Here is a 70,926-nt window from a genome sequence, read left to right as displayed (position 1 = left end):
TATTTGAGAGGCCAAGATGCAGGATCCAGACAATATGGAAGTTCCTAAGAGTCCATCTTAACCACGTGCTGGGAGGATGTATGTGCCTATTATCCAACTATGTAGAGAGCACAGAGACTGGGCACAGTGGCTACACCTGGCATCTCTGGCAATACAGACAAGTACAGGTGAGAAGGGTTGCAACCCAGGCCTGTCTAGGCATAAAGCAAGACCCTACCTTGAAAATAACCTGTGCACAGCCTGGCACTGGTGTTTCCTAGCTACTTAGTGGCCTGAGAAGGAAAGTTCCTGAAACACTTATCTCCAATTAGCCCCCAAAAAGCTAGAAGTAGAGCTGTAGCTCAAGTGGTAGAGTACCAGCATTGAGGGATAAAAGCTCAGGGCCAGCTCCTGGGCCTTGATTTCAAGCCCTAGTACTGAGAGAAAAAAAGAGAAAGAGGAATTGGGGGAGGAGTATAGACAAAGAAAGGAAAGAAAGGCTGGGCATAGCTCATGCCTAGAATCCTAGCTACTCGGGTGGTAGAGATCTGAAGATTGCAGTTCAAATCCGGCCTAGGCAGGAAAGTCCATAAGATTTTTATCTCCAATTCACAACCAGAAAACCAGACGTGGTGGTGTGGCTCAAGTGGGAGAATGCCAGCCTTGAGCAGAAAATGCTCAAGGGCAGCACCCAGGCCCTGAGTTCAAGTCCCATGACTGAAAAAAAACAAAGGAAAGAAGGAAGGAAATAATGAGTCTAAGAAAGGGGCTGGAGGTATGAGGTATGGTGTAAGTGGTGGAACACCTGCCTGGCAAGTTCAAAGCCCTGAGTTCAATACCTACTACAGGGGAAGGGAGGCTCTGCTGGCCAGGAGCAGGCTCAGAACACTCTGCTGTAGGCACAGAGAATGAGCCTTGGCATAGATGTGCTAGGCCTCCACCAGGTCTGGTTGGGAAAGGAGGCAGCAGGTATAGTTGTTACCTTTATGACCTGCAAGATTCCTAAATTCTCAGTGACGCTTCTAGTCACTGCAGTCAAGTTGCCCTCACTGGCACTGACACAGATACCAGCATCCCCACCCCAGCGCTAGGGACAGGCAGGGTCACATTTGCCCCTTCTTCTCCCTGACCCCACTCCCTGCCCCAAAGCCTGTGTGCCCTGCAGCCCAGGAGCCCAGCGTTGGCAAGCCGAGTCCCACTGTGGCCGGCGCCTCCAAGGATGAAAGGCTCCTCCAGCAACCAGTGCTAAATATACCCCTCGCCTGCTTTCTTGTGCCTAACTGGAACCAGCTGGGCAAGACCCACCCTTCCGCCTTCAGGACAGGCCACCGTCCGTCACTTGAAGGACATGCAGGCCATCAGCAGGCGACTGCCTTGATGCCACGCCTGACAGCACCAGACCCACAGCACCAAGCCTGGAAATAGACCAGGAACAAACCCAAGTCTCAGCATGCTTTCCTTCAAAATCGGGCCAAAGACAAGGCTGCACCCTGAACGGAGCTTACGTGAGATCAAGCCTGACTCACATCAATGTAGGGCTTTGGAGCCTTGCTTTTCCTATCTGTACAATGGGGATAAAGCAGTCCTGAGCACAGAGTATTGGAAATGGTGGGTTAACACAAGTAAAGCCCTGGACACAGGGAAGAGCTCTGTGACAGACACACTGAACATTTTGCAAACCTGTCCTAAAGGTGCTGGCTGCTGACCTTAGACACCCATACACAGAGACCCAAGCCCAGGTTGGCTGTTCACATTGACAGGAGTGAGGGCCCATGGCAGGGGGATGGGCCAGCGTGGAATAGATCAGTGAGGCTCTCATGAGCCAAGACACGCCCTCACTCTTGGCCCTGCCCTGCCCTGGCCTGGCCACGTCCTGGGCTCCCCTCCTCCGCCAGGACTCCGCCTCGGCCTGTGGTCTGAGCTGTGGCTGCAGCACCCACGCCACGGCCCAGTTTAGCGGCTCCAGCCTGCGGCCCAGGACAGCCCACTCTCCGGCCCAGTCCAGAGGCCTGAAATAGGAAGGAAGAGGGGCCTAAAAATAGCCCTAATTACAGAGGGGCCCAAGGGGGTGGGGGCAGTGGCTCCTTGCTGGCTCCTGAGCACTGCCACAGCCTGCTCGGGATCCTGCTCTGGCCCTCAGGAAGGGACCCCACCCTGGTCCCCTTGGCCCTGGATCATAACAGCCCCCCAGTGAGGCAGGGCATGGGGAAATTGGGAAGATGGGTCAGTAAAGGAGCTTAGCCCAAGTTAGGGCCATCAAAGTGTCCTTCCCTGACACCAGGGCTCATAACTACACTTTTGCTTCTTTCTATACATGAGAGTCATTAAGTAATTCATAACCCAAGAGTCCACCTCCCCCTAGTCCCATTCAGAGTGTTGACTCTTCCAAGAAGCCTGCATTGAATGTCTTCCCCTAGCTTAGACATCACCCCAGCAGAACTCTCAGAAAGTTCCACCGTGTGAATTCGGTTGTGACAAGGCTGTTTTCTCACTGTTTTCAGGGGGTTTCCGGAGGGCAAGGCTACCTCTTTTATTATTATCATTAATAGCATTACTATTTATTAAGTAGTTGTCCAAGGGGGTTCCTTAAGGATAAGACTGCTTCAGGCATGTAGAAAAGGCCCTGGGTTGCGGCTATTCCCAAAGGTAATGATGGAGACAGTGGCCAGCTCTAGGGACCCTTGAACTACCCACTCCCCGCTGCCTTGAAACTCTGTTTTTGAACCTGCAAAGTTTGGACTCTAGTTCTCTTTCACATTTTCAGACCCACTTCCACAAGTGACTAAGCTTCTCTGAGAGATGATGAGGGACCTCACAGGGCTGAGGCCTAAGCCCTCTGACACCCTGGGGAGGAGTCACTTGAAAGAAGACAGTAGAGCCCTTGGCCATGGAGCTGCGAACTCCTGCCCTCCCCCCGCACTGCTCAGCTGGCACACCTGAAGCCCACGGGAGGCATGGGATAAGTGTGAGGGGTTAAGCCTGGGGAGGAGAAATGGGGGAGTAGCTCTAGCAAGGTGGAAACACATGATGTGCTTGTGCCACCTGGTGGTTATGAGTGGCAGTGACAGCTACCTGGATTGAGAGGAGAGAGGCAAGTGGGAGAGAGGAAAGGAGGAAGACACGAAGGGGACTAGAAGAAGAGATGGAAAGAAAGAAAGAGCCAGAGATTCTAGCAGAAGGGGAGATGCTAAAGGAAACTGGACCATTTCTGATATAGCTGTGGACCCAGTCAGTCCAGAGCAACATATGCCTCAAATATTTTCCCCATGACACCTCAGGAACTCCTGAGGCCACACGGGACCAAGCTCGCATCAGCTGTGAGTGAGCCATGAGGCTGCACGATAAGGAGACTAGCTCCAGAAGCTAAAATCAGGTAACTCTTAGGGTCTACCAATCATGAACCTTGAACTGCTGGCACCTAGGCAGGGTCAAATCCTCTAAGCTTTGGCCACCCTTATTCCTGGAAAGATGGGCCACGGGTACTTTCACAATGTGTGTGAGACACGTGGCTCACAGGAAGAGCACACACCTGACCAGCCCTGAGGATACTCGTGATCCACACCTATGTTGTGCAGATGGCTGGGGTCAGGGCCAAGTGTTTAGAGGGCCCCCACCTCATCCTGTTCTCTGTTTCCTCGCAGGGGTGGGAGGTGGAGGGTGAACTTGTTTACCACTTGTGCTTGGGGCAGTGGTGATGAGCTCAGACTGGCCCAATGCCTTCCACGGGCAGGGCCAGGCCTGAGTCACGAGGGTCAGATGACTGCAGTGGCTAAATGGGTCTCGTCCTGCAGCCCCTGGGAGCTGCTAGACACCTCACCCTGCCAAAGCAGTCAGGCACCCCTAGGCCAAAGAGCTGGTGGAGAAGGTTCAAAGTTCAGGCTACTGCTGGCCCCTCTCCTGAACAAAAGACAACTGGAAAGCTCATGATCCCTGTATCTAACCAGTCATGTTAATTCCCCTAAGCATCTGTCCCAGGATTATTCCCACCCTCTGGCAGCCCAGTCCAACCAGCCCCTTCCCAGAGTGTCAGACACACATGCAATGTCCCTAACATATCGCAGAAGTAAGGAAAGACTGGGCTCTGGTGGTTCACATACCATAATTCTAGCTATTCAGGAGGCTGAGATCTGAGGATTGCCATTCAAAGGCAACTGGGGCAGAAAAATCTGTGAGACTCTTCTCTCCAGTTTCTCACCAAGAAGTGGAAGTGTGGTTCAAAGTGGTAGAGTGGGGTAGAGTGGAAAAAACAAAAGAAACTAAGGGATAATATCCAGACCCTGAGTTCAGCCCCAGTAGTGGTATGCATGCAATCAAGCAAGTGGGCGCACACACACTCACGTGAGTGAAATGCTGGGATTATGTGACATCTTCCTGGTTCTCAGTCTCTTCCCAATAAAAAGGATGACGGAGGTCCCAAGATCTCCAGAGGGACATCCCAACTGACTTCAGACCTCAACTAGAAGGGCATTTCTGGGGTTACTTTGATGAAAAAGACAAGAGAAGCTCTGGTCAGAGACCTAGTCCCTGACTCCTCTCAAATTAGACTATTAGCCATATATATATATATATATATATATATATATATATGTATATATATATATATATATGTAGGTCATGGGGCTTGAACTCGGCATGGGTGCTGTCCCTGAGCTCTTCAGCTCAAGGCTACCACCCTACCCTTGAGCCAAGCCCCACTTCTGTTTTCTAGAGGTTAATTGGAGATGAGGCTCAGGTCCTTTTGTTCCTGGGGTGACTTTGAACCTTGATCCTCAGATCTCAGCCTCCTGAGGAGCTAGGATTACAGGTGTGAGCCACTACGCCTGGGTCTGGATGCATCTTTATCTAAGTCTTTTCTAGCACTGAAAATGCATGCATACTGCACTTACGAGGCCACTGCCAAAGCTACAGTCCATGAGGACCCCCCCCACACACACACCATTCCAAAGACCCTCTCAAGGTCACTCTGGCTCCAGCTGACACTTGTGGCCATCCACCACTGTCAGTTTGGAAGAGTTTGAGCTTCATCCCCTCCCATGCTGGTCAGCCAACTCCCGAAGGCAGCACTATGGGCCTCTTGCTTCCAGTTGCCTGCCCTATAGCCCATAGGGTTGGCTGGACTCACTGGACAGCCTCGCATAGGTCAGCCCCTGCTCTGGCTCTGGCTGTCCCCGTCCATACAGAGGTCTGGAAAAGATGGCCCCCAGGACCTTCTGAAGCCTGAAGCTCAGGGCTCTACAAACATCTTGTGAGTTGCAAAACTGAGCAGCGAAAGGAGACTTGGGGTGAGAGGAAGCACCAGGCCCCCTTCCACTCTGCTCCCGTGCCCCCCAGCCCCAAGCTGGCACCAACTTCTTGCCCTTGCTCCCTTGGCAATGCCTGCTTCCTCCTGGCCTTTCCCTGGCCTCGCTGATCCTCACCTTCCACCCCCGGCGGCATCTTATTTCAAGCCCTGGCAGTGCCAGGCCCCCCATCCGTTCCTCTGATCTTCACACCCTGGCAGCCCCTCTGCCCAGCTTGGCACTGCATCTTTCAGCCCGCTGCCTGCCAAGCCCAGGCATCACCCACTCTCCATGCCCAGGCACAGGGTTTGGCTCTGGCCTCCTTAAGTGTTCAAGCCCCAACACTGTCCTCGCCCACCCATCCCTGGGTGCTGGAGACACACTGACTCCGACAGAAGCCAGCATGGTCAGCCCGCTGGTGGGGGTGGCACGCCTCCACCATGTGCCAGCTGGTAGGGCCACTATCAACCCCTCAGGTCTGCAAATGAGCCCCTCTAAGAGTGGACTCCCGCCAGGAGCCAGGGGTTTATAACTGTAATCCTAGCTTCTCAGGCAGGAGGCTGAGATCTGAGAATGGCAGTTCAAAAACCCAGCCCTCACAGGAAAGTCTGTGACACTCTAATGTCCAATTAACTACCAAAAAGCCAGAGAGTATTGTGGCTCAAGTGGTAAGAGTGCCAGCCTTCAGGGGCACTAAGGGGCAGAATCCAGGCCCTTGAGTTCAAGCCCCAATACTGGCACACACACACACACACACACACACACGCACACACTGGCCACTCCATGTGCTCAGTGGTGGGGGAAGAGGATAGTAACTCCCTGGAGGTTCAGAGGCCACAGTGGCTCCAGCCACATAGGGAAGGCTCAAGCAGAATGTGGAATGGTGATGTGGCTTCTCCACGCCCTTTTTAGAGGAAAGCTAAAAGCAGACTTCCATCGGAGGAGCTAGGGACAGTCATCTCTGCCTCTGAGTAACAGGCTACCAGCCCCCGAGGATCCTTCTGCCTCCTTCCCTAAACTTCTCTCCCAGAGTCTGTCTTTCTGCTGTGCAGAGTACTGCATGCTAGGCAACTGCTCTGCCTCTGAGCCACATCCCCAGCCCTCGTGATTTTGCACTTTTTGTCTTCTAGTCTTCTTTTTTAAACTGTATCAAACCTATGAATCCTATAAAAAAAATGTCTAGATAAATTATGTTTAATGCATAGATAACAGCAGAGCAAAATCAGAATATGCAACTTAGGAAACAAATCATGAGTCAGGTACCAGTTGGCTCGCACCTGTAATCCTAGCTACTCAGGAGGGTGAGATCTGAGGATTGCGGCTCAAAGTCAATGGGGTCAGAAAAGTCAGTGAGACTCTATCTCCAATTAACCATCAGAAAACTGGAAGTGATGCTGTGGCTCAAAGTGGATGGAGCACTGGCCTTGAGCCAAAGAGCTGAGGGTCAGTGTCCAAGCCCTGAGTTCAAGCCCCATGACCAACCAATAAGAAAGGAAAAGAAACAAATCATGGACCAAAAATAGTGGTGTCTTCCTGTAATCCCAGCCACTTGAGAGGCAAAGGCAGGAGGGTTGAGAGTTCAAGGCCAGCTGGGGCAGAATTAGAGGAAGTCTATTACAAGGACAAAATACAGTCAGGCACCAGTGGCTCATGCCTGTACTCCTAACAACTAAAGAGGCTAAAATCCAGAGGATGGAGGTTTAAAACCATACCAGGAAGAAATCCATGACACTCTCATTTCCAAAATAACCAACAAAAAAAGCAGGACTGGCTCAAGTGGTAGAGCACCAGCCATGAGCAAACAAAAGGAAGGAAGGTAGAAAGGAAGGAAGGAGGAAGGAAGGAAGGAAGGAAGGAAGGAAGGAAGGAAGGAAGGAAGGAAGGAAGGAAGGAAGGAAATAAGAGAGAAGAGAACAAGACAGAGAGGGAGGGAGAGAGAGGGAGGGAGGGAGAGAGAGAAAGAGAGAGAGAGAAAGAGAGAGAGGGAAAGGGAAAGAAAGGTCACAAAGGAAGGAAGGGAAGGAGGGAATGAAAGAAATAGATCATTACAGAGAAAACTTTAAAATTTTATCCTTTCTGAATACCATCTTCTCCTTTTCTCTGTTCTTATTTTCTTCCCCAGACCTAAACTTCCTCTTGAATTCCTCTTATAAGATGGCTATGTGGGGGCCGGGAGTTTGGCCTAGTGGTAGAGTGCTTGCCTAGCATGCACGAAGACCCGGGTTCAACTCCTCGGTACCACATACATAGAAAAAAGCTGGAAATGGTGCTGAGGCTCAAGTGGTAGAGCTCTAGCCTTGAGAAAGTCCAAGGACAGTGCTCAGGCCCTGAGCTCAAGCCCAGGACTGGAAAAAAAAAAAAAGATGGCTATGTGTTATGATTTTAAATTCCATGTAGATGGAATTGTACCTGAGGCATACTACTGCTTTTTGTTTTTCCGCTCCATGTTTTGAGTTGAGTTTCAACCACATGAAAGTATGCATTGGGCTGCATCCATATTTACTGCCGTGTTTATTCCATGGGCTCTGGGTTTTACTCATTTATTCACAATTTCCTTGATTTTCTTGGCCTCCCTAACTTCACCAGCACCATATACTGACTTCTTCTAATGTTCCAGCTCCCAGCACCAGCTGGCATTTCCCTCGCTGACACTCACAGGCATTTCAAACCATCATCTTGTCCCAAGTGACAGCCACTCCTCTTCATCTTCCTCCCTTCTTCCTCTCTCCAGTCTCTTTCCCTTCCTCTTTGGCATCCCAACACTTCCAAACTCCAGACCTGAGGCCCCCTCTGCTCTCATCAGAGCCCAACCTTCTCCCCAATCCACTGCTGACCCTGCTCAGGACCCCCAACAGCCCCTTAAAAGATTGACTTCAGGGCCAGGAGTTTGGCCTAGTGGTAGAGTGCTTGTCTAGCAAGCACTAAAACCCAGGTTCAATGCCTCGGTACCACATACATAGAAAAAGCTAGAAGTGGTGCTGAGGCTCAAGTGGTAGAGCTCTAGCCATGAGAAAGTCCAAAGACAGGGCTCAGGCCCTGAATTCAAGCCCAGGACTGGCAAAAAATAAAAATAAATAGAGATTGACTTCAGCTGGATGTGGTAGCTTACACCTGTAATCCTAACTACTCAGGAGGCTGAGATCTGAGGATCTCAGTTCAAAGCCATCCCAGGCACTAAAGTCCCATTAGGCTCTTATCTCCAATTAACTTCTAGAAAACCGGAAGTGGCACTGTGACTCCAGGGGTAGGATGGTAGCCTTGAGCTGAAGAGCTCAGGGACAGTGCCCAGGCCCAGAGATAGGGCAATAGCCTTGAGTTGAAAAGCTCAGGGGCAGCGCCTAGGCCCAGAGTTCAAGCCCTATGACCAATCAAAAAAAAAAAAAAAAAAAGATTGACTTCACTCCTTTATTTCCAGTATATTTTCCCTTCTCTGCATGCAGCATGCTCTGTACAAAATTCCATTCTGCCAGAGACCCATGTGTCAGGTGAACCCGAAACCCCTAATAGTCAAAGGTCTCTATGAAAACTTTTCTCTTACCCTCCCTCCCTCCCTCTGCCTACCCTTCCCTTCCTTCCTGTCTCTGTCTCTAGCTCTATAATTTTTTTTTTTTTGCCAGTCCTGGGCTTGAGCTCAGGGCCTGAGCACTGTCCTTGGATTTTCTCAAAGCTAGAGCTCTACCACTTGAGCCTCAGCACCACTTCAGGCTTATTTCTACTTATGTGGTACCGAGGAATTGAACCCGGGTCTTCATGCATGCTAGGCAAGCACTTTAACCACTAGGCCAAACTCCTGGCCCCTAGCTCTATAATTTTTTGTAGCTAGAATCTGGCTATATTGCCCAGGCTGCCCTTGAACTTGTGCATTCAAGCAATCCTCCTGCCCTGGACCTCTGGAGTATGTGGGGGCAGCTGTATGCTACTGTACCCAGCCTCCTTTTCCTGATCTTCATGTATGTGCACTGATCAGTTACTGACATAAAGCTGGTCGCCATGGTCACAGCAATGCCACCTGATCTCCAAACACCTCCCTCCCTTTGCCTTGTGGAAGCTTGTTGCCTTGACTCACCTTGTTGTTTTTTTTGTTTTTGTTTTCTTACTTATTATTCTTTTTGTTGGACATGGGGCTTGAACTCTAGGTCAAGGCACTGTCCCTGAGCTCTTCAGCTCAAGGCTATGGCCCTACCCCTAGAGCCACAGCCCCACTTCCAGTTTTTTAGTGGTTAACTGGAGATAAGAGTCTCTCATTCTTTAGTGCACAGCCTGGCTTTGAACTTCAGATTTCAGCCTCCTGAGTAGCTAGGATTACAGGTGTGAGCCACCATGCCCGGCTCTCACCTTGTTTTTAATCTGTGTCCCTACATCTGGCATAGGCATTTTAATTATGGACTCCAGGGTGCCTTTCTTAGGACAGAATGAGCTCTGAGATGGGAATCCCATCATCCCTTTTGGGATTCTGTTCTAATATTACTTCCTGCATCTCCATGTTGGTTTTTACCAGAACCTGTGTCAGCCGGTAAGGTGATTCGGTGTTAACTGGGAAAAAGTGTGAGCTGCAGACAAGGCTTGGATAGTTTTTTTGTTGTTGTTGTTTTCATATATTTTTATTGTAATTAATAGAAGGGTTACATTATATTCACCAGATAGAAGGTGCATTACTTCAAATACATTGATACCCTTTCTCATGTCATGGTCCCCATTTCCCTCCCCCCCCACACACTTGGATAGTTTTTTTTTTCTTCTTTTTGAGGGGGAGGTGGGTCATGGGGCTTGCACTTGGCCTGGGTGGTGTCCCTGAGCTCTTCAACTCAAGGCTACCGCCCTTCCCTTGGGCCAAGCCACACTTTGCATTTTCTAGAGGTTAATTGGAGATAAGAGTCTCAGATCCTTTTTGTGCCTGGCCTGGCTTTGAACCTTGATCCTCAGATCTCAGCCTCCTGAGTAGCTAAGATTACAGGTGTGAGCCACCACACCCAACTTAACCTTCTGTTTCATCCAGTGCAGTATGCAACCTGCACAACTATACACAACAGCCCTGTCTATAATGGTTTACTTAACCAGGAAAGCAGATCAATCCTCCTTCCTCCTGCCATCCTCACCTACTGCCCCTACACACATATCCTCCAGCTAGCACCTCCCAGTGCCAATCTCTACCTTGCCTAGAACCTTAACTTCTCCCATTTGTTAAACTTCTCCACTTTACTGATGACTCCTAGCAAGAGGGTTTTTCTCAGGCTCCCTTAGAGCTGAAGGAGAAACAAGAAGTGAAGACAGATAAGGGAACAGAAGAGTTTGGATGGAAAGCCATTAGGGAAAAGTCCTTAGAAGTCCCTGAGAACTTCTCTCAGTACATTTGTTGCTAAGCAGAGGCTGAGAACACCCTAAAACTTCGCTGTTTCAATCTACAGGATCAGAACAACAGAATGAAGGGCCAAGCCTCACCAACAGTGGCAGAGTCTGGAATCTAACTCCAGACCCCTACTTTCCTTGGTATCTCATAGGCCTGGAAGATTCAGAAGATTGTTCCGTGGTCTTTGGCATTAATCTCTGCTCCTTGCTCAAGGGTTACACATCAGGCTAGAAGAGGCCTGCAGTTAGCCTTCTCTCTCACTGGAACACAGAGATGCTGGAAGCTCCAGGGAAAAGCCCAGAGGGCAGAGCAACCTCCCATCTCCCACACAGCTGCCCTCCTAGGCTGCTTGGGCTCAGGTGTTTGGGTTGCTCAGGGAAAACACAGGTGTTCTCCATAGAGGTAAGGCAAAGCAGGATGGAAGTTCAATCCTCCAAGGGCAGCCACAGGCAGCACTCAAGCTTAGCCAGCCAAGTTCCCGCTTTATGCACTGTCTCCGTGTGGCTGGCCCTGGAGTCCTCCTGGACCCTAGCAACAAACTGTTCTGCAGACAGTGGGTAGACACTTGGTAGACAAAAGACAGCACATTATAATTATATTTTCAATTAGCTGGTCATTTTTCTCCCACACTCACTATCCAAGATCTAGGAAGAAAGGGCCGATTTTAATCATGAGTTTCTCTTCACTCACTAATGGGGTCAGATTATTGCCCTCAGGCCCTGGGAGAGGCGAGTGCTTGGGGAACACTTCCTCAGCACTAAATACAAGGGGAGAACTAGAATCCAGTCCGCCTAAGGGACATCGCTAACCTCCTTCAGCCTTAGCCCAGAGCTTCTGAACCCACTTTTAAGGTTCAGTGCCCTGAACCTTATGTAGGGAAGAGATGGGGTACAGGGAGCCTTTAGTCTGATGTCAGAGAGCTAGTTCCTTGAATCTTAGGAAGCTTACTTAACTGCTGGCACAACACCAGGGAATGTCCCAAACGGCTTTCCTTAATCTGGGCTTTCCCTGGGAACACGGATAAATAGTATCACTTAATTGCACTATTAGCAACAATAAAACTGCTGCCATAACTAAAATGCCTAACACATACCATATACTACATGAAATTATTTTATACAGTATTTCATTGAACAACATGTTGATAATAGCACAGTATATTATTATCTCCATCTTCTGGTCACAGTAAGGGAAATTCAGAAGTAATTCATATAAGGTAAGTAGTAAGGCCAGAATTTGAACCCAGAGTGTTCTTTGCCTGTGGGAATATATTAGGGTTTGAACTCAAAGAGCTGTACACTGTTAGGCAAGTACTCTAGTGCTGGAGTCATATGCTAACACTTTGCAATTTAGATTCATCTACCTCTACCTTCCAAAGACCTGGAATTACAAGTATGCACTATTATACCTGGCCCTGGATTCCAGAGTATTGTTGACTTAAGCCCTCTGTGTGGACAGTGACCCACTCTGTGCAGTCTTTTCTTATGGAGCCTAACTGCAGAAGAAATGTGGGTGGGCAAAAGCAAGTAAGGAGACGGGGTGAGATGACTCGCTCATCCTTGCAACCCTAACCTCCTCTTGACAAGCTGTGGTGGGGGAGGGCTCAGCCTCTTGGAATCATTCTCCCAATTTTGATCAACTAGCTGTGAGAACCTCTTCCTCAAACTGTCCCTTTGCATCTTTCTAGATCCTCCCAAGGGCTTAAGTGAGGGGCTAGAGACATTAAAGGCAACAGATGCTTGAGCCAACTCATCTGCCACAAATACAGGCACATCTATCTGCCCATATAAGCCCAGGGCACCCCACTCTATCTACGCTGTGATGTAAACAGCACTTTCCAAACCCAAGCATTCTACGATAAATGTCCAAATGCACATTAATTCTAGATGAGGTAAGTTGCTCTTCCTCCTGGCTGTGCTGGCTGTGTTAAAAATCCTGATAGAGGGGCCCGGGAGTTTGGCCTAGCGGTTAAAGTGCTTGCCTAGCATGCACAAAGACCCGGGTTCGATTCCTCGGTATCCCACATACACAACCAAGCCGGAAGTGGCAGAGACGAGACACAACCAAACCGGAAAAGTGGCAGAGACAAGACTGCGACGGCGACAGAGAGCGAAAGAAGCGAGCTGAGCTGAAGTGAACAGAGCCCAACCGAGTGGTGGCCGGAGCGAGCGAGCAGGACCGGAGCGTGCGGGAGCGAGCCGAGCCAGAGCCAGCGAGGCCGGAGCGAGCGGGGCCAGAGCGAGAAGGGGCCGGAGCGAGCAGAGCCAGGAGCAAGCGAGAGGAGCGAGCGGGCCAGAGCAAGCCAGGAGCAGGGCCGGGCCGGAGCGAGCGGGGCCAGAGCAAGCCAGGGCAGGAGCGAGCGGGGCCAGGAGCGTGCGGGAGCCACCCGGGCCGGAGCGAGCGGGGCCAGGAGCAGGGCCGGGCCGGAGCGAGCCGGGCCAAGAGCAAGCTGGAGCGAGCCGGGCGGAAGCAAGCGGGGCCGGAGCGAGCGGGGCCGGAGCGAGCGGGGCCTGAGCTAGAAAGGGGGCCTAGCCGGGCCGGAGCGAGCAGGGCCGGAGCGAGCGGGGCCAGAAAGAGAAAGGGGCCAAAAAAAAAAAAAAAAAATCCTGATAGATGGACAATCACTAGGATTTTATAGGTGGCTTACACCTATAATCTTTTTCTTTTTCTTCTTCTTTTTTTTTTTTTTTGCCAGTCCTGGGCTTGAACTCAGGGCCTGAGCACTGTCCTTGGATTTTCTCAAGGATAGAGCTCTACCACTTGAGCCTCAGCACCACTTCCGGCTTTTTCTAAGTATGTGGTACCGAGGAATCGAACCCAGGTCTTTATGCATACTAGGCAAGCACTCTACCACTAGGCCAAACTCCCAGCCCTACGCCTATAATCATAATCGTATCTACTTAGGCTGACAGCTGATGGTAGCTGTTCCAAGCCAGCCCAGGCCGAAAAGTCCATGGTCCCTGAGACTCATATCTCCAATTCAACAAACAAATAAAGCCAGAAATGGAGCTGTGGTTCAAGTGGTACAATGCTAGTGAACAAAAAGCTCAGGGGTAGCTGCCAGGCTCTGAACTCAAGCCCCAAAGCAGGTCCCCCAAAGGAGCAGAGGGAGGAGGAGGAGGAGCTGCTGCTGCTGCTGCTAAGGGACAGATTCCAAGCCCCAATACCTGCACAATCATTCATTAATTAATTAGAATCCTGATGATTGGCTCTTCTATCTCTAGTCTCTGGATATGCGCATTTTGCAAGACACTCAGTAAATCTGTGTTCCGTGACTGAGAGCTGGACTGTAACCTCAAAGAGCGCCCATAACCTCAAAGATTTGCGGGCAGCACCCAAGCCATCACAGTGGGGAGGGGGCGGGGGGGCGGCCCAGGCTCCCGCAGGCCTCCACCCTCCACCTTCCTCAGTGCTGCTCCTGGCAGCACAGCGGCCCGCATGCAAGGGCCACGCCATCAGAGGCCAGAAGCTCCCACGTGGGGGCGCTGGAAGGGCGAGGGAGAGACGCGAGCACCCACCCCACCCCCGAGCCCATCTCGGTATCAGGTGGATGGAGGGGGCCCCCAGATCATCCGCTGACCACTGCCCTCCCAAGGGTCCCCCACAAAGTAGCCACCAGTCGCTTCTGCTTCCCCTGCCGTGCCCCGTTCCGGCTCATCAGGCAAGGTGAGCAAGCGCGTGAGCCACAGGAGACCCCGGTTCGAGTCCCGACGACGACACTTAGAGACTGGGTGGCCTTACCTAGGGCTCGAGGCTCTGGGCAGGCCTGCGGCCCCTCCTCCCGGGGAGAGACGCCGGCTTGCGGCCCGCATCCCGCCCTCGGCTCAGGTTTCCCTCCCCGCATTCGTATTTTATTTTTTATTTTAAAATGCCTTCCTCCCGTGCCTCTTCCTGCTGGGCTCCGCGGTGCTGGCCAAACCGCAGCCTTAAGCAATCCTGCGCCCACCCGGCGCCCGGGGAGCGTCGCCGCGGCCGCGACCCGCCCCGCCCCGCGGCCACGCCGCCCCCCCCCCCCCCGGCCACACCCCCGCTGCGGCCGCCCTGGGTCCGGCGCTGCCCACCCGCCGGCCCCGGGTCACCCACCCGAGGGGCGGAGCTGAACCTGGGCCTGCTCTGGCCCCGCCCACTCAGGGGTCAGCACCCCACCTTGACCCTCCTTGGCCCCGCCCACCTCGGGGTCCTATCCGGACCTGGCCCCGCCCACCCGGGAGTCGTAGCCAACCCGGCGGCGCGGACGCCGCCGGCAGAGGAGCTCGGGCCGGGGCCATGGCCCGGTGGCCGAGGGCACCCGGGTGGGGCGGCGGACCCGACTGCCAGGAGTGCCAACCCCAGCCTGACCGCAGGCCGAGGGCGACGCTGCAAATAGCCGCGGTTTCCAGCCCGGGCCGTGCCTGCCTCCCTCCTGGGCTTCCGGACCTTTGGGGTTTTCTCTCCCTTTTTCCCTCCGTGCGATGCCTTCCCTTGGTGCCCGCTGGCGCCCACCACATCCTGTCCCACGCAGGGAGATTCCTGTGCCAGCGAGGAACCCGGGCCGGGATGGCAGAGCTAGGCCCAAGATCCTGCAGGACTAATAATCCCAACTGAGTCAGGCCTGGGCTTGGGCTCCAGGCCTGGCCCTGTGCTGAGCCCTTCAACAGCAGTCATGAAAACTGGGAAACCAGTTCAGATACTCCCAGTGACTAAGATCATCCTTAGCTGAAGTTAGAGGCATCTCCCCTGTTCAGAATTGCACACCGTGACCACCCGCAGTGCAGCCAGTGAGGCCCCAGTGGAAGATGAGGCTGGAGAAGCTAAGTCAGCCATTAGTTCACAAAGTAATTTACAGCAAGCCCAACCTGCCCCTGTTTGCACATGTAAAGTGATGAAATGCAAAGCTGCTCCCTGTTATGGAAGAACTCACTTTTATTTTTTCTGTTTTTGCCAATCCTGTGACTTGAACTCAGGGCCTGGGCACTCATTGTCTTGGAGCTTTCTCAAGGCTAGAGCTCTACCACTTGAGCTACAGCACTACTTCTGGCTTTTTCCGTGTATGTGATGCCGAGAAATCGAACCAAGGCTTCAAACATGCTAGGCAAGCACTCTATCACTAGGCCACACTCCCAGCACTATGGAAGAACTTTCTAGAAACTGGAAAACCAGATGTTAGAATCTCCTGAGGGAGAGATGGTGGACTGCCTTCCTGCACAGCTGAGAGGCCACCATCTCAGGCTCTTCCTTTAGGCCAAACCAGGGAGTCTGTATTTTTAGCAAAGGCTGTGATTCCTAGGCCATTTGGACTGGGACCCACCACATAGATTCCTGGAAGAGACTGAAATGTCAATTAACTCCTTCTGGAGGCAGGAGTAGATAAAGAAGCATTCTAGCAATGAGGTGAACATAATGTGACCAAACTCTAAGGATGAGTAGGAATTTGCCATAGGAAAAGAAAGAGCAAGAGGCAAAAACCATGAGGGCAGGACATGAGGACATGTCTCAGAAGCAGGTGGTACAGTGGATTAGGGTGGAGGGAGAGGGGTACACTGGGAAGGCAGGAACTCCCTGCCCTTGCTCTTCCACCCAATGTTGGCACATGCCAAACAAGACTTGGTTATCTGCCAACCAGAGATCTCCTTACATGCACTGTGTGATGCTCTAGGACAGGGACAATGTCTTAGTCATCTTTGGTGAGCCAAGTATCAATAATAATAATTATTATTATCATAGTTAACGGGCATTAAAAATTCACCACTACCCACTGTGCTAAGTGCCCCACATGCATTAGTTCCACTTTATCTTCAAACTCTGGAAACAGCATTGTTATCAATTCTGACTCCCCCAGGAGGGCTCTAAGGGGTTGAGGGGCTAAGTAATCTGCCAGAGGTCGCCCAGATATTCTGTGATGGGCTAGAAGTGGAATTCAGATCTGAGACCACAAAGCCTTTTGTTCTGGCCTGGTGGATGGATGACAGATGGATGAGTAGATGGACAGGCAAAGCAGGGACCTGACAGACAAGGACTGGGATTGCCAAGCTAGGGAACTTAGCATGTATGTGAAGGCTGCTGGGAGCTATTAGAAGGCTGAAGACTCAAGACAGCATTGGGGATGTAGAACAGTCACTGTGACAACAGTGGAAAGAAGGCTTAGGGGCAATGACACTCGAGGAAGGAGGCCATTTTCCTGATAAATCCCTGTTCTCACTTGTAAGGAGCCTCTTCTCTTAAAGCAATGTGTTATCTCTCCTGGAGCAAGATCTCCCTTCTTTCTTTTTCTCCTCCCCCCCCTCCTCCCCCCCCACACTTTTCTTCCTTCCTTCTTTCCTTCCTTCTTTTCCCTCCCCCACTCTCTCTTTCCATCTCTATGTAGTCTAGACTCACCACAAACTTGTAATCCTTCTGCTTCAGCCGTGAAGTGCTGGGATTATAGACATGCCCTACCATGTCTGGCTCTAGCTTTGTTGTTGTTGTTGTTTTACTTTGATGTGTATGGTGTGTGGGTTTGTCAGTAGGTAGGGTATATTCTGGTACTGGGGCTTGAACTTAGGGACTGGGGGCTCCCTTAGCTTTTTCAGCCAAGGCTGGTGTTCTGCTACTTGAGTCATAGCTCCATTTCTGGCATTATTATTATTATTATTATTATTATTATTATTATTAAGAGTCTCATGGGCTTTCCCACCCAAGTTGTCTTCAATCTGCAATCCTCACATCTCAGCCTCTTGAGTAGCTAGGATTACAGGAATGAGCCACCAGTGCCTCATTTTCAAGATATGTTCTTTCTTTCTTTTTTTTTTTGGCCAGACCTGGGGCTTGAACTCAGGGCCTGGGCACTGAGATTCTTTTGCTAAAGGCTAGCACTCTACCACTTGAGCCACAGTGCCCCTGCCAGCTTCCTTCTGTTCTGTTTATGTGATCCTGAGGAATCAAACCCAGGGCTTCATGCATGCTAGGCAATCATTCTACCACCAAGCCACATTCTCAGCCTCTCAAGATGTACTCTTAAACACACAGGTAGACTATCATTGGGGAAGAATGCAGAAAAAGAGAGGCTCAGAAGGGGAAGGGAAGGAAAAGGAAGAGGCGGAATCCTGGGGAGAGTACAGGAAGGGAGAAGCCACACAGTCCCCTTTCCCTTCCTCACCTCCCAGGGAGCTCCAGGCCCCACACAGGGCGCCTTTGTGCACCTGTCTGGGAGAGAATCCAGGGAAAGGGAGTGTTGCATCAGAGTGTTAAGCCCTGGTTGGGATCTGGCTCTGGGGCTGCAGTGGGGAGGTCCAGTCCCTCCTCCAGAACAGCTCTGGGTATCATTGGCCTTCCCAGCCAGGGAGGGAGGCGAGAGTCACAGGATTTGGCCCACGGCTCAGATAAGCTGAAGCGATGAAGCCAAAGAGCTGAAGGTACGGAGAACAGGGAGCTTCCACCTCCTCTCAAGCCACCAAGAGGGAGACAGAACCTGCTGGAGGAGGCATCTTCAGGCACCGTCTCACCATGCTGCCCTGCCTCACCCTGGTCTTCCTGATCGGCCTGCCTGTGTGTATCATGGCAAGTGACAGTGGACAGAAACTGGCACTCAGCACAGAAGCAGCACCCTGGATGACCATGGTCCTCGAGGTACCTTTGGGGAGCGGGCAGGGGATGATCCGTGGTGGAGGGGCAGAAGATCCCTCCAGGGCTGCCAGGAAAGCAGGTTGTATACTGCACAACCAAGGCAAGTTGGCTGACTCCCATTGTAGGGAGGTTCAAAACATGAGCCAGATTATCAAAGGAACACCTCACCTATGCCAGCCAGAGCATGTGTGTGCGTGTATAGAAACACTGATTTAACACAGGCTATGGTCCTGGTTCTACCCAAAATGCTTTTTAAATATTAACTCATCTTACTTTCATTTCTACCTCATAGCTGTGGCATCATTATTATCCCCATTTCACAGAAAAGGAAACTGAGGTACAAAGAAATCAGTAAACTTGAAAGCATAGCTTCAAAAGCACAACTACTACTGGATGCTGTGGTTCACACCTGTAAATCCTACCTACTCAGCAGCCTGAGATCTGAGGATCTCAGTTCAAAGACAGCCAAGGCAGACAAACCAAGAAAGGCTTATCTCCAATTAACCAGCAAAAAGCTGGAGCTGGAAGTGTGGCTCAAGTGGTGGAGTGCTTGGCTTGAGCAGGTAGGAGGCCCTGAGTTCAAACACCAGTACTACCAAGCACACACACACACACACACACACACACACACACACACACACACACACCCTGATGAATCTGACTACTGGCACAAAGACCTTGACCTTGGAGATTTATTTACAGGAAGAACCATGGATAGCTCTCCCTGGTAGGTTTCCAGTATTGTTTGAAAATGGACGTATCAGTGGGGACAAGGCAGTAGGCTTGGGACACCCAAGTTCAAACCTCTCCACCAATCCCTGCTGCTCTCTAGGATTCAGTTTCCTCATCTGTAACATTCAGGGAGAGAAAAGATGATCTGGAAGCTCTTTCTAGAGCTTCTAGGTCAGTACCATGGCCTAGTGGTGGTGGTGTGGCCTATGTGGCTCTAGCCTTGAGAAAGCCCAAGGACAGTGCCCAGCTCCTGAGTTCAAGCCCCAGGAGGGGCAAAAAAATAAGAAAAGGGAAAAAGCTAATAGTTGATGTCAAACATCCTTGTATTTGGCTGAGCTTTGAGAAGCCCTGCTGGCTGATGGGATAAGGACCTTAGACGCAGCCATTTGGGGAAGCGTCAGCAGCAGCCACCTGTCAACAGCTCATCCTGCAGAGGGATCCAATCCTTTCTCCTTTCACTCTCCTTCAGTTTCTCTCTGCACCCCAAGACATGGGGTTTGAAAGGCAGGAGTAGAGGCTGGGTCAGCAGGTAGGTAGACCTTATCCTGTGCATAATGCTATGTATTAGTACAAAGGTGAGGAAGAAGGGAGGCACCTTTCAAGGTGATCTGGTCACCCCTAGGGCCGCAGTTATCCCGGGCATCAGGGTTTTGTCTGGGGCTTGAGTGGAGGCAGGAATCCTTGCTAAGAGGATATTTTCTAATCCTCCCCCTCTTGGCTCCCCAACCCTGCAAAAAGGGTCAGTCCTGTTTTAATTCATAAAGGGCCATTCTCTCTCTCCAGCTTTCTTTTGAAGGCTGCCTCTTACCAAGGCAAAGTGGTTTTCATGAGCTTTTCAGAAATGGGTCTAAATCTCCAAAGAGACTTTTCTGGTTTTTGGCCAGGCTGGGCGACTCCAGCCAGAGACAGCGGCCCCAGCCGCTGACGTCCCTGAGAGGAGACAGATTAGGAGTGACTGAATTAGTCCAAGGCTTAGAGAACAACCCAGTCCTGAAAGTTGGGATGAGATGACCTGTGAAAGGCACACAGGTCATCACTGTGGGCCTCGGGATCCTCCCACTGCCCCTGAGGAAACATGGACGAAGGAAATCCCTGATCCACCCAGCCTTGAGCTAGCACTTGCATGTCACCAGAGCTGTTTGCCTGTCTTCTGCCATGCTGGAAAAGAAGACCTACCCCTTTTCCATCCCTTTCCCCATCCCCATCTCTAGACTGTCCAAGACTCCCTCTTCACAGTCCAAAGTTAAGATCAGAGAGGGATAGGGCTTTGACCAAGGCCACAGAGCTAATGAAAGAGTGGGGAGCTTGAATCTACTGCCCTTAGGTCAGGATGTTTACCCTCAGCTCAAGGATTAAAATGTCTTTGTCCAAAGCAAGAGCTCCCACCCCAGACCAAATACCATGATTCTTCTGGGAGACCAGACCCTAGGGACAAATACCCAGGGAAAAGAGGAGCCAGAGTTAGAGTGGGGGCAGGAAAGGGGAGCCTCTTGGAGTTCAGTTGTGACCCTCATTGTCTGTGTTGGAAATGTTTCCTAAGGTGAAGCACATGAGCTCTGAGGTAGACTTTTTTTGGTCAGTCATGAGACTTGAACTCAAGGCCTGGGAGCTGTCCTTGAGCTCTCTTGCTCAAGGCTAGTACTCAATCACTTTGAGCCACAGTGCCACTTCTGATTTTCTGGTGGTTAATTGGAGATAAAAGAGTTTCACAGACTTTCCTGCCAGAGCTGGCTTTGAACTCCAATTCTCAGATCTTAATCTTAGCTAGGATTACAGATGAGAGCCTCTGCACACACCGCCCCCCCCCCCAACCCCTCTGGCTGAGGCAGACTTTTGAATCCTCATCCAGCTACTCCTTGTGTGAACTTGGACAAATCAGCTATCTTACTCTCCATTTCCACATTTGGAAAATAGGTGGAGATCCTCTTTCTGATGGTGTTGGTGGACATCGAAAAATTAAGACTATAAATGAGGTGTCTGAGAGCCTAACCTTTGGTCCAGAGACCCTAGGTTCAAGTTCTGGCTATACCTCCCACTGCTTCTAGCTGGATGACTTTGGACATGTTTATCTCTCTGTATTTCCATTTGTCAAATGGTGACAGTAATTGCATTGGGTTTTATTTTCATAGGGTTTTGGTGAGGATCAAGTGAGTTACCGTGCCAATACCATAGGAGATGAAATGCTATTAATTATGAATTATATGGTATGAAATAGACAAAACAATGCCCAGTGCCAGCACAGAGCAAATGTCCAGTGATTGTGAGCTATTGTTCAGATGATTATTGCTCAGGCCCCCGTCCTCCTCCCTCCATTCTAACACCAATTCTTTTTGCTTCTTTAGGGAGATGCTGTTCCTAGCATGCAGCTCCAGCTGCAGGAGGCAAAGAGAAGCAAGAACAGCCAGTTCTTTGGACTAATGGGAAAGAGAGTGAAAGGTGAGTGAGGAAGACAGCAGGAGCCCAGCAAAGAATGGTTCTGTGTGGGTTCAGCAACACCAAGCAAAGGCTCTAAATTTATACCCAAGAGCTGAGAGCAGTTACTCAGATCCAGTAGAGGGTTGCTCTTAAGATGACATAGATTAGCCTGTCCATCTCAGTCATCATCTAACCAGGATGCATAAGGGTGCGTCATAAGGACAACAGAGGCCCTGTGGGCTTAGGAGGAGCCAGTCACCTTAGGGTAGAGTGAATGCTTTGCATCTTGGTTGGTGCCTTTGTCTCCTATACCTCGGTGACTTTAGTGAGTGAAACTAGAAGTCCTGATCTAGATGTTGAGCAAAGTCATAAGCCAAGCTTTCTGGTTAATTCTGTGCATCCCAACCAGAATATTACTAAAACTCTGTGTTTTCATTCTCAGTGAGATAGTTCTGTCCTGGACAGTTCTGGAGGACAGAGCAGAAAGAAACAGGCTGAATAGAAAGTTCTTTTCTCTTTGTTTAGTCTGTTTTCCATTTTTTTGTCAGCCATGAGGTTTGAACTCAGGTCCTGGGCACTGTCTCTGAACTCTCTTGCTCAAGGCTAGCACTCTACCACTTTGAGCCATAGCCATTCATAGTCCATTTGGATGAGACCTTAGCCATATCCATCAAAGTCAGAAACGCACATTCCTTTGATTCGTAGTCTCAGATCAGGTAGTATGTGAAGTGGATATGATACTGTAGTAGCCAGGATTACAAGCATGAGCCACTGGCACCTGGCCATTGCTTGCCTGTAAGCCTCGCTACTTAGGAGGCTGCCAACCTGGGCAGGGAAATCTCCAGTTAATCACAAAAAGCCACAAGTGGAGGTGTGGCTCACGTGGTAGAGTGCTAGCCTGGAGCTTAAAAGCTAACAAGAGTGCCCAGGGCCTAAATTCAAGCCCCAGTACCAGCACAAAATAGGATAAATAAATAAATAGTAAGCCTGCATTTAAGCACTACTCAAATAAGAAAGTGTACATATACATTTGGAGAAATGCAACTGTGACTAAACGTGTTTGGTCTTTTTTTTTTTTTTGGTCATGGGGCTTGGACTCAGGGCCTGGGTGCTATCCCTGAACTCTTTTGCTCAAAGCTAGTGCTCTATCCCTTTCAGCCATGGCTCCACTTCTGGTCTTGGTTTTGTCTTCCCCAAAATGAGTTTGAGACTGAGTCATTGGAAAGATTCTTATAAAGCAAGCCATCAACCTGTGCAGAGTGGTGGACAAGAGCAGGAGGAAAAGATTTCTTGAGCAAGGCAGATGCTCACATTGGCTCAGACCTCCACAGCAACATCCCTGTCTAGTGGAGACTGAGGCAACAATAGCTTTCCCAAGGAAGCTCACTTCAGTGTGCCAGGTACCAAGAACCCCACTGTTCCCAACTGGGTTTCTCTTGGACTCATTCCTGATGCCACCCAAGGACAACAGAAAATGACCAGAGATCCTGATTAGACCCCATCCCCACCTCATCAGGCCCTCAAGGAAGTGGTAAAGTTCTCTTTTCTTCTCTCTCCTTCTCCTAGGAATACCCCTGATCCAGCCAGGGGGAAGAACAGGTGAGTGTCACCCCCACACACACACCCTGGGGAGGGTCTGGCTAGCCAAGCTACTAACGAACCAAGGAGGTGGCCAGTGGCACAGCTGGATGGCATTATTGGGCTATGTGAAGGTGCAGTAGGAGTGGCTTGACCATACATACCCTCATCTTTCTGGTTGTTTCCTTAGAGGATGCATGCCTACTAGCAAGTGCCTGTAATTAAAGTAGGAGGCAAGGCTGAGGCTACATCTGCAGTTTCAAAATTACCTTGAATCTAAAATCTGAAGTTGGAGAAAGGAACCAATCACTGAAAGATCAGAGTGCTTAGATCTCCAATTCCTTGCCCTCTGAAAGATCTGAAAAGTGCAAATCTGAATAGCCATTATTTTGCTTTAACTGCTTACAGCAAAAAAAAGGAAAAATGAAGCCAAAAGAAAGGACTGTGTGTGGTGGCACACACCTGTAATACCAGTGATCAGGAGTCTAAGGCAGGAAGATCATGAGTTTAAGGACAGCCTGGACAGAAAAATAAAGTTCCAGGCCCAGGGAGAGGGCAGGAAAGCCTGTAAGACTCTCATTTCTAATTAACTACTGGAAAACTGGAAGTAGAGCTGTGGCTGCAAGTGATAACCTGCTAACCTTGAGTGAAAAAGCTCAGGGACAGCACCCAGGTCCTGAGTTCAAGTCTCATGATCAACGAGGGGGGGGGTACCCCCATGCCGTGCCTAACCTGTCCTCATTTTTCATGACCCTTGAGTGCTGAGATTCAAGCACCGCCCCTCATGCCCTTTATCCTCCCTGACTTCATCTTGACATCATCATCAGCTCTTCTCTCTGCCTCGCCTGCACAAACAGCATCTCCATGGCCTGGTCTAATGCTCTCACTGGAACACTGTACAACACTGTCGTGCTGCCTTACACAGCTGCTATCCGAAGTCTGGAAATTTCCCCTGGACAGGCACCAGGTCTACCATTCTGCATCCCAAATAACTCAGTGCAGTTTTTCTGTCCATAAGAATCACCTACTGGATGAGAATAGAGGAATGAATGAGTCTATACATGAATGGATAAATCCAAGGTGTTTCCACATCTCTGAGGATGATTGAAAAATGGCTCCATGTGCCAGGCCTTAGGGGCCCTAACCTTGCCTTTCTGTGCTTTTCAAGACAGCCTTCCTTTGCTGCCTCTCTGTTCTCTTACCTTTTCTCTCTCCCTCACTAGAGCATCATTTGGGACAAATGGTTCAGTGACTGTCCACAGAAGGCAGACAAGAGCCTCTCTAGTGGATATTAAGGGCATCATGGGAAAACAGCTAGATATTCCACTGCCATCAGAGAGAACGGGCTCCCACAAGCCATCAAAGGAGAGTGCCCACAGGAGGTCGTGGTGGGTGGGCATCTGGTGATGTAAAGCTGCATCCTGCCCGTGTCTACTGCACTGTTCCCCGCTCCCCAGAGCCAGCTGATCCAGAGGACAATGAGGTTTCCAGACCCTGCAACATTCTCTTATTCCCTCCCTCTGTATAAAGTCCTAGACCAGATCCTTAGATGGTCAGCCAGCCCTGAAGTCTTAAGAGATTCTCTGCATTCTAGAATTACCTTTAAGTGTGTATGCCCCTGGGATGAGTGATACTTTAAGTTAGAAGTTTCTAGTTAATGCCTCCTGACAAAGCTGCATCCCCACGGTTTTCAAGGCCAGGCGTCAATTTAAGTGAACCAGACTCAGTGAGAGGACACAAGAGGGAAGCAGCAGGTATACCAGCAGTCTGATTCTACTCAAGCTGCCTTCCTTCCTGTCTAACCTCTTCTCCATAAAACTTCTGCTAATTCCAATACTGGCTCTTGGAAAGAAAGATGGGGATAGACTATATTTTCCCTGAGAGTTTCTCTAAAGTGTTTTTGAGCCATTCCATTCAATGGGCCCTGGAAGTAGATATGAATGCCTCTCCAGGTATGGTGTGAAGAGAAAGCTTTTTTTTTTTTTTTATGTAGTTTTTAGTTATTTATTTTTATACCTTAAACTCAGGACCTGGGTGCTGTTCCTTGGGTTTTTCACTCAAGTGCTCTACTACCTGAGCCCCAGTTCTTATTTTTTTTTTTGGAGGGGGGAGATAAGAGTCTCATGGATGTTCCTGCCCTGGTTTTGAACCACCGTCCTCAGATCTCAGCCTTCTGAATAGCTAGGATCCTAAGTGTGAGCCAGGAGCACCTAATACTTAGCAGCTTTTGGATCAGTTTGCTCAAATCACCCACAGAACAAGACTGAAAGCTGTTACTTTCAGTTTCCTGGACTACAACACCTCCCATGTCCCCAGAGGGCCTTGGGGACTGTGGAATTTCACTTCCCTTTTGCAGTAAGGGGGACAGACAGGGTTGTCTCTGCCCCCGCTCTGGAGACCCTTATGGCTGGATAATAGAAGATCTGGCAGATGAACCTATAATTCCATCACCCTAGTTACCTACAGCCAGGAGATGTACGAGTGGGGACAAGTGGGCAGGCCTCTAGAAGTCAGAGAGGTAGACAAGACTCCTTAACCACCAGTCACATGAAGAACTCTCCCTAGGCACAGAGGACAGCCAGGGTTCAGAGCGTTCCAGAGGAGACTTCCCAGAGGACGCCACACCCCCTCGCTTCACCGGATGTCACAGCTGACCAGCTGCAGGTCAACTCTGTCTTCCATGGGTCTCCTGTTTCAACCCCAGCACCAGCTATCAAGTCTGCACTGGAGAAACTCCATGCATTTTTTTCTAGGACTCAGCCAGTGCCAACACAAACACAAACACATTGTCACCATGTGGACAGCTGGGGTGAGCCTGCCCTCTCTGGTCCTGAGACTCCAGCTCAGTGTGCTACCAAGATGAACACCCTGTACCCCATGCCCAGCACACAGCAGGGGCTCAATAAATGAATGACCACTAATTAGCTTCCTTTGTTATGCAGTGTGGAAGGTGGGATAGCAGCAGGCCAAAGGGCCTTTTTCAAAGAGGAAGACTACAAGCCTGGGTCTGTCCTTGGATGAGTTTTAAGACACAGGTAAAGATGACAGGCCGAAACAAGAACAAGATTATTGTGCAGGAAGTGTTGGAGGCATTTGGAAATGGGAATAATTGAAGACATAAGAAATTCTTAGGGCCTTCTGAAGCCCCAGCCTGAAAGAAATCACTCTTGTTTTTTTTGTTTTGTTTTGTTTTTTTGGCAGGCGGGGGTGGGGTGGAGTTGCCAGTCCTGGGCTTGGGCTCAGGGCCTGAGCTTTGTCGTTGGGTTTTCTCAAGGCTAAAGCTCTACCACTTGAGCCACAGCACCACTTCTGGCATTTTTTCTATGTATGTGGTACTGAGGAATCAAACCCGGGTCTTCGTGCATGCTAGGCAAGCACTCTACCACTAGGCCAATCTCCCCGCCCTGAAAGAGGTCACTTTTTTTTTTTTTTTTTTTTTTTTGCCAGTCCTGGGCTTGAGCTCAGGGCCTGATCACTGTCCTTGGATTTTTCTCAAGGCTAGAGCTCTACCACTTGAGCCTCAGCACCACTTCTGGCTTTTTCTAAGTATGTGGTACCAAGGAATTGAACCCGGGTCTTCATGCATGCTAGGCAAGCACTCTACCACTAGGCCAAACTCCCGGCCCTGAAAGCGGCCACTCTTATTCATAGTTATGACCTCAAAGAATAAAATCCACACATCTCGTGATCTGGAGAAAAACGGTACCAGGTCATTCATCAGTAGTCCTTGTGTAAGGTGGCCCTTTAACTAAAGGCTTTCAGGACAAGACACAGTGCCATATCTGGGGAGAGCTGCTTAGAAAAAGGTCCATCAGCCAGGTGCCAGAGGCTACTCAGGAGGCTGAGATCAGAGGATCATTGTTTTGAAGTCGACCTGGGCAGAAAAGTCCCCGTGAGATTCTTTTCCAATAATCACTCAAAAATTGGGAGTGGTGCTGTGGCTTGAAGTGGTAGAGCACTAGCCTTGAGTGAAAGAGCTCAGGGACAATGCCTAAGTCCTGAGTTCAAGCCAGAGAGAGAGAGAGAAAGAGAGAGAGAGAGAGAGAGAGAGAGAGAGAGAGAGAGAGAGAGAGAGCCATCATGAAGAGTAGGAAGGAAAGGGAGCTGGAACACATTGTACTGTGTACATGTGTGCAAATATCATAATGAAATACCCTTTGTTTTGCTAATGTATATGCATTTTAAATATATTTTATTGTAATTAATAGAAGGGCTGCATTATATTCATCAGATAGAAGGTGCATTACTTCACAAACATTGATATTCCTTCTCATGTTTTTGTCCCCATTTCCCTCCTTCCACTCCCTCCCCTATATATAAAATTTTTAAAGCATGAAGCTGAGCATTGGTGGTTCATGCCTGTAATCCTACCTACTCAGGAGGCTGAGATCTGAGGATCATGGTCCAAAGTCAGCTGGGGCAGGAAAGTTCCTGAGGCTCTTATCTCCAATTAATCACCAAAAATACAGAAAGTGGAACCGTGGCTCAAAGTGGTAGAGCACTAGCCTTGAGCAATTAAGAGCTCAGGGACGGACTGGGGATGTGGCTTAGTGGTAGAGCACTTGCCTAACATGCATGATTCCTAAACACCCCATAAACAGAAAAAGCTGGAAGTGGCACTGTAGTTCAAGTGGTAGAGAGTGATCCTTGAACAAAAAAAGCTCAAGGACAGTGCCCGGGCCCTGAGTTCAAACCCAGAGCCACCAGGATCCAGCTACACCATGGCCTTTGTACTTTTTGTTGCTGTTGTCCTGGGTACTGTCCTGTCCTTGAGTTTCTTTGTTCTACCACCAGTCACAGCTCCACTTCGGGCTTTTTTTTTTTTTAATAGTTAATTGGAGATAAAAGTCTCATGGACTTTCCTGCCCAGGCTGGCGTTAAACCATAAACCTCAGGTCTCAGCTTCCCAAGTAGCTAAGGTTACAGGTGTGAGCCATCAGTGTCTAACTCCATCATGATCTTTGTTGTGTGTGGGTCATGGGGCTTGAACTCTGGTGCTGTCCCTAAGCTCTTCAGCTCAAGACTACCATCCTACCCCTTGAGCCACTGCGCTACTTCCACTTTTCTAGTGGTTAATTGGATCCCTTGTTGGCCAATCCAATGTTGTCCTTGGAAAAGTAGGAAGGATATTTTTTTAACCTTTTTTTAATTTTTGGTCTTTTTGGGGTACTGTGTCTCAAACCTAGGATGTTGCACTTGCTAGGCAAGCACTTTGCTACAGAACTACATACCAGCCCAGGAAGGATATTTTTGAAGTTTCCAAGACTCTTAGTCCTCATGAGCACTACTGGCTTCTTAGGTCACGATAACAAACCAGTCCTTGTCTTGTGGTCTGCAAAAAATATCTTCTATCTGGACATCGCCACACCCCTCACTCTTGCCCTGGATAGCTCAACATTTAGTTTCAGGCTCAAAGTCCTTTTAAAGACAATTCAGAACCAGAATGGTGCCATATACCTGCATTCAGAAGGCTGAGCTCCCAGGAGTTGAAGAGCCTACCAATCTGGGTCCATGCACCCCACCGAAGTAACCTAATTTCCAAGCTCAACTCACAACGTCTTGTTCTGCTTTCACAATATGTGGCCCTTTCTTATAGTTCCCTGATCACAATTAAAATATGTGTTTCCCGGGTGTGCTGGGAAGTGTCTAGCTGAAGTCCTAGCAAAGTGATAGGCATAGGTAGGACCACTATCTGAGGCTGTTTTGAGCAAAAGCAAATGGTTTAACACCTACATAGTTCAAATTCAAGGTTCATAATCTCCAGATTGCCTGTCACGTGTACATCATTACTTGTTTCCCTCAGATATCACGCCAGCTAACCTATCCATGCAACTGCCACCATGCTCAGAAATGGCCTGAGGTGCAGGCCTGTGGTGGGGGGAGCATTCATCCAGAGCTAGGCTTTCAAAGGTGGTAGTCACCCAACCAGCGAAGAGATTTAGAAGACTAATCTTGCATTTGAAATCTGGGAGGTTCAAAGCCACACTGGAGAGAGAAGAGCCAGGATTTAGGGCAGAGTGGTTTGCCTGCATACATTCCCACTCCTGGCACTTGCCAAGGCTCAAGAGGAATCACAAGGACTCAAGTGAATTCCTCCTTAGATGGCCTTATCTGGGTAGCACATTTCCAAAGACCTGATCCCCATGAGGATCCTTCCAGATCAACTTAGGAAATGTGTCATCCTCTCCCTTCAGAAAACTCCAGTGGCCACCAGCCTACCAAAGGTTTTGAGAAGCTTGGAAGAAACATGCTGGTATTTAACTTTTATTTAACTCAGTGCTATTTGACCACAGTCCTCTCTTGCTCATACTTCTGTAGTTAATGGAACATTTGGGGAATGCTGAAATGGAAGCTTTCCCAGTAAATATAGAGAAGACTGACCCAACTCCACACTTGAGGGCATGTGTAAGGGGCTGACGAGAGCTGTGTGGGCTGAGTCAGCTTAGGGAATGACTCAAAGGCCAGGATAAACAAGAATGTAACCCAATGAGCAATGTGAAGCCACATAAGTTCTTGAGCAGGGAAGTGATGGCACGTCTTGATGGCTGGACATGGTTCGTTGTTCCTAATCCTTTCGGGCCTTATTTTCACAGCTGTTCTGAGGGTGAGGGACTGAACAAGGAGGGGAGCTTCCTCTGGTAGTTGATGGAAACTACAGGGCCTACCTTCATTTCATACGTCTCCCCATCTCACCCATTTCTGTGTATTAGTTAACTTGAAAACATATCTTAAAACTTTCACGAAGCTCAAGGTTAGGTGCTGGTGACTCAAGCCTGTAATCCTAGCTACTTAGGAAACTGAGATAGGCAGATGGGGATTTGAAGCCAGCCTGAGCAATGAAGTTTAATAAATTCTTACCTCCTATTAACCACCAGAAAACTGGAAGTAGAGCTGTGGTTCACTAGCCTTGATTAAAAGAGCTCACAGACAGTGCTCAGGCTCTGAGTTCAAGTTCCAGGACAAAAACAAAACAAAAAGCCTTCAAGAATCTCAAAGCTGGATGAGGTGGCTCACACCTGTAGATACTCAGGAGGCTGAGATCTAAGGGTTGCAGTTCAAAGTCAGCCTAGGCACTAAAGACTATGAGACTCTTATCTCCAATTAACCACCAGAAAATGGGAAATGGTGCTGTGGCTCAAGGGGTAGGGTGGTAGCCTTAAGCTAAAGAGCTCATGGACAGTGCCCAGGTCCAGAGTCCAAGCCCCACGACCGACCGAAAAAAAAAAAATTCTCAAATAAGGGCCAGGAGTGGACCAAGTAGTAGAGGTCTAGCCTTGAGAAAGCCCAAGCACAGTGCTCAGACCCTGAGTACAAGCTCCAGGACTGGAAAAAGAAAAACGACGAATCTCAAGTAAAACCCCAAAATTGGAGCATGTGGCTCTTCTACTCATAGACTGGCAATTTAGCCCAAGCTTTTTGTTTGGAAACATGTCAGCTCGTTTCCAAGTAATGTGGAAGTTGCCAGAATGATCACTTCATAACTTGGTTAGTAAAAGGAAAAGAGCACACATCTAAGAACATGATATCAACCATACCTACTATGGTTGAAATATCAGATAATTTAGGAATAAAGTGAATATGAAGTAGGTTTTCAGAAAAAAGAACAAACTCAGTTAAGACTATGACTTAACAAGCATGAAGGGGTTTATATTTCACTGGAATACTGGGGAAGAGCTTGGGAGCCAACCAGAGGAACAGTGCAGGCTATTTTCTCTTTTTTATTGTTGGGGTGATGTACAGAGGGGTTGCAGTGATATTCATCAGGTAGTGGGTACATTACTTCTTTAACAATGTTATCCTTTCCCACGTTTTTCTCCCACTTTCCCTCCCCCCAGCCCTGTTATCTCCACTCTTGGACACAATTAAACCAACTCTCAAGTACCCAAATGGCGGCAGTGCAACTTACATTGCAAGGAATTGCACAAGAGGGAAGAGATCCCAGGGGCAATTTTCATCTCTGGACAATCCTGTTTCCTGCTTAGTGACATTCATTGGCATTGTTGAAGACACCACAAGGGAAATGAGTAAATTACACTGTCCCTATCAGTAGGAAACGGTCTGGAAGGAGCAGTCAAACATGTTTGTGGCCAAAAGTGCCAGAGCAAAACCAGTTAAGGTCCAAATCTAGAATTCCTAGCACATATCACATGCTATTACTTAGCAGGGGAATTTACATTTATTTTGTGCTAGTACTGCAGCTTGAACTCAGGGCCTCATGCTTTCATTCAGCTTCTTTTGCTCATAGTTGGCACTTGAGCCATGCTTTTAATCCAGCATTTTACTGGGTAAAATGGACATACAATCTCAAAGACTTTTCTGCTTGTGCTGGCTTCAAACTGATATCCTCTAGATCTTACCTTCTGGAATAGCTTTGTATTTTATTCTCTTCTCCCCCCCCCCATCCTGGAACTTGAACTCAGGGCCTAGGCTCTGTCCCTGAGCGCTCAAGGCTAGCACTCTACATCTTGAGCCACAGCACTTCTAGCTTTTACTGAGTTTATTGGAAATAAAGAGTCTCAGACATTCTTGCTTGGGCTGGCTTTGAACCAAGATCCTCATATCTCAGCCTCCTGACACCTAGTTTTGTGTTTCATCCTTACAACATTACAGAGCATTTTACATGTAGCTGCATCTATGAGGCCCATGAGTAGGAAGATAATGTTGAGGTCCACAAGGAGACAGGTCTCCCATCCCAAATTTCTCATTTAATAGGATTGATGATTTGAGTCTGGGCACATTCAAAGAACTAGGACCTTGGAGTCAGAGTGAAAGAGACAGAATCCAAGACACCACCATGTCCAGGAATGGACTTCAAAAGGCACAATGAAGTGCTTATTTGTGTAAGTACCTTAAAAAGTCACAATGCAGCAGGGTGCAGTGACTCATGTCTGTAATCCTAGCTACTCAGGAGGCTGAGATCTGCAGATTGTGGTTCAAAGCCAGCCCGGGCACTAAGGAACATGAGATTCTTATCTCCAGTTAACCACCAGAAAACTGGAAGTGGCACTGTGGCCCAAGGGGTAGGCAGTAGCCTTGAGCTGAAGAGCTCAGGGACAGTGCACAGGCCCAGAATTCAAGTCCCAAGAACAGGAAAAAAAAAAGTCACAGTGCATTGATCAGATTTCTAGAGGTCCAAAGAAAATAAGGAACACAAAAACAGCTTTCTCCTCCATGTCATAAAGATCCTGCTTCGATGTCATTTGACTTGGTTAAACTGTTCTTAAAAGGAAAAGTGCCAGGTAAGGTCTAGAATTACCCTGGAAAGCTATCTATACATCAAAAAACTCATTTTTATTTTTTGAAAATGTCCTAGAAGGACTATGTCCAACAAGCAAGCTATAGCACATAACCCGCTCCCCCACCTTGAACTGGTCCAGTCCTTGACTCGGACAACTCCATTCTGCATTTTTCCTAACCCAGCCATGAAACCTGTCGAAAGCGAGGAATCATAAAAGCTAAGCACAAGTCAAAAGCACCATACTGACATTTACAGGGACTGTACTGCAAAAAAATTACCCAGCATGACTCACAATCCCATCTGAGACATGGGAAAGCAGTAGAGGACATCAGGTGACCAGCCTTCAGGATAGCAAAGTGCAGGAGTTGGCTGCAGGGAAGCAGGGCTGTCTGTGCTGTAACTTAGTGGTGAGATTCATGAGCCTCAATAATTGGGAAGTCTGAAGGGACCTATACAGACAAAGTAGTTTGTCCTTAAATCAGAAGCAATGCTAGGGTGAGGTACATCTTTTGTTTTCACGTTTCAAATTCTAGTTCCCAACTTGTTGCTTAAGCGCAACTAAAATCAACTCATCTGAAAGTCTTCACCAACTTCATTAAAAGTCTTCACAATAGAAGCACCTAGAAACATGGGTACCTATGAGAAGATCTTAACTAGAAGGGAGAGGATGATTACTCATTAAGAAATAAAAAGCTGAGGCAGTGGTAGTGAGGATGCATTGTATTCAAGTGAGTCAGTACAATGAGTGTTCTGGCTTCACTGTTTATGTATCACCCTGGGCTTTGGATTTCCTTCTGAAAAATTCAGTGTTCAGGCTGGAAATGGAGTTGTGGCTCAAAGTGGTAGAGGACCAGCTTTGAGCTGAAGAGCTCAGGGACAGGCATAGGCCTGAGTTCAAGCCCCACAACGGGCACAGACACAAAGGGGGCGGGGAAGAGAGGTTCCTTCAGTACTTCATGAGCCAACCTCCAGTTGTAGGGCTTGAACTTGGCCTGGGCACTATCCTTGAGCTCTTTTGCTCACAGTGCTCTACCAATTTGAGCCACAGCTTCACCTCTGGTTTGGGGTAGTGAACTGGAGATTAAGTGTCATGGACTTCTGCTGTCAGGGCTGACTTCAAATCCCCTTCTCAACTCTCAGCCTGAGTTGACAGGATTCTAAGCATGAGCTTCTTTTTATGTCCTGTCTTTCCCCTAAGCCCTACCAAGGGGCACACGAAGACTCCAGCCTTACACAGGACTGTTAATTTTGCCTGTAAGGACTTCTAGTCAGTGAGTAAAGTCGTTCTAACAATTAGATGTGACACATCTCACTATCAAAGGACATGCTTGTGGAGAAAGGATTTACCAGTGTTCCCTGCCCCAGAACCCCCCGTTCCCCAGGGGGGACTTTCATTTCTAAAATCAAAGCCAATGAAAGAATGTGCAACACCAACTGTACACATGCATACCTAGCAGCTAGCACCAAAGGTAGGCAGATGGAGTAGCACCAAAGGGAAGCAGATGGAATTTGTGCTCTGCAGACAATCTGCCTTAAAAGGAAGAAAAGAATGCCCAAGGCCACAAATCACACCCCTCAACGGTTCATTGCTAGAGAACCCCCCCTCCAGTAAACCATCAGCAGCAGACTAGCTGCACCTTTCCATTTATAAATGAGCACTCAAGCTGAATCAGATATGAGCAGAGAACATGCTTTATTGAGTAGATATTGAGAGCACATTCTACCACATGTGGGGAAGGGGTTAGCATCTGTAAAAGGCCTTCACCCCTTAAAAAACAAAAAAAACAAAAAAAAAAAAACCCAGTGAAGTTCTTTTGGATAATCTTAACAGTGACACTGAAACTGGAGGGGAGCCTCCATGGAACATGCTTAACACCAGCTCCCCTCAACCCACAGTGAATATAAGTAGTGTACAGAGATGACAAGAGAAAGGCACAAATGACCAGAGTTGGGATTGTGGTAAGGGCGCCACATGAAGACAGCAGTGCTGGAGACCACGTTGGGAAGGGTGACATGTTAGACATCAAAAGCTGCCCCAAGATAGCAGGTTATAACTGGCTAGGGAGAAATTAGAGGGAACATCTTTTCCTTGAACACCACCAAAAATAGGAGACCAGAGACTAGGAGGATGGTGGTACGCCCCAAAAAGAAAGTGGAGAAGGAGTTCTTGGAGGGGCAGAAGCACTTTAGCCTACAGGAAGGTGAGGTACTGTTGAAAAGATGAACAAACCTTGGCAGGGTGGCCATTCTGCCTTGCTGAGTCATGGGCTGAAACCACTTTCCACTTCTCCAGGACACTCTGGACAAAAATCAGTGCAACTTAGGAGGAAAAAGCAGGTATCTTATACCAGACCAGTACAGATGGGGGGAAAGGTTTCGTAGTTTTATTAACCAGTGAACATATAGTATATGAAAGAAAGAACTAGAAACTATTTTGGCACCTGCAAACATAAAAAGGTCCAGCAAATAAAGAGAGAAGATATTTTACTGCTAAACATGTCCCGGTGAAGCAAGAATTACCCACTCCCTTCCACCAAGACGTTGCCCACAGAATATAAATCAAAATGCAAAATCTCCACCTTTTATTTTTCTCTCCATCTCATTCGGATGAAGTAGGTGCTACTTTCAAGATCAATCCCTGGGAAACTTTTCAGAATTACTTGGCTCTGATCAGCTCGGTGGCGATAAAAAATAAGCCTTTCAATAAAAATAGTGGAAAAGAAGTTATAATAAGACAAAATCCAAGGTGAACGGACCCCTCTCATTACACACACGCACTCAGGAATGCTGCCTCACTTCCCCACCCTTCCACGGAATACCTGTGTATGGAATAACTGGAAGGGTCCCGTGGTGGTAACCACGTTTGGAGGTCTGGTCACCAGATGGGAAGAAGCTCGAGTACGAAGTTTAGAGGACACACTACACCTCATGGGGCTAAAGGACATGAGGAGGGAACCAGTGACTGGACAGGTACAGTACCATAACAGAACTCCTTGGGTCAGTGCTATGAGGGATCTGCACTCAAGTCTAATACAGATCTCTCCAGGCAACCTCACTGAGGCCGAAACAACAGTTCCTCAGAACCAGTGTCTGCAGTGTACACAAAGGGCGGAGCCAGGACAGTCCTGAGGGGGATGGCCTTCCCAAAGGATACTGTACTTGCCAATCACAAGAACAACAGAAATGACAGACAGATCCCTAGGGTATGGATTCCTACTGCTGGGGTTCACTGGCTCAGAATGATAGATCACTTTAAGTGCCTTTGGGAGGGGTCCACTTTAAGCAGCTTGGATCCATGGTTTTATTAGAGTTGGACCTTTTGGCCTCTTTGGCTATCCATTCATCAATCAGGTCCTAGAAAAAAAAACAAGAAAACAATTATGTGATCCACATGGAATTAACATGTCCTAACAGATTCCCAAATGAGTATTAGCTGAGAAGGAACCACCAAAGTTTTAATATATTAAGATATAAGGTGATATTAGTTTTTGATCTGCACTCTGTGTACCTAATTCATGTAGTTGCCCTTAGTGGGAACAAATAATCATTATTTACCCAAAGTAGGCAAATCAGATGAGATGAAACCTACTCAAACAATCCAAAACCACTACCACAAACTTGGGAGTTTGTGAGGATTACCCATTACAAAGACAGCCATTTCTCTAACCTAAGAAAATCAACAGAAGTGCTACACAACAGAAAGCTGCTTAACATGTGTCATCCGAATCTGAGACAGAGCTTACCAAAATTTCCTGATTAGGACAAAGTAGGAGATAAGCTCAATAACTTAAGGTCACAGAACTCTTACTGTTAGCTTAAGAAATGAGGCCAATGGAAGGTGTTTATATAGTCAAATCCCGCCAAGAAGAGAAATTACTTTGTGGGTGGTAAGGTAAGGTTCTGCTTCTAGGACACCTAACAAGCAGCTGATGAAAACCTCACCTGTCTCTTTAAAACTAGATGTTTTCCTTTCCAATATTTAAGCATCTGAAGGGCTTGCAGAGTGCTAACGATGTCCACAGGATTCACAGCTGTCTCCTGGCTAATTTCTGTAACAGAAGAGCTATTGAAAATTGGGCCAAAGTACAGACTGCTGCCCCTACCAGGGCCTCCTTTCACAGAGAAATCCAAAAGGACCAGAATTTTTGGTACCTAAGATATCACACCAAAAAGCTACTCTTGTAACTTTAGAAATCAAGGTCGAATATAGACTACATTAAATTCTTCCACCTTTCCAAAGGGAGATGTTTCTTCCTTTTTTTGGGGGGGGGGGGGAGGGACTGGGGGGTGGTCAGTCCTGGGGCTTGAACTCAGGGTCCGGGCACTGTCCCAGAGCTTTCTGCTCAAGGATAGTGCTCTACCACTTTGAGCCACAGCTCCACTTTCAGTTTTCTGGTGATGAGATAAGAATCTCACAGACTTTTCTGCTCAGGCTGGCTTTGAACTGTGATCCTCAGATCTCAGCCTCCCAAGCAGCTAGGCTTACAGGCATGAGCCAGTAGCACCCAGCAAGATGTGTCTTTCATGGAGGCTCCTGTGTGTCAAATATTTAAAAAAGATTTTATTTTTATCTTTTCCAAGAATCACAACTCCAGAAATGGCAAACCACCCCAGGAACCAACTTTTCTCAAACCCTCACCACCTGTAGTAAGGATGTCTTTACAGCAGTCTGTATTCAGTGGGCCCTCCTTCCTTATATTCAGAAAGAACACAAAATGGGCATAACATTTTAGGTGACAAAGAACAGGAGCTAAATGGAAAAGCCAAGACTTAGTGGGGTTAACCACGTTGATAGAAAACCAACCTTTGATAGAAATCTCTTTGCCTTGGAAATTATGCAGGTAACGGAGAAGCACTTCTTTCCAGTAACTGCGGTAGCTAATGAGCCCCAGGTCAGAGAGTGGGCGTTCTGGGGAACCAACCTTTTCTTCAACTTTAGAAAGCAAATAACCTGCCAGGGAACAAACATAGACTTTTTTCCACACTGAATCTCATCCTAATAGCAAAGAACTGTGTGCCCACATGGAAGGTTTAAGAAACCCGGCACAGTGGTTCAGGCCTTAATCCTAACTACGCAGGAGGTGGAGATCTGAGGATAGGGGTTCAAAGCCAGCCTGGGCACTAATGTCCGTGAGACTCATATCTCCAATTAACCACTAGAAAACAGGCTGTGGCTCAAGGGTCAGAGCAGCAGCCTTGAGCTGAAGAGCTCAGGGACAGCACCTAGGCCCAGAGTTCAAGTCCCACATCTGACAAGAAAAAAGTATCGAGTGCAATATCAATTTGGGGCCAGTCATTCAATGCACTGTTAAATATAACATGCTCCTTTTGGATAAAAAGAAAGACTGTATATAGACAGTTATGAAAAATCTCTGGAAATCTTCACTAGAAATTTCACAATGGTTCTCTGCAAGTATGTGCTTGGCAGGCATATAAACAGGTAGCTGGGGAACAGAAATAGAAAGCCATCTCATTGCATAACACAGCTTTGTTATTTGAGGCAGTTCTTGTCTTGTAGGTTCAGGTTGGCTCATAATCCTGACATTCGTGCTTCAGTTTCAGGTTCTAGAATTATAGGTGTGTACCACCATACCAGCTTAAGATTCCTTTATCTTTCCCCCTTGGTACTCAACGTTGAACTTGCTTTGTTTCTTTATTCATGTCTAGTATTCTATAGTTGAGCCATATCTCCAACCCTGTTTAGTGTTGGTTGATTAGAGATGAAGATCTTGCAGATATTTCTGCCCGAGTAACTAAGATTACAGAGACAGAAGCCATCAGCAGCTGGCTTACATTAGAGTGTTAGTTATAGTGGTTATGTTCCACTGTACTAGCAAATAGCTCTCAAGGAAGTATAGGATTAGGTCATCTATTGATGGACCATAGCTTCATTTTATGTGCTTTTTTGAAAACACCTTATTTAATTCATTCTATTGGTTCAGTGACATTGTATTCACAGAAAAAAAGTGCTATAACCTGTAGACAGTTCACATAACCTCTATGGGTTTAATCAGCCTTCTTTTTTTGTGTGTCACAAATAGTGCTTGTAGGGCTGAGAGTGTGGCTAGTGGTACAGCCCAAGGACAGTGCTCAGGCAAGGGAGGAGGAGGAAGAGGAGGAGGAACGTACTTGAGCATGGTCCCTTAGCTATTTTGCTCAAAGTTAGGAGTTCTACTTCTTGAGCCACACTTCCACTTCTGGCTTTTTGGTAGTTAATTAGAAATAGAGCTGGCTTCAAACTATGATCTTCAATCTCAGCCTCATAAGTAGCTAGATTATGGGTATGAACAACCAGTACCTTGTCCAGTCTTTCTTCTTCTTCTTTTTTGTTGGTTGTGGGACTTGAACTCTGGGCCTAGAAGTTGTCCCTGAGCTAATCTTTAGCTCAAGGCTACCACCCTACCCCTTGAGTCACAGTGCCACTTCTGGTTTTCTAGTGGTTAATTGGAGATAAGTCTCATGTTCTTTAGTGCCCAGGCTGGCTTTGAAAAAAAGAAGAAAAAAAAAGTACTTGAACTCAGAACCTGCAAACCTCAGATCTCAATCTCCTGAGTAGCTAGGATTACAGGTGTGAGCCCCTGGTGCCAGTCTCAGTCTTTCTTCTTGTACTCAGGAATTTTAGCACAATTTTTAGGGACTAATTTTGTGTTTGTCAGTCATGGATTTGAACTCAGGGCCTAAGGTTTTTTTTTTCTTCTTTTTTTTCCCTTGAGGCTAAGATTCTACCACTTGAGCCACAGCTCCACTTCTGGGTTTTTCTGAGTAGTTTATTAGAGGTAAGAGTCTCATGGACTTTCCTGACTGGAATGGTTTTGAGCTGCAATACTCAGACCTTATTTTCCTGAGTAGCCAAGGTTATAGGCATGAGCCACTGGCACCTCGCTATGGGACTATTTTAAACTACCAACAGAAATCACAAACACACAGAAAAACAGAGCATGGAAAGGATACCTGTTCACAGCATGAAACCTGCACCTGATTTGAAGACAGATGGAAATGCATATATCTAACGACTTAATCGTGCCTGATTAAGATTACTAAAGAAGTTTTATAAATCAACTTCACTGAGTACAATATACTACCCCAAACCTGCATCCGTTATATGAATACTTCTAAACAAACATATCTTCATGAAAGTAAATCTCACACATCAAAGGAATTGATTTTAAGCCTTAGGCATGTATGTGCTAAAAATAAACAAAATACTTCTCAAATCAAGACAATCTTAAAGTGCTTACTTTGTAACTGTCAGCATTGCATCAATTCAAGGTTCTGCATTCACTGAATATTTAATGTTCAATTCAGACCCCCAGGAGTTCAGGTTTTCCCTGCTTTTGTTCATTTAGTAATAATCACTACACTTCTACTACATGCCAGAACTTGTAGAGATCACAGGACAAAAAGATGAACAATATTCAAAAGGTCTCTGCCTTGTAGAGCTGATATGACTTAGTTTCACTTACTGAAATCAATGAGCATCTTGCCATAGCCCTGTCTCATGTATTGAGGCATGGTGAGGATACAGGATACATTGTAGTTGAGGAATGAATTCTTCTCCTAAAATCAAGGCAAAAAGATGAGGTCTTAGGGTTTGATGCCAAAGGTTTCAGGCCTCTCTCATATACAAAATAAGATGACTTACAAAATATTTGGCTAAGGTCCTAGGGAATGGCTAAGTTCACAGCTTTTACATCTACAGTTTATGATGGGCCAAAGCCATTAATCCGAGGGCTTCTCCAGCTCTGAGACCTCTGGTCTCATTTCAAGGAGCCACTTCTGGGATCTTTATAGGCACAGGATACATCAAGATCAAGGCCAAGACTGCTGAGTACATTTATGGGGATTCCCTCTTCCCTCTCTCCTTTTTTTTTCGGGGGGAGGGCAGTCCTATGGATTGAACTCGGGGCCTAGGTGCTGCCTCTCAGCTACTTTTTGCTCAAGGCTAGCACTCTACCACTTGAGCCACAGCTCTATTCCAGCTTTTTTTGTGATTAACTAGAGATAAGTCTCACGGACTTTCTTGCCTGGGCTGTTTTGAACCTCTATCCTTAGATCTCAGACTCTTGAGTGGCTGGGATTTATAGGCAGGAGCCACCAGTGGCTCTCTTTAGAAGTACGGTTTCAGAAGAAGATTAGTTGCTGCCTAATGAAAAGGAACAAAACACAAGCGCTCATTTTGAAAGGGGATCAGAATAAAATTAAACCACATATTTGGTGATTCCTTAAGATATCTCCAAAATAGGCCAAGTTATAGACAGATGGACTGGAAAGGGTGAGGTGGACATGTGGACTGCTAATGCACACAGGGTTTCTTTTAGAAATTATGAAAACAGTGACAACTGCCCAGGGTTCACATAGCACTGAAAATATATATTACAAACTAGTAAATTATATTTAAGTGAGCTGGCTTTGAACTGCAGTCCTTCAAGTCTAGTCTTCTGAGTAGCTAGGATTACAGTACGAACCACTAGTACCTGGCTAACTGGAAGCTTTCAATAAAGAACTGAGCATTTTCATTAAACCATCCATAGTATCGACCTCCACACTCAAGTTCAGGTAAGGACTATTATTGTCTAAGGCATTAGGGATTTGAGCCCTCGGTTATCAATACCCATTTCCCTGCTCTGGCCATTAGTTTCTTAATCTCCAGATCCTGCCAACCTTGGAAAAATATCCGATCAGGTGACAGCCAGTACTGTCTGCTTCCGTCATAACATAGAACAAGAAGGGTTCCACATCATAATATAATGTCTTATGGTCCAGAAAAAGCTTGGCCAACAAGCACAGGTTTTGGCAGTAGATCTGGAAGGAGAGAAAAAGTTTATGTGAGGGCTGTTAACTTCTAAACTCAACACTTATTTTAAAATAATAATCATACCACTATCATGCATGAGACACTTTTTCCATTACCAACACACACAATAAATATTTCTATCCCTTATAAGATATAATTGAAAACTATACATTCTCCTTCAGAAGCTGTGAATATAAATCACAATTTCTTTTAAGTCATGATATTTTACCTTATTTTTCTTGCCATCCACTTCAAACACAGAGATTGAGCCTTTCCGATAGATCTCATCACCAGGTGGGTGTTTCCACACACACTTGGCCTGTAAGAGAATGGAATTCACATCAAGAAATCAACGACTCACTATAAAAACTGCTCCTTAATAGGAAAAGAAATTATAGGTCAAATGAGCAGATGAGTTGCACACTTCATTCAGCAAAAACAAAGGCTTCTAAAATCACTTCAGCATACTTAAAGGCATTTTATAGTTGTTAAGAACAAGTTTTCTGGACTATACTTCAGCCCAGGAGATTAAGATAATCTACAACATAAAAGCCAGATAATACCTTTGCTTATTATAAAATGCCTCCTGCCAACAGGAAATTCCTAAGCAGCTTATTCCTAACAGCTCAGTGTTACCAAGTTCTTCACACTCACCTTCACCGGTAGCTACGGATCGTTACGTTTTGTTTTGTTTTGGGTTTTTTTGCAGATTATAAAGTCTAAGTCACAGTGATAAAAACCATGAACTTTACATATGTTCCTGTACTTTATAGAAGAAGGCCAGAGAGCCTGGCTGAGCAGCAGAAAGCTGGAGGGCACATGGCCACAAGAGGGCATAAGGTACTTAAAAGGCCAATATTTTGGTTTGTGGTGCTAGGTAGGGATGGAACCTACAGCCTTATGCAGCTATAGCTACACAAGTGCTCGCTCTATCACTTAAGTACTAGTTCTGTCAACGGGTTTTTTGTTGTTGTTGTTTTGTTTTAGTTGTTGTGGTTGTTGGCCTGGGTGCTGTCCCCGTAAGCTTCTTTGTGTTGAAGGTTAATGTTCTACCACTTGAGCCATAACCCCACTTCCAGCTTTTTGGTAATTTATTGGAAATAAAAATCTCACAGACTTTGCTGCCCTGACTGGTTTTGAACCACAATCCTCAAATCTTAGCAGCTAGCAGCGCTCATCCCTCCCAGTCCCCCCACTTCCCAAGTAGGCAATCTTAGCAAGCAAGCAAGCAAGCAAGCAAGCAAGCAAGGACAGTGATAAGAGTGCTTGCCTAGCATGCACGAAGACCAGGGTTCCATTCCTCAGTATCACATACACAGAAAAAGCCAGAAATGCTTCTGTGGCTCTAGCCTTGAGAAAGCCCAAGGACAAGGCTCAGACTTAGTCCAAGCCCCGGGACTGGCAAAAAAAAAAACAAAAAAACAAAACAAAAAAAACCCAGCCTTGATTTTTAGCAAAGGCTGGTCTGGAACTCACTATGTATCCAGGTCTGATATTTAAGTGATTTTCCTGCCCTCAGACTACAATTACATGTATGTGCCTTGAAAGGTTTTCTGTTTGTTTTGTGGGTCATGGGGCTTGAACTCGGCCTGGGTGCAGTCCCTATCTTTGAGTCAAACCCCACTTAGCGTTTTCTAGAGGTTAAGTGGAGATAAAGAGTCCTGGGACCAGGAGTTTGGCCTAGTGGTAAAGTGCTTGCCTAGCCTGGGTTAGATTCCTTGGTACCACATACCCACATACGTAGAAAAAACTGGAAGTGGTGCTGTGGCTGAAGTGGTAGAATGCTAGCCTTGAAGAAAGCTTAAGGACAGTGCTCAGGCCCTGAGTTCAAACCCCACGAGGAAAACACAAAAACAAAACAAAAAAAAGAGTCTCAGCTTCTTTTGTGCCCGGGCTGGCTTTGAACCTTGATCCTCAGATCACAGCCTCCTGAATAGCTAGGATTACAGGCCTGAGTCATTGTACCCAGCCCTGAAAAGTTTTAAATACAATAAAAATATGGCTTTAAAGTATATGGCCTAAGCCAGGTGCCAGCGGCTCAACTCTAGAATCCTAGCTAATGAGGAGGAGGCTCAGATCTGAAGATTATGGTTCAAAGCCAGCATGGACAGATAAGTCCAGGTGAGGGTCTTTATCTCCATTAACCATTCAAAAATAGGAATGGTACTGTGGCTCAAAGTTATAGAGTACAAGCTCCACAACTGGCCAAAAAAAAAAAAAAAGTATGTGGCCTTGTGCTGAGTGGCTCACACTTACAATGTAAGGAGACTGAGATCTGAGGATATGGTTCAAGATCAGTCTGAGCAAGAAAACCCCTGTGATGCTTATAAGTGAGCAACAAAAAGCCAGAAGCAGAGTTGTGGATCAAGTGGTAATGTACAAGCCTTGGGCAAAAATGCTCAGGGACAATGCCTAATCCCTGAGTTCAAGCCCCAATATTGGCACAAGCAAACAAGAAAAAATAATCTGTACATGGGGCCGGGAGTTTGGCCTAGTGGTTAAAGTGCTTGCCTAGCATGCATGAAGACCCGGGTTCGATTCCTTGGTACCACATACATAGAAAAAAGCCGGAAGTGGTGCTGAGGCTCAAGTGGTAGAGCTCTAGCCTTGAGAAAGTCCAAGGACAGTGCTCAGGCCCTGAACTCAAGCCCAGGACTGGCAAAAAAAAAAAAAAATAATAATAATCTATACATGGAGCAATTTAAATAGGCTTATTTTAATTTTTTCAGAACTCAAGAATCATGTTCTAGGGTCTGGGAATGTGGCTCAGTGGTTGAGTTTACTCAACATATGCAAAGTCCTAGGTTTTATTCCTAACTTCAAGAGAAGGAAAAAATATTGGGTTCCAATTTTGTCACATGTAAATCCAAGTATTTATTAACTAGAATTACTTAAAAGGCCAACCTATAGTTTGTTCCTATTTGCCCCCTTTTTGTATGCTAGTACTTTCTTTCCAACAATAACCAAACTAATCCAAGAACATTTCAGTGATTGTATCTGAAGCAATGGGAATAGGTATGGACATTTCCCGATCCCCCCACCCCAGTCCTGAGGCTTGAACTCAGGGCCTGTGCACTCTCCTTGAACACTTTTTGCTCAAGTCTAGCACTCTGCCACTTGAGCCACAGCCCCACTTCCAGCTTTTTCTGTGTATGCAGTTCCAGGAAATCGAACCTAGGGCTTCATGCATGCTAGGTGAGCATACCACCACTAGGCCATGCTCCTACCCCTGACATTTGATTTGTATAGTTATGCATTTATTTATTTATTTTTACTGGTCCTGGGGCTCCAACTAAGGGCTTGGATACTATGCCTGGGCCCCTTTGTGCTCAAGGCTAGTACTTGACCACCTGAGCCACAGCACCACTTCTAACTTTTTTTTTTTTTTTTTGAGTAGTTTATTGGAGGTAAGAGTCTCACAGGGACTTTTCTGTTGGGGTGGCTCCAAACTGTGATCCTCAGATCTCAGTCTCCTGAGTAGCTAGGATTACAGGTATAAGCCACCAGTGCCCAGCTTGATTTTTTATACTTATATAAGACCATAAAATATTCAGTATGCTTATTTATTTCATCCAGACTGTTCATTTTCTTTATTTCTTGTCTTTTTAGGTTTTATTGGTTGATGTCATTAATAAGAAAGAAGTAAATGGCAAGTAGTTAACATTATCATATTACAATTGTAATACCAGTCTTACTTATGTCCCTAGTTAACAATCTGTCATTTCCAAGCTGCCACCACCATTACTCACTTATCCCAAGTTCCCACTAATCCTTGCTGCCACCTGCACCCTGTAATTCTATCCCCATCCTAGGCAAGTACTTAAGTCAAAGTAGCAGTAGTAAGTTACAAACCTATTAGTACCCAACTAGAAGAAATGGTTACTGAAACCCCAGTAAGTCTGTGTTGTAGCTGCTTAGCACAGGGAAACCCTGGAATATAAAGATAGGAAGAGCCCAACTCTGGTGGTTCAGACATATAATGCCATCTCTAACAGGAGGCTAAGATTTGAGGTCATAGCTCAAAGTCAGCCAAGACAATAAAGTATTTCCAATTAACCACCAAAACTCAAAAGTAGAGCTGTGGCTCAAGTGCCAGCTTGAATAAAAAAGCTAAAGAACAATGTCCAGGCCCCGAGTTCAACCCCCTAGTACTGGTGTGCACAGGGATGCTTGTACACCCCCCAGCTACTAAGATGCACAAAGAAAGATAAATTAGAGCCAGGAGCGTAGCCTAGTGGTAGAATGCTCGCCTAGCATGCACGAAGCTCTGGGTTCAACTCCTGGGTATGACATACTCAGAAAAAGCCAGAAGAGGTGCTGTGGCTCAACTGTAACATCCCAATCTCAGTCAAGGCAGTAGTATACAACACAACTTACCATGTGCCGGCGGAGGATTGTTTGGCTCTTCATGTATTTTAAGCAGAATTCACACATGTAGAGACGTCCCAATCGTGCATATTCTTCAGGATAGGGAGAATGGTACCAAGTATCAAGCTCATAGCGGCCAAAAGCAATTGTTTTAATCATGTTGCTTCCCTCGGTGATCTGGCCTTGCAGCCTTAACTTCTCCTGTTGCCAATGAAGAATCAAAGTCAAAAAGAGCCAAGCATGGCTAGTCATGTCTGTAATCCTAGTTACTCCTTGAGGCTGAAAATGAGACATCAGGCACTCTTCTAGAAAACTTACTAGCTACACACATTCTAGGTCCCATTAGAGTCATTTTTACCCACCAAAGTACAATTAAATTATATGAAGGTAATCTGCCACAAATACAAACTCCTCACTCTCACAAAACACTTTTTTTTTGGTGGGTTATGGGACTTGAACTCTGGGCCTGGGTATTGTCCTTGAGCTCTTCAGCTGAAGTCCAGGGCCCTACCCCTGGAGCCACAGCGTCACTTCCCGTTTTCTAGTGGTTAACTGGAGATAAGAGTCTTACAGACTTTAGTGCCTAGGCTGGCTTTGAATTGCAATCCTTAGATCTCAGCCACTGGAGTAGTATGGATTACAGGTGTGACCCACTGCACCAGGCTTCTTCTTCTTTTTTTTTTTTTTTGCCAGTCCTGGGCTTGAGCTCAGGGCCTGAGCACTGTCCTTGGACTTTCTCAAGGCTAGAGCTCTACCACTTGAGCCTCAGCACCACTTCCGGCTTTTTTCTATGTATGTGGTACCAAGGAATCGAACCCAGGTCTTCATGCATGCTAGGCAAGCACTTTAACCACTAGGCCAAACTCCCAGCCCCACCAGGCTTCTTCTTATAAAATATTCTAAAACTAAATAGACATGATTATTAGAACTGTTTCACCCATTTGCAAAAGCTATAAAGCCTGTGAATTCCTCACATGCTTTATTTCTTTTCAAAAAATTTACTTATATTAATTGTAGTTTTCAGTTCATGCTTTTTGATAAAATTTATCCCCCATTACTTTCTCATCTCCACATACCCCTTTATTTTTACAGCTTTTAATGGGGCACATCATGCCATTTTTATAAATATACATACATACATACATACTCTACCATCAACTCCCCTCCTTTTTTTCCCCCTTTCAGGAACTTCCCTCAATAGTCCCTACTTATTGTCTTTCTGAACTTGGCTTATCATAAACTCAACATGATATTCTCTTGTTTTATCTTTTTCTCTCCCCTTTCAAATAGCAAGTGACCTTTAAAAGTAATTTTGGTTATAACTGAAGCTACCAGGAGGCTGAGATCTGAGGATCTCAGTTCAAAGACAGGCACCGGGAGGGCACTGTGGCTTGAAGTGTTAGAGTATTAAATTAAACTAGAGCAAAAAGAATGCAGGGACACTGCCCAGGCCAAGTTCAAACCTCTTGACTGCCGCTGAAAAAAAAGGGGGGGGTATTTAATTCTTTCTTTTTTGGGGGGCCAGGAAATGGAAATGTGGCTTTGTTTGTGGTTGTGGTGTGTTTTTTTTCTTCCTTCACTGTTGTCCTTTGTGGGGGGAATGGGCTACCCACACAGGAATGGAAGAAGGGTAAACAAATGAACTGTGCAATTTATGGGCAGGGAGGGCGCAAAGTGAAGGGGTGACATAGTCCAATAACACTACACTCATTACCTGACTTATGGAATTACAAATCCTTTGTTGTACAATTCAATAATGCCTAGGGCATCAAACCTAAGTGGGAGCTAATTAAAAAACCTTAATTCTGAAACAGCAGCCAAGAGCAGTGGCAAAGCTAGCACCAGTGGACCTTGGCACTGGAGAGTTGAGGCAAAAGAATTGGCAGAGCCCAAGAGTTTGAGACCAGCTCCTATCTAATAAGTAAACAAATAAATTCAATGAAATATGTAAAAGAAGCCTTTCCATTATTCTCATCAGTTAATTCATGTTCCTAGAGTAACTGTATTTAGGAAGCTCTACATAAGGGGAGGTACTCTAACCATTCAGAAGTTTTCAGAATTACAAATTTCTGGAGACAAAGGAGCCCTTACTGTTTTTAAGGAGCCTTACACTTACAAAATCAAGCCCAACTGGAAGTTCCAGTTCAGAGTAAAAGGCAGTGAATATGGTAAGGAGTAGGGGATGGGATGGGGATTATTCATTTTAAGTATGTGTGGGCCCTCTCATTGGACAGCTGGGGAAGGGGAGAGATTCAAGCAGCAGGGTACATTTAATTCCCATCACAATGATTGCTAATAATTTTTCTTGGCAGTTTTAAGTGCCTTTTACAAGGGTCCTCCAATACTTGGAGATTTTAGTACTTACCAAATCCTCTGAAGCCCGGGCTTGTGCTCTTCGGAAAAGATCCAAGTCATACTCGCTTGTCAGGTTTTCCAACAGAGGCTCCCGAGTGTTCCCATAAGTCTGTCTGTGTTCCTAGGAAAATAACCAGAGCATGATACTCTCGGCTCCTAAACGTAGCCCACAGCCTTTCAAAGGATGCCAACGACAATTAGAAGCTATTTATGTAGTGCCTACACGCAAGGTGCCAGGGATAGAGTACAGGTAGACTATTTGTAGGTTACTGCCAAAGTCCTACTTAATCTGTAGAGATGGTCTGAAAGGTCCAGGAGATAGTGCCTTCTATCACTAAAGTCTATGATCAGGACTCTAGGCCTCTTATTAGTTCAAGAGAAAACATGCAGGACAATAAGAAACAAAGGACATCACACCCCGACACACCAAAATCCTCTAGTCCTGAGATTTGGAGGATACTACCTGACTTAAAAGCAAGACAAAAAGAAATAAAAACCAGATTCTCCAAGCCTTAGTATTTTGAGATGCTAAACTGAATGAAACCTGCAGGTAGGGAGAGAGAGGCAGCTGGACTAAGCAATCTTTTCCAAATTCCTTCACCATATAGTAGTACCACCTACCAACTGTGTAAAGTTCCCATTTTAAAACTTGAGCCTAAATAATGCAGGCTAGATCCTACATTAAACAAGACAAAAAACAAAAGTCACCAAGAATTAAGAGTATAATGATAGTCCAACTTAGATAACATTCAAGCCTTACCATGATACAAATATCCGTCCCAGGAAAGAAACTGAAAGAGACTCTTCTTTTAAATCTGAATTCTAGTCCTTCCCTGCAGCACTAGACTCCACCTCCCCCAGAAATGAGACAAAAGTACTTCACTGTAGGAGTAGGCTCACCTCAGGAATAACATTCTAGATTTTAAGCATATATTAGCATTTGAAGAACTATTCATTTGCATCTTTGTTACTATTATCATTTCTTCCAGGCTAATCTGGTTCTAGCCAGTTTGTACTCAGTTCCGTAAGACTTAGGTTTGAAGGACTTTCTATAAATTTTTCCAAGACTTCTTTCCACTCCCAACAACCCAGTTTGGGGGACTATAGTAAACTTAACGCCAGTGGAGTCTCTGATATTTACCTGAAGGTCTCTTGTAGAAAACAGCAATTGGCTAATCTGCAAGGCAAAAGCTTAAAAAGCAAAAGGGAAGCAAAGGAGCTAAGTTCATGCTATTTAAGAACTAAACTTTTCCTCACCATACATTTCTCTTTCTGTTCTTTGCTTAGTCCAGAATTTCTTTTCTTCCTGAGTTCAGCTACCTTTTCCTTATAGCGCAGCTGCCTCTCTGTTGGTGCCTAAAAGAAAAAACTGAGACATCAGCTGGAAAACTCATTATAAGAGTTAAACTTCAAAACTACCCCTGGGGCCAGGAGTTTGGCCTAGTGGTAGAGTGCTTGCCTAGCATGCATGAAGACCCGGGTTCGATTCCTTGGTACCACATACATAGAAAAAAGCTGGAAGTGGTGCTGAGGCTCAAGTGGTAGAGTTCTAGCCTTGAGAAAGTCCAAGGACAGTGCTCAGGCCCTGATCCCAAGCCCAAGACTGGCAAAAAAAAAAAACTACCCCCCCCCCAAATTAACATTTTTACAGGAAGAATGAACAAAAATTTAGCCACCTGTGAATAATGTATAAATTTTATAATTCAAAATTAATTTCCTCACACTCAAAACTATATTTACCATTTACTGCTCTTTAAATATAGGTTCAGGAATAAGCTCCCCCCCCGCCTTTTTTTTAATGATAGTGAGGTTTGAACTCAGAAATTTGTGCTTGCTAGGCAAGTGCTCTCCAGTCCTTTTGGCTGTGGTTATTTTACAAGATCTTGCTTTTTGCCTGGGCCATGCCTGGATCCTGATCTTTCTATATTTCTATAGCTGGGACACTTTAGCTGGCTAGCAAACCATTATGCCCAGCTTTTCCTGTTTGAAATAGGTTGTTTAAAAGTCTGGTACTGGGGCTTGAAATCAGGGCCTGGGCACAGTCCCTTAGCTTTCTCACTGAAGGATAGTGCATTACCACTTGAGGATTACTCTACTTCTGGTTCCCCTCCCCCCACTTCTGATTAACTGGAGATAGGAGTCCCTCAACTCTGAACCACAATCCTCAGGTCTCCAAATCTTGAGTAACTAGGATCATAGGCATAAGCTAACACAGTGACAGGTGAGATGGGGATCTTGAGAACTTTTTGTATGGCCTGGGCTATAACCATGATCATCTTTCCAGTAGCACTTGGCTCTACATGCACATGACTGTAAACTTAACATTAATATGAACTAAGACTGCAAGTGAAGCTGGGTGCCAGTGGCTCACATCTGTAATCCTAGCTACTCAAGGGGTTGAGATCTGATGGCAGCTGGAAGCCAGCCAGACAGGAAAGTCCATTAGACTCTTATTCCACCAGAAGTGGAGACAGCTCAAGTGGTAGAGTACTAGCCTTAAGCACAAAAGCTTAGGGACGGTGCCCAGGTCCTTAGTTCAGGACTGGCACAAAAAAACTCCAAAGGTGTGGGGCCAGGAGTGTCATCTAGTGGTAGCATGCTTGCCTAATATGCACAGAGCCTTGGGTTCAATTCCCTGGTGCCACATACACAGAAAGAGTGGCAGAGTGCTAGCCTTGAGCAAAGTGTCCAAGGACAGTGCCTAGGCCCTGAGTTCAAGCCCCAGGGCTGGCCAAAAAAAAAAAAAAAAAGAGAGAGAGAAACAAAAACCAAAAAACAAAGGTGCAATGTAAGTTTATTTCTATTCCAAAGCAATAGGAATAAGGTGAAGATCACAGCAATTCAATAAGCATTTATTGAATACTCCTCACACCCACCCCTATCAGTCCTAGTGCTTGAATTCAGGGCCTGGGCATTGTCCTTGGGCTTTTGTTGTTGTTCAAGGCTAGTGCTCCATCATTTGAGCCACAGCACCACTTCTGGCTTTTTCTATGTATGTGGTACCAAGGAATCCAACCCAGGGATTTGTGTGTGCTAGGCAAATACTCTAGCATTGGGCCATACTCCTGGCCTTGAATACTGCTGTTTTTTTGTTTTTGTGGTTTGTTTTTTGCCAGTCCTGGGGCTTGAACTCAGGGTTTGGGCACTATCCTTGGGCTTTCTCAAGGCTGATGCTCTACCACTTAAGCAACAGAGCCACTTCTGTTTTTTTTCTGTGTATGTAGTACCAAAAAAATCGAACCCAGGGCTTCATGCATACTAGGCAAGCACTCCACAACTATAACACACTCCCAGACTTGAATAGTGTTTTTGAAGTAATGATTACTGATCTGATGGTAATATAAAATGGATAAAGTAGAGCTGAATAAGAGCCTAACGTATATAATGCAAAAGACTGGCTACTACTTAGGGTCTTTTTTACTGCTAAGCAATGTGATAGACATTATACATGGTTCAGCTGACTACTCTGTATTAGTCACTCCTTTATATTAACAAGGAAATAAAGTTTAGGGAGATTAAATGGCCTGCCCAGGACAAAACAGTGCAAGAAAGAATCACAGTATTCAGATCCAGATCAATTTGTCTTCCAAGCAAAACTTCCTACCATGCTCCCAATTATCTGTTTATAACCTAATTGCAAAAAGAGACACCTAGATAAGAAACTATGAAAAATATGTGATAAAAGCTGACATTTTTTGAGCATTAGAATGGAACACACTAGAGGAAGCGATTCCCTAATGGCAGGTGAAGATTTGGAAAGAATTCTTATAACAGCTAAGAAGTGCACAAGGCCTTAAAAGGATAAATATAATCTCTTTTTCTTGGTCAGGTATAGAATTTCAGGCAGGAAAACAGCCAAGAGTAATGACCAAAGCCATTCATAAAGGAACAAGGAATCAGTGCAACCTAAATGTTCAGAGGATTAGATAAGGATACTTCCTGGAAATCACAGGAAAAAAGAAGAAAAGCAAACTAGTTGACGAATGTCAGATATGAAGGAAATGTCACTGCTGACCTTAGAAATATGCCACCTAAGTGAAGGTGGTTTGAAAGCAAACTATAATGGTGTTAAAAACCAACAGGGAAAAATGAGAAAATAAAACAGCTAATATAATCTTTCAAATAAGCAGCATCTTCTATTACCATAACTATTGTAAGTAGTTTTATTCTACCAGTTATAAGGTCAAATATTTGTCTATAGAAATTTACTACTTGAAGCCAGTTATTTAGCCAAATCACAAGCATCAAGAGGCACAGATATGCCTACTGAGAAGTCATGGGCAAAGGAGATCAAAGATGGGGATCTCAAACTGAATGGCCAGAGCTTTCACAAGGCCCATACCTGGTGCCTGGTTGCATGCCTGTTGTTGTCATCTTGCCTGTGGGACAGCATCCTCTCTTCTATCTGCTTATCCCGGCTCTGTGCTCTCACCTGCAACCATCAACAATGTCAATAAATCCACCTGTTTCTAAGACTATGTTTACTTAAAGTATAAGAACTCATGATAAGCCTTTGAGTTAATGCTGTACTTTGAAAGTAAAAGTACACTTGTTATCACAATCTCTATAAGAGATAAAGCAAGCCTCACATCATCCTTTCTCAGCCACTAAATGAGAATCAGAGAAGTGAAATGATCATAGCTACATGGTGGGAAAGCTTTACCACAAGTCTAACTGAATATGGATTCCTATCATTGCTTTGGCTAAAAAACTGATAAAAAATAAAAACCCAAAAAACAAAAACAAACAACAAAAAAAACCAAACATACAAAAACAAAAACACCTGAAGAAGTCTGAGAAGAAAATGAAGAAATAAAAGAAAACATTAGGAAGTCTTGGTGGAGCCAGGCACAGTGGTAGATACCTGTAGTCTTAGCTAGTAAACACGTTGAGACAGGAGGATTGCTTGGGCAACATAGTGAGACCAGATAGATATAGACAGATATAGACAGATGACAGGGTAAGGAAGAAAAGGGGGGAAAAAAAAAAGGAGAGGAAAGGGGAAAGAGAAAAAGGAAACCTGGGTTCAAGTTTAAAGGAAAACTGAACTCTACAGTTACACAATCTCAAATCACATCATTTAATAGTTTCAGTTTCATCATCTGGGAATTAAGACCTCAAATTCCACTACCTATTCAGCTTCATCAGTAAAACTAAACCAAAGTCAAAACAGAACTAGCATTGCCGACATATATCTGCTTTACCCAAATCTTCCTGATAAAAGACAGCTACACACCATCTTAAGTTGGCCAGGTAAAAAAACTGGGTATCATCCTTGATTCTTCTCTTCCTCATATCTCACATTGAATCCATCTACAAGTCTAGCTTGCTACCTTCCAAAAACATATCTGTTCTTAGAATCTACATTGACAACCATGAGAGTCCAGAATCCATCTACTGCCAGAAATTCTTGAGCAGCCTTCCAAAAGCTCTATCCTCTTTCCTATCTTTGTTAGACGTTCATTCTCTACATGCAAGTGAGGTATCATTTCAACAAAATGTTCATGAAATTACATCATGCCTCTGCTCAGGCAATGCTTCTTATTGCCATGAGAGTGCCATCATAGTCCTTGTGTTAAACACTTCAGGCCTTCCTAACCTGAGCCCTGCTCTCTCATTTCCCATTATGCTCCAGCCACACACCCTTCAATTCTTGAAATCCAGTGACTTTTTCTCCAAAGCCATTTCTTTTAGATCCTTATAGGACTGTCTCTTTGCCACAATCCTGATCCCAGATCAAATGCCAACTTATCAGGAACAATCTTCTTTGATCTCCTTTATCAAAAGCAGTACATTAGAAACTGCCATGCCATAAACAGTCACTATCTTCAGCCTTTTTGTCCCTTATATTACTACATAAAATTCTTATGACAGGGCCCAGAGTTTGACTTAGTGGTAGAATGCTTGCCTAGCACGGACAAAGACCAGGGCTCAATTCCTTGGTACAACATACATAGAAAAAAGCTAGAAGTGGTGCTGTGGCACAAATGGTAGAGCGCTAGCCTTGAGAAGGTCCAAGGACAGTGCTCAGGCTTTCAGTTCAAGCCCCGGGACTGGCAAAAAAAAAAAAAAAAATCAAAAAAATCTTATTAACATATTTATAGACATGTGTTGCCTCCCCTACACTGTGTAAGCATCTTTTTTGCAGTCTTTCCTGATTTTGGTGGTACTGGGGTTTGAACTCAGGGGCTTGCACATGCCACAAAGGCACAGTATATTTTCACCATATCTTCTGTCCTTTTTGGCTTTGGTTACACTTGAGATAAGTTCTTGTATTTTTCCTCAGGCTGACTTGAACCATGATCATCCAACTTATGTTTACCTCATAGCAAGAATGACAAGTGCAAACCACCAGCCTTTTCTGGTACAATGGAGTCCCATTAATTTTTGGCTCAGGCTAGCCTCAAACTTTAATCCTCCTGATCTCAACCTCCACATCACTGAAAGTACAGGTGTACGCCACGTACCTGACATGCCACTAATAAGTTACCAAGTCCTTAAATATTTGTAGCAGTAGCTAGCACTACAGCCACAGAAGTTCAAGACAGAACAGAAATGGCAACACTGCTGACTATATAGGTCTACTGGAAACTCAAGAGCTTTTGTTAGGCCAGGGATCTAGCCTCGCGCTGGAAGCCTAGTATGTATGAGGTCCTGAGTTTGCGACAACATAAAACAACATTATACAATTTATAAATGTAAGGAATCAATCTAATTTTTCCACTTGAGATTTTAAATGTGAGACAGATGTTTTAGAAATTCTATTGACTTTTAAGGATACTGTCAAGTAGAAAAATGAAGTAAGTTTCATTCACCTTTTGAAAGAGAGGACCAAAGAAGAAAAGCACAGTACAGAAATGTCTTTTTTTTTTTTTTGCCCCCAGAGTTTTCTTCCCTAGTTTGAAAGTTTTTTTTTTTTTTTTGTTTTTGTTTTTTAGCCAGTCCTGGGGCTTGAACTCAGGGTCTGGGCACTGTCCTTGGACACTTTTTGCTTAAGGCTAGCACTCTGCCACTTGAGCCACAGCACCCCTTCCAGCTTTTCCTGTGTATGTGGTTCCGGGGAATGCTAGGCAAGCATGCTACCATTAAGCCACATTCTGGGCTCCTTGAAAGCTTTTTTAAGAATTTGGTCATGGAGGCCAGAAGTTTAGCCTAGTGGTAGAGCGCTTACCTAGCACGCACAAAGACCTAAGTTCAATTCCTTGCTACCACATACACAGAAAAAGCTGGAAGTGGTGCTGTGGCTCAAGTGGTAGAGCTCTCTGGCCTTGAGAAAAGTCAAAGGACAGTACTCAGGCCCTGAGTTCAAGCCCCATAACTAGCAAAAAAAAAAAAAAAATTTGGTCATGGAGCTGGGCGAGGTGACTCAGGCCTGTAATCCTAACGACTTAGGAGGCTGAGATCTTGAGATCTGAGGATCTTGATTCAAAACTAACCCAGGGCACTATTAATCACCAGAAAACCAGAAGTGGTGCTGTGGCTCAAGTGGTAACCTTGAGCTGAAGAGCTCAGGGACAGTGCCCAGGCCCAGAGATGAAGCTCCACAACCAAGGACAACAACAAAAAATCGGTCATAGAGCCAGGTGCTGGTGGCTCACACCTGTAATCCTAACATCTCAGGAGACCCAGATCGTAGGATCACAGTTTGAAGTGAGCTCAGGGAGAACAGTCCCTGTGAAACTCTTACCTCCAATTAACCACTCAAAAACCAAAGGTGACGATGTGACGCAAAATGATTGAACGCTAGCCTTGAGCAAAAGAGCTAAGGGTTTTTTTTTTTGCCCAGGCTGGCTTCAAATGGCAATCCTCAGATCTCAGCCTCCTGAGTAGCTAGGATTAGAGGCATGACCACTGGTGCCTGGCTTTAGATAGAAATTTTTCATGCTCGGGGCCGGGAGTTTGGCCTAGTGGTAGAGTGTTTGCCTAGCATGCACGAAGACTTAGGTTTGATTCCTCGGTACCACATACATAGAAAAAAGCTGGAAGTGGTGCTGAGGCTCAAGTGGTAGAGCTCCAGCCTTGAGAAAGTCCAAGGACAGTGCTCAGGCCCTGAGCTCAAGCCCAGGACTGGCAAAAAAAAAAAAAAAAAAAAAAGAAAAGAAATTTTTCATGCTCTAAAATAAACTGCTTAAAATGTATAGTTTTACAAACCAACCATTTTTAGTTATAACTTAGGAAGCTTTTGATGTAAAGCCAAACAGACTGTTTTATTTAATGACAAGTAGTAGAAGAGGACACCAGTTACTGTCAGAAAAGGAAGTATCTAATGTTTCACCAGCTTCTGAATCACATGCTGGCAGCATTGTTCTAGCTCTCACCTGACCAAAGATAACAGGAAGATCCTACACAAAAGATGTCTTGATTAAAAAAAGAGTTGGACTGGGCCCCAGTGGCTTAGGCCTATAATTCTAGCTACTCATGAGGCCAAGATTACAGGATCATTAGCCTTAAGCAGAAGAGCTTAAATCCTTGAATGCAATCCCCATAAGCAAAAACAACAACAACAAAACATCTGGAAGGTGGGTGCCAGTGGCTCATGCCTTTAATTCTTGCTACTCAGAAGGTTGATATTTGAGGATCATGGTTTGAAGCCAGCTCAGATTCCCTGTTCATGAGGCTCTTATCTCCCATTAATTACAGAAAAAGCTAGAAGTAGTCTGGAGCAAGCTGAGTGCCTCACACTAAGCAAAAAGGAGCTCAGGGACAGAACCCAGGCCCAGAGATCAAGCCCCAGGATCAGCAAAAACAAAACAAAACAAAAAGATCTGGAATCAGGCCATAGTTTGGCCTAGTGGTAGAGTGCTTGCCTAGCAAGCATGAAGACCCAGGTTCGATTCCTCAGTACCACATACATAGAAAAAAGCCAGAAGTGGTGCTGTGGCTCAAGTGGTAGAGCTCTAGCCTTGAGAAAACTCAAGGACAGTGCTCAGGCCCTGAGCCTTCAAGGACCAGGACTGGCAAAAAAAAAAAAAAAAAAAAAAAAAGATCTGGAATGAAGAAAACTATGGATAGGGTCTCTAATCTTACAAAACATATATAATAATTAGAAATAAACTAGTCTTTATAAAGATTATATAAAACTTTCACACTTTGTGATCTACTTGTAAGTAACAGAATAAGTACTTGAAAACTAATGTTAGCTAGAAATCTAATTTTCTAAATGAAATTTGCTCAGACAAGCAAAATCTGTGGTCCAGGGCTTGTTAGCAAATTAAAACAAAAAATGAACAAATAGTAATACTTTGTTTAATCAAAATATTTCATTTAGATAACTTGTCAAAATACTACCTGAGCATTCTACTAGGCTAATATTTTCAGTTGTTGCTTACTGTCAAATTCCTTAGGTTCTACTTTGTAATGCTACCTCAAAGTCCCAAAGGTTATTTAGAAGGTGTATTTCTCAATAATTTAAAAGAATTAGCCAAGAGTAGATGTCATTTAGAGTAACCAAAAGGAAAAACATTTTGCAGAAATGGACAAAGAAGGAGAGAATTGTGAAAAGATTTAAAAAGCAAACGATGGACATCGATGGCTCACTCCTCTAATCTTAGCTACTCATGAGGCTGAGACCCGATAACTGTATTTAAAGCCAGCCCCAGCAGGAAAAGTCCATCAGAGTCGTGTCTCTAATTATCTACCAGCAAACAAGCAAGCAGCTAGAAATGGAGCTAGTACTATCTTTGAAGAAAAAAAACCTCAAACCCCTCCTGGGCCTTGAACCCAGGGCCTGAGCACTGTTCTTGGGCTTTCTCAAGGCTAGAGCTCTACCACTTGATCCTCAGCACCATTTCTGGCTTTTTTCTATGTATGTGGTACCGAGGATTGAACCCGGGTCTTCGTGCAGGCTAGGCAAGCACTCTACCACTAGGCTAAACTCTCGACCCAACTTCACAGATTTTTAAGATCTTAATGCACAATGCTGATATCACAAATTTATCCAAATTATGTCTCAAAAGCAGAGGCATGTTCTTAGCAGTTTTTGAAGTCAATTGTCAGTAGAAGATCACACTAGTGGTAAAAGTTCCAAATATTGTATAATCTCCTGTTTTTTTTCTTCCATTACTTACTGTAATTCTTCATCACTGCAGTATCCAATGTTTAGCCAAGTGTTGAGCAAGCAGCAAGCCCTCAATAAGCAGATGCTGAATAGATAAAAATACAATTACCTTGCACTCATCAGCTGAGAGGTTATGATAGAGTGGGCATCCTGAGATGGAGAAATGTCTCTCGTGTTTTCCTGTAAGATGTCCTGTTAAAGGAGGGAAAACTTAATCTCTAGGAAGAAGATGGACACTTGGAAAACCCAGATTTTTCTCTATAACAAACTTATTTCCTTGTTGTATCATTTGTATCAAATACATTCACCAAATTAGTGGCTTAATTCAACTATAATTTCTTCTGCAGGACAGATCTGACAATCTTTATAAATACTTGCATATATTCAATACAAGTTTTTGTTATTTAGGTTCTGATATAAATATCTGTCAAATCTCAAAAACAAGTACCATGAAGTCATACATCTACTGAACAAAATTTCAAGAACCCTTTCTTTCTGTGGAATTCCACTCTATTTTAATAAAATACTATGCATAAATTAAATGAAAAATAAAGAAAATGGCATTTATTTATTTATTTGCCATTCCTGGGGCTTGAATTCAGGGCCTGGGCACTGTCCTTGGACATGTCTTGCTCAAGGCTAGCACTCTGCCACTTGAGTCACAGCACCACTTCCGGCTTTTTCTGTCGGTGTGGTAGCAAGGAATCGAACTTGGGGCTTCAGACATGCTAGGCGAGCACTCCACCACTAGTACCACTTGAAACACACCTCCAGTTCCAGCTTTTTGCTGATTTATTAGATATGAGATATGAGTCTCTCATGGGGCTGGGAATGTAGTTTAGTGGTAGAGTACTCACCTAGCATCCATCAAGTCCTGGGTTCGATTCCTTAACACCACATAAACAGAAAAGGGTGGAAATGGATCAAGTTGGTAGAGCTCTGTCTTTGAGCACAGAGAGTCTCAAGGGCAGAGCTCAGGCCCTGAGTTCAAGCCCCAGATGGGGGGAGAGGGAGGGGAAAGAGAGAAGGAGAAGGAGAGGGGATGAGGAGGAGAGAGATGGAGAGGTAGGGAAAGAGAGGGAAAGAGAGGGAGAGAGAGGGAGAGGGAGACAGATGGAGAGAGAGGGGAAGAGAGGGGGAAAGATAGGGAGGAGAGGGGAACAGAGAGTAGGAGGCATTCTACTGATGCTTCCTATGTAGCTGAGTTGATAGAGATGCAACAACACCAAGCTCATTAACTAGATAAGGGTTTTGCAAACTTTTGCCCTAGCCAGCCTTGAACTGAGATCCTCCCAATTTCCATGTCTGAAATAACTGGCCTAATCATACTTTTCCTTCCTTCTTTCCTTTTCTTTTCTTCTTTTTTTTGTTTTGGTCAGTCATAGGGCTTGAACTCTAGGCCGGGGCACTGCCCCTGAGCTCTTTGGCTCAAGGCTAGTGCGCTGCCAATGGAGCCACAATGCCACTTCCATTTTTGTAGTGCTTATCTGGAGATGAGTCTCACAGACTTTCTCATCAGGGTCCTGACCCTCAGATCTCAGCCCCCTGACTAGCTAGGATTACAGGTGTGAGCCACTGCCGCCCAGCTCATACTCATTTTTTGAAAGATGACTAGTTTGGTTTAAAGATTTAAGTTTTTAAATACTTCAACTATGAAATAGAGACAAAAACTTACTAGGAGAAAACATTAGAACACAGAAGCTTGTTTTATCTAAAGAAGTATCATCTCTTTTTCTTTTCTATCTGAAGAAAAAAAAAAAAACAAAAAACAGGCCTCATACATGGTAGGGCCTAACACACAGCTACATTCCTAGTCCATTCCTCTGTTCATATACAGTTTTTGAAAAACATACAAGATGTTGCACGTTATTTTACATCATTTTAACCAAGAAGTTATATACCAACCATGGACTAACAGGGCTGACAATATTAATCATGTAAGGATACACTAGGATAAGGTACAAGGCTACAAAACAAAAAAAAAATCTTCATCTTTTTTTTATGAAGGAAAACAACAACAACAAAAAAACCAACTACTTCTTTTTTGTGTGCCACTACTGAGGAGACTTGAACTCAGGATGTTGTACTCTTCCTTGGCTTTTTCTGCTTAAGGTTAGCTACCACTTGAGCCACACCTCTACTTCTGGCTTTTTGCTGGTCAGCTGAAGACAAGAGTCTCATAGATTTGTCTGCCTGGACTGGTTTTGAACCACATCCTCAGATCTGAATGTTCTGAGCAGCTAGGATTACAGGCATGAGCTATTACCTGCTGGTGAAAAAAGCACTTAATCTTTGTAAAGGAAACACTGAAATTAAATATATATAATGTAATTTATAGAGCAAAATTTAAAGGACAAAAATTATCTTTATGCCGGGTGTGGTGGCTCATACTTGCAGTCCTATCTACTCAGCAGGCTGAGATCTGAGGATCGAGGTTTAAAGCGAGCCTCTTGTCTAAGTCTGAGACTCATCTCCAGGTAATCACCAGAAAACTGGAAATGGCGCTGTGGCTCACCAGGTAAGGCAGTAACCTTGAGCGGAAGAGCTCAGGGACAGCACCCAGGCCAAGAGTTCAAGCCCCACAACCACCAAAAAACAAAAACAGAAACAACAAAAAAACCCAACCCATCCTTACGATATTCAGGCAGTCAGGTCTCTAAAACTGTATTATTAAAAATACAATTCGTAGACATGGTGCTGTGGCTCAAGTGGTAGAACACTAGCCTTAAGCTGAAGAACTCAGGGACCCCACCCAAGCCCAGAGGTTCAAGCCCCATAACCAACAACAACAACAATAACAAAATATAATTCTTGAGGCAACAAGTGTGACCTACTGGTAGAGTAACTGCCTAGCACACATGAAGGCCTGGATTTGATTCCTTGGTACCATACACACAGAAAAAACCAGAAGTGATATTATGTCCCAAGGGTAGAGTGCTACCTTTGAGAAAGCTCAAAGACAGTGCCCAGGCCCCAAGTCCAAGCCCCAGGACTGGCAAAAAAAAAAAAAACAATGCTAGCCAAATACAGTACTATATAGCAATGTTTCCATCAACAATAGACCACTTTCACATATGAAAGGTTGGTTAATATAACATGGTAGCAAGGTGTACTGCTGGGGTTTATGTGGTGACGCTGATATAAACAAACCTACTGTTCAACTAGTCATAGAAAATCATAGTACACATAATTATGTCTAATATGCAATACTTAATAGTAACCACTATATTACACACACGTATTTACTACACTATACCTTTCATTATTATATTTTAGTGCATTCTTTTAATTTATTAAAAAGAACCTCAAAGCTAGGAGCAGTGGCTCACACCTGTAATCCTAGCTACTCAGGAGGCTCAGATCTGACGAGTACAGTTCAAAGCCAGTCCGGGCTTAACTTCAATTAACCACTAGAAAACCAGAAGTGGTGCTGTGGCTCCAGGGGTAGGGAAGTAGCCTTCAGCTGAAGGGCTCAGGGACAGCACCCAGGCCCAGAGTTCAAGCCCCATGATCAACAACAACAACAACAACAAAAAAAAAAAAAAAAAAAAAAAAAGAAAGAAAGAAAGCCAGAAGTGTAGCTGTGACTCACATGGTAGAATACTAGCCTTGAGTGAAAAAACTTAGGGAAAGTGCCCAGACCCTTAGTTCAAGACCCTGGACAGGCACAAAGCCTCCCACTCCTCCAAAAAATAGAAGTTTAAAATAGTATACTGGGCAGGGAGTTTGGCCTGGTGGTAGCTTGCTTGCCTAGCATGCACGAAGACCCAGGTTTGATTCCTTGGTACCACATACACAGAAAAATGCCAGAAGTGGTGCTAAGGCTCAAGTGGTAGAGCTCTAGTCTTGAGAAAGCCCAAGGACAGCGCTCAGGCCCTGAGCTCAAGCCCAGGACTGGCAAAAAAAAATAAATAAATAAAATAGTATACTATGTTACAATAGTAGCAAGCTCATAAAATTTTTCTTAACAGCACTGCTGCACTTAATTTAATCGCAAACTTGTTTGTAATTCACCAGAGGCACAAAACAATAAATAAGCTATGCTACACACACACACCTTAATAGCCTAGGACTGTAGTAGATTGTAACATTTAGGTTGGTATTTTGCATCTTAGAATGCATCCCTGACACTAAGTAATACATTACAATTTCTTAAGAACCAAAAACAAAACATAATGTAACTTCAGTACAAACTTGCTATTATTAGATATAGGCATTCTTATTTTATTGTGATTCACATACACTGCTTTAAAAAAAAAACAAAAAACTAATTGAACATTTGAGGCAACTCTGTGTCAAGTAAAAAAGTTGGCTGGTGCAGTGGCTCACGCCTGTAATCCTAGCTACTCAGGAGGCTGAGATCTGAGGATCAAGGTTCAAAGCCAGCCTAAGCACAAGGGGACCTGACACTCTTATCTCTAATTAACTACTAGAAAATGAGAAATGGGGCTTGGCTCACGGGTATAGCACTAGCCTTAAGCTGAAGAGCTCAGGGACAGTACCCAGGCTGAGTTCAAGCCCCATGACCCACCCAAAAAAAAAAAAAAAAAAAATCAATTGGCAGTATTTTCCCAAAAGCTCTGAAGATTAATAATCCTCTCCCTCCCTCCCTCTCTCTCTGCCCATCCTGGAGCTTGAACTCAGGACCTGAGCACTGTCCTTCTCAAGGCTAGTGCTCTACCACTTGAGCCACAGCACCACTTCCAGCTTTTTCTGTGTATGTAGCATCAAGAAATCAAACCCAGGACTTTGTGCATGCTAGGTATGCACTCTACCACTAGACAATACTCCTTGCCTTTTTTTTTTAACAGGTGTGGGATTTGAACTTGGACTTCACACTTGCTGGGTAGCCAAGCTAGGGTTGAGCCATGCCAGAAGCTTCTGTGCTCTAGTTATTTAGGGTATCACTTATCACTTTTTGCTTGGACTAGCCTGGACTATCATCCTTTATGCTTCCCATGCTGCTGAGGTGACAGGCATGAACCACACCATGCCTTGATATTTTCTGTTCAGATGGGGTCTTGCAAACATTTTTTGCTTACTGGAAGTATTGTTCCTTGAATCTCATTCATCTGGGACTACAGGCACCTGCCACCTTATCCAGCTATCAGCCAGTTATGGCATCTCATAAACTTTTTGCATGGGCTGTCCATTTTAGGCACGAAAGAAGTATTTTATCTTGCTTATACTTACTAAATACATAAAATTACAAGACTTAAGACCTGAAGTTAGACAGGTGCTAGTGGTTCACACGTATAATCCTAGTTACTCAGGAGGCTGAGATCTGAAGATTGTGGTTCAAAGCCAGTCTGGGCAGGAAAATCTTTGAGACACTTATCTCCAGTTAACCACCAGAAAAACCAGAATTGGCTCTGTGACTCAAAGTGGTAGAGCAGCTTAGTTTTGAGTGAAACCTCAGGGATAGTGCCCAGGCCCTGAGTTCAAGGCCCAGAACCAACAACAGAAACCTGAAGTCACAGAAGAGTACAGTCTCACATGTACTCTATCAGTTGCATAGCCTCTTGATAAGAAATCAGTATTTCTCATTTCCTTTGTAGCTGGTATATACAGTCACTGTTCTGCCTTGCTTAGACTCTATCAGTCTAATTTAATTTCTTTATTTTTGTGCTGATACTAGGTATTGAATTCAGGGTCTAGCACTGCTGTCCTTTAGCTTTTTCACTCAAGACCAGCACTCTACCACTTGAGCCACAGCTCCACTTCTGGCTTTTTGGTGGTAAAATGGAGATAAGAGTCACACAGACTTTCTGCCTGAGATGGGTCTCGAATTGAGACCCTCAGATCTCAGTCTCCTGAGGAGCTAGGATTATGGGCTTGAGCCACTGGCATGGCTTCTACCAGTCCTCATAAGGATCAACTATGATGAGATATCATGAGGTATTGGGCTTCTTTTTGCTTTTGCTGAGAAAAAGGATTTTTCACTTGGAAAAGCTTTCAATTTCACAACAGTTAATTTCCTTCTACCATTAAGCACAATAGGCCAAGAAGCAGAATTGTTTTTATTCATGTAAGCAAAGCAACTCAGTGTTACTAAGTACACAACCACTGGAGAATCTTAGACACTAGATCACAGCAGAACATGAAGTATTTCTGGATGGTCCCAATTTTGAGAAAGAAAGAACCACAGAATGGAGTCATGAAGGTCACACTCACCTAGAGAGTTACAGCCTGGTGTAGGACACTTCATATTGAAATTGTAGCTTTCATGAAAGCGACGGCGCTTGGGGCGATGAGAGAGGTCACTGCCTGAGTCCTTCAAGGACATGTCCTTGGCAATGCTCTCATCATGAGACACATTGGGACTGGAGATGTCTATGTCAGACTCAGAAGAAGGTGCATTTCCAGTTGGAGTTCGAGGTGGTGACTCATCATGATCAGCTGTATTTTTAGTTTCTAAAGCAACAGCAATTGGTAGAACAGGTTCATGTAAAGGTTTATTGTCAGAAGAGTTTATGAGCTTCCTGATTCTCTCTGTTATCTACTTATCAGACACTCATACCATTTCTTAGGTGCAATTTAAATTCTGATTAAAATTAAACTTGGTTTTACTTAGCAAGTTTCTCCTTCTTTTTCTTTAGCATCTGATCCTCAGTAATCAAACTGTATGGAAAGAAGTCCTTAAAAAATTACCAGAGCTGGGTGTAGTGGTTCACGCCTGTAATCCTAGCTACTCCGGAGGCTGAGATCTGAGGATCAAGGTTCAAAGCTAGCCAGGGAACAAAAGGACCTGAGACTCTTATCTCCAATTAACTTCTAGAAAGGAAGTGGGGCTTGACTCAAGGGTAGGGCGGTAGCCTTGAGCTGAAGAGCTCAGGGACAGCACTCAGGCCAAGTTCAAGCACCACCACAACCACCCCTCCACACACACACCTGAGTCAAGCCCCATGACACCCCCCCACACCCACAAATAAAACAATCCAAGTTTTATGTGATATTTCTGCATATCCAAATGCTACAAATTAAAAAACAAAAACAAAAAAACATCGTGCAAGTAAATTGGCCAGCCATGTCAACTAGCTAGAAAGCACCTTTCAAACCACTATTCTAATGCCTCTTGCTCTAAGGCTTTTGAGGTCATGAATCCCCCACATTCTCCATTCCTGAAGGCCACACTGAACACTCAGGAGACACAGGAGGATCTCAAGTTCCAGACCAGTCTCAGCTACATAGTGAGACTGCCTCAAAAACGGAAAAAACATGGTAGGGAGTTTGGCCTAGTGGCAGAGTGTTTGCCTAGCATGCACAAAGACCTGGGTTTGATTCCTCGGTACTGCATACATACAAAAATTCAGAAGTGGTGCTGTGGCTCCAGTGGTAGAACTCTAACCCTGAGTTCAAGCCCTGGGACTGGAAAAAAAAACCCACTGGAATCAAGCAGCATTTGTCTACATGTATTCTATCTGTATTAGGCATCTCATTGCAGTGCCCAAATTCTCTTTAAGAAGAAAGTGACTGATATACACACAGCTTTACAACACTCACTTACCTCTATCTGAAAAGTCAACCACTTGCTCAGTTTCAGAGCCAGATGAACGAGTCTGCCGAAGAGGGTACTTTTTTGGAGTCACTGGGGTAGGCTGCTGCTGGCTACGAGTAACTCTTCTGGTAGAATAGGCAGGCTCCTCAGTACCCAATGACTGCAAATTTCGAACAGGACTAGAATCTGATCCCCATTTCAAAAGATTGCAAAATAAAAAGAAATATATATTATTTCTCATTCATAAAATTAAAATGTAGCTCCTCCTCCTTTGTACTTCATAAAAATTTTAAAACCCCTTAAAATATCTGTTTTATTTATGTCACAGAAGTAAGAGTTTAGTTCAGGTATAGACATAGTATGTGTACTATTACTAGTTTAGGTTCCATAATTGATACTGAATGTGGAGTGGCTCTTGGGGCATATCAATATCACCAAGACGATTTCCTAATCCATAATGAAGAGAAATACCAAGCCTACATTCCTGAGAAAATACATGTAAAACATGTAACATGATCCCTGGTACACAGAAAGGTTTTTTTTGTTGTTGTTGCTGTTTTTGCCAGACCTGGGGCTAGAACTCAGGCTCCTGGGCACTGTCTTTGGGCTTTCTCAAGGCTAATGCTCTACCACTTGAACCACAGCACCACTTCTGGTTTGTGGTACCAAGGAATTAAACCCAGGGCTTCATGTATGCACTCTACCACTAGGCCATGCCCCCACCACCCACAGAAAGCTTTATATATTAGCTTCCTCCTGTTTTTCTTCCCCAATTCAAACTCATCATTGACATTTACTAACATTATAATAATATCTGTTTTCTTTTATGAAGAGGTTATTTTAATTTTTGACTATTCTTATATCATATAAAATCTATAATGTTCTCGTCTTCCTTCTTCCCTCTCCCCCCCAGTACGGTGGTAGAACTCAGGACGTCCCACAAGTAGGCAAGCTTTACCATGTGATCCAGACCACCAGATCACTTTTTAAGTTCTTTGGTATGGAGATACCTTATACACTCAGTTTTTTTTTGTTTTTTTTTTTCCCATCTCCATATGATGACACTTAAAAAGGGAAAAACAAAAGAAATTCAGAGCTTAAATTAAAACATTTTGGGCTGGGAGTATGGCCTAGTGGTAGAGTGCTTGCCCAGAAAAAAAAGTTAGCACATAGCCAGCCTATAAGTTTGTATATCTCCACCAGGTGGTCTACATTTCATTCTAGATGACTGCTTTACAGCTACTATACTGTGAATAATGTACCAGGTTTATACAGATCTGTGGTCTCAAAATAAAACAAAAAGAGATCCACAGTTCATACATGTCCTAGCTGCTTTGAAAATTCACAATATTCAAGTGTCCAGCGATGACCAATTTTTTGCTTATACTGTTCCTTCTGCATGGAGTAACATTTTCCCATCTTTCAACTTATCAACTCTTACTAGATTCTTAATTGATAATTCTGAAAGACTCTGCCCTAAACTGGCTGCTCCACACCTGGGTTTCCACAGTAGTCTAAGCCAATCTCTCACCCTTTTTTAAGAGCCTTACCCGTTTAACAACTCACTAAATTGTGAGCTCTGTAAGGGCATGAGCTATGATTTTCTTGTCAGAGTATCTAGGCCAGCATATAGCATAATGCTTAAATTATAGTAGCCATTTATTGAGTCTCATGGCAGAGGGGGAGGTGTAAGGGACCCTTGGGTTGAAAAATCAAGAGAAAACAGTTACACTTTGGTTGAAATCCTAATAAGGAAGTTATTAAGAAACACTCCAACTTTCTTGCTTTAAAAACTTTTTCTCTCTTATAAGCAAATCAACGCTATCCAAGAGCTCAGAGCACATTATAATTTTCCCTTTAATCTATTATGGAAGCTTCATATGTATTAACTGAATTTGCTTTCTTCCCCTGGGAAAGGAGGAGCCATGAGTCCAAACTTCAAGGGTAACTTTCAAATCAAAGCCCAGATGGCTAAATATATGAAGAAAATCTTTAAATCCAATCCTGAGATTCTGTTTCTTACCAAAACAAAATTTGGGATACCTATACAAAATTTGGGATACCTATACACTGAGATTTTAGTCCAACTTGTTATATCTAACTTGTTATATCTAATGTGTTGCTAATAATGTTCTAGAACTAGTTATAAGAGACTATTTGAACTGCTAAACCATCTTAACAGTAATGCAATAATACTTCCTTTTCTTTTCTTTCTTTCTTTTGTTTTTAGTGGGTCATGGGACTTGAACTCAGCCTGGGCACTGTCCCTGAGCTGTTCAGCTCAAGGCTACTGCCCTTCCTTTGAGCTAAGCCTCACTTCCCTTTTTCTAGAGATTAATTTGAGATAAGAGTCTCAGGTCCTTTTGTCCCTGAGGGTGGCTTTGAACCTTGATCCTCAGATCTCAGCCTCCTGAGTAGCTAGGATTAGAGGCATGAGCCACTAGGCCTATCAATATTTCCATTTTAAATAGTAAGAATCATGAAAAAAGGGGGAGGGTCTTAAATTGGAACTATATCTGACAAGCATTTTTAATACCTGGCCTGTATTTGTCCTTTAATTTGTTACATTATGGCACCTAGAGACCAATTTGAATATTAGCTAGCATAATATGACAATCAATGAATCTGCTGGGAGTAGTAAAGAAAAATATTTTTACCTTGAGAACTCTGGCTTAACCTAGCTGAGGAGCGGGTGACTCGAGCAGATCTGCGGGATGTACCATCACTCTCTGAACTGTCTGTGTGCTCCAGATCTGTAGAAAAATCGGAATCTTCGGTTCCATCTGAACTACTGCCTGCATTCCTCTGTAACACCACAGATTCAGACATTAGCACAGGAACATTTATTCTCAGTTTGTATTAGTACTGGAATTAAATCAAATGATTCTGGAAACCAAGTTCAAGACAAAAGACCCCACAAGCAACTCCATTTGGAGCTCAGTACCAAAACTGAATAAAAGCACTCCTCCCTCCCCCACAAAACAATAATAGCAAAAAAGAACAAAGTCCCCAGGTTGTTGTTTTTGTTAAGAAAAGTATCGTTCAACATATCATAATAATTCTTTTCTAGAGTAGGAGAGTTTAGATTCAGGGCTTTTTTCCCCCAGTCCTGGGCCTTGAAATCAGGGCCTGGGCACTGTCCTTGGGCTTTCTCAAGGCTAGTGCTCTACCACTTGAGTCACAGCACCACTTCCAGCTTTTTTTCTAGGTATGTGGTACCAAGGAATTGAACCCTGGTCTTTGTGCATGCTAGGCAAGCACTCTACCAATAGGCAAAACTCCTGGTCCTCAGGGCTTTTTTTTTTTTTTTTTGTGCTTGATCAGGCAGATTTCTCCTGTCTTAAGCTACACCTTGAGCCCCCTCAAACTCTTTTATGTCAACCATGCTTAAAGTTTCTCTACAAGAATACCCAAAGTAATTTTTTAAAAGAGTCAGGCAATACTAAGAAATCACTGGCAACCAAAATAATCACATTTCAATCAATAATTGCCAGTTAGCTTCCTGAGTAGTGATCAGCCATAAAGAATACTTTTACAATTGAGCATTTAATGCTATGTCCTTTGCTATAATGCAAAGGAAAAGTATTTGCTAAAAACACTACATCTAGGCATTCACACTGTGACACCAAAGGAGGACACTCTAAGAAGAGGAACACATATGTGCAATGTCTCTCTCTGTGCCTCTGATCATATAAAATAATAGTCACAGGAAATGAACTCCAGTTGGATGCAGGTGGCTCATGCCTATAATCTTAGGTACTCAGGAGACCCAACTTTGACCATCATAGAAGACATTAAAAACACAAGTATTTAACTTGGAAGGTCTGTATGAAGAGAAGAGTTTTCACAGAAAAGTACAATATATGACAGTCGATATACCCAGATATGAGTAAGATCACAGATACAAAGTCACAGAAAATCACCGGCATCAAAGGGATTCTTAAAGGCCTTCTGATCCAACTGCCCAGCTAGGTGAATACATGACCTCTGACCTGGCTTGACACTGGAACTCGCCTCCATTCTGGCTTCCACCAACCTACTTCCAGTCTCTCTCCAGAATAAACTTAAATTACTTTCCCTACTATAACACTATAATACGTCTCCAAGTGGAGGATTCACCGCATCCTGGCAAGGTTATTTATATGTCTGCTTTTCTCATTAGTTTGTGATATCCCTAAAAGCCAGGGTTATGCCTAATTTCTGAATCCCCCAGCAACCGGCGCTTTGTAAAGAAGCCGATAGACATTTGTTGATTTGCATAACATTTGTTCTCTAAGAGTGTAGGCTCTGCCACCGCAGCTGCCGGGCTTCTACGTGGAAAAGGGCCTCACAAAACTTGTCTAGTTTGTGTGGGGTTCTTTTTTGTTGTTTTTTAATTTTTATTCTAAGACACTGTCAAACTGGGCAAATCATGGAGGACGAAGGGTTTAAACGGCCGTCAGATCAGAATGGGATCCCTCGAGAGGGGGAACTGGTTTTCCCCCACCGGGACCTCGGCTTTGTTGTGCTCCTCACCGGGGAAGGGAAGGCTGGCTCCCAAGAACGGCCTCAAGCACCTATCAGCATCCCGAAGGGCGGGGCCAAGAACCACCCAATCAAGGCCCCGCTCAACCTCGCCCCCTGCCACGGGACAGACTGAGGAAGACCGCCAATCAGAAGAAGACGGACGGCTCTCTTCAGCCAGTCACAGAGAGATCGGGCCGGGTCCAGGCACCGCCCCCCGCACGCGGGGAGGTGACGGTTGAGCCCAAATAGGCGGCGTCATTAGCCAATCAATACGCTCCAAGACGTGACCGCGACCAATGAACAGTGAGAACGCCTCCGATCCGGGCAAGCCGAGGGCGGGAATAGTTGCAAGCGTAGGCCGAGGCCAGAGTCGGGCCCACATTTTTTTCTGACGGGTACCGAGAGAAGAGAGGGTGGCTAAGTGAGGTTCAGGGGCGCGGGAAGTTAGAACCCAACAACTTCGAGGCGTGGCTAAGTGCGTCAGGTTACTCAGCCGACTAACCTCGGAAACCCGCCATCCCTTCTTCTACCATTTTTTACCTTCCTTCTCGGCATTGCCGGCGGCTGCGACCCGACGCTTCCGATTCGGGCAGCGGCGGCAGCAGCAGAAGGAACGGTGGCTCCGGCGGGCTCCGTGGCGGCCTCTGTAACAGTTCCAATCTTGCGGACGATCCCAAGTGCCTCCTGCCTCTCAGCGTCTAAAGCCTTCTGCGCAGGCGCCGCGGGCTGAGGCGCTCTTTCCCTCACTTCCGGTTGGGGTCGCGTCACTTGACGTGGAGGGGCCAAAGAGGATGTCGGGAGGTCAATTCCTTTTAGTGAGGTCGGCGGGCGCCATTTTGGAATCGGGCAGGCGTCGCCGCCTGGAGCGGGCCCTCCGACCAGCCAGCTTTAGTTAGGCGAGTGGCAGCCTTGGGGAGCGCGTGGGTGGCCATTTTTGTTCGGGGCTGAAACCTGGTGAAGTTAACGGGCTTCATCTTTACCTTGGGCACAACGTTCCTTCCTGGTCGTTTTAATTTGGGCCGTGGAGGTAGGAAACTCCCAGGATCCGTCAGGCTGCGGAGCGTTTAACCTTTTCGTTGCCTAGTTGGCTGAGGGATGTGTCTCCGGGTATCGCTTATAAACTTGACATTGTGAGGTGACATTTTTTGCACGAGAAACTGTATTTGACGAGCCTGTCCCAATAGGGGTGGTGGGGTGGA

General features: G+C 45.3%; 2 protein-coding genes across 6 annotated transcripts; one reads left to right on the top strand and one right to left on the bottom strand.

Moving 5' to 3' along the window:
* Positions 1-17,926: 17,926 nt before the first annotated feature.
* Positions 17,927-25,803, top strand: Tac4 (tachykinin precursor 4). Its single transcript, XM_090351732.1, has 4 exons — positions 17,927-18,189; positions 21,261-21,354; positions 22,900-22,932; positions 25,477-25,803. Exons 1-4 carry the CDS (start codon positions 18,067-18,069, stop codon positions 25,563-25,565), a joined length of 339 nt encoding a protein of 112 aa, XP_090207858.1. The 5' UTR covers positions 17,927-18,066; the 3' UTR covers positions 25,566-25,803.
* An 8,022-nt stretch (positions 25,804-33,825) lies between these two features.
* Positions 33,826-70,634, bottom strand: Kat7 (lysine acetyltransferase 7). Of its 5 annotated transcripts, none has more exons than XM_090350961.1 (15): positions 70,268-70,629; positions 67,879-68,026; positions 65,231-65,407; positions 63,898-64,137; positions 57,833-57,915; positions 52,009-52,098; positions 48,924-49,022; positions 47,677-47,787; positions 45,321-45,512; positions 41,173-41,262; positions 40,811-40,951; positions 39,613-39,706; positions 36,954-37,100; positions 36,092-36,198; positions 33,826-35,503 (listed from the first exon to the last, which is right to left on the bottom strand). In XM_090350961.1, the coding sequence occupies exons 1-15, from the start codon at positions 70,280-70,282 to the stop codon at positions 35,402-35,404; spliced, it is 1,836 nt and encodes a 611-aa protein (XP_090207087.1). In that variant the 5' UTR covers positions 70,283-70,629; the 3' UTR covers positions 33,826-35,401. The 5 variants fall into 5 exon arrangements, with proteins under 5 accessions (XP_090207087.1, XP_090207089.1, XP_090207091.1 ...); XM_090350963.1 differs by lacking the exon at positions 70,268-70,629 and adding an exon at positions 69,145-69,165; XM_090350965.1 differs by lacking the exon at positions 52,009-52,098 and having other exon boundaries at positions 70,268-70,634.
* Positions 70,635-70,926: the final 292 nt, after the last annotated feature.

Source organism: Megascapheus bottae, chromosome 17 (assembly GCF_031878675.1).
Source record: "Megascapheus bottae isolate mThoBot1 chromosome 17, mThoBot2.hap1, whole genome shotgun sequence".
Lineage (NCBI taxonomy): Eukaryota > Metazoa > Chordata > Mammalia > Rodentia > Geomyidae > Megascapheus > Megascapheus bottae.
The sequence above is the reverse complement of the archived record's forward strand: the minus strand, read 5'-3'. Positions and strand labels throughout refer to the sequence as shown.

Excerpts from the sequence above, each read along its gene's own strand:
- Kat7 (XM_090350960.1), bottom strand. The coding sequence starts at position 68,050 with ATGTCTGAATCTGTGGTGTTACAGAGGAATGCAGGCAGTAGTTCAGAT. Across the intron at positions 47,788-48,923 it reads AACAGAAAGAGAAATGTATG|GAACACAGACAGACTTATGG; the intron begins GTGAGGAAAAGT and ends TTATTTTCCTAG. Across the intron at positions 45,513-47,676 it reads CCCGGGCTTCAGAGGATTTG|GAGAAGTTAAGGCTGCAAGG; the intron begins GTAAGTACTAAA and ends CATTGGCAACAG.
- Tac4 (XM_090351732.1), top strand. The coding sequence starts at position 18,067 with ATGCTGCCCTGCCTCACCCTGGTCTTCCTGATCGGCCTGCCTGTGTGT. Across the intron at positions 18,190-21,260 it reads GGATGACCATGGTCCTCGAG|GGAGATGCTGTTCCTAGCAT; the intron begins GTACCTTTGGGG and ends TTGCTTCTTTAG. Across the intron at positions 21,355-22,899 it reads AATGGGAAAGAGAGTGAAAG|GAATACCCCTGATCCAGCCA; the intron begins GTGAGTGAGGAA and ends TCCTTCTCCTAG.